Source organism: Myotis lucifugus, unplaced genomic scaffold (genome assembly GCF_000147115.1).
Source record: "Myotis lucifugus unplaced genomic scaffold, Myoluc2.0 scaffold_169, whole genome shotgun sequence".
NCBI lineage: Eukaryota > Metazoa > Chordata > Mammalia > Chiroptera > Vespertilionidae > Myotis > Myotis lucifugus.
Window position 1 is genome coordinate 2,144,579 of NW_005871217.1, and position 72,089 is coordinate 2,216,667.

General features: G+C 41.2%; 1 protein-coding gene across 2 annotated transcripts; it reads right to left on the minus strand.

Annotated features, from left to right (window-relative positions):
- Positions 1-12,205: 12,205 nt before the first annotated feature.
- VAMP7 (vesicle associated membrane protein 7) lies at positions 12,206-48,085 on the minus strand. 2 transcript variants are annotated; one of them, XM_006096165.3, is made up of 8 exons: positions 47,930-48,085; positions 37,272-37,426; positions 34,049-34,106; positions 31,959-32,096; positions 29,883-29,973; positions 18,625-18,692; positions 17,019-17,111; positions 12,206-14,035 (listed from the first exon to the last, which is right to left on the minus strand). In XM_006096165.3, the coding sequence occupies exons 2-8, from the start codon at positions 37,415-37,417 to the stop codon at positions 13,967-13,969; spliced, it is 663 nt and encodes a 220-aa protein (XP_006096227.1). In that variant the 5' UTR covers positions 37,418-37,426; positions 47,930-48,085; the 3' UTR covers positions 12,206-13,966. The 2 variants fall into 2 exon arrangements, with proteins under 2 accessions (XP_006096227.1, XP_014317623.1); XM_014462137.2 differs by lacking the exon at positions 18,625-18,692.
- Positions 48,086-72,089: the final 24,004 nt, after the last annotated feature.

The following is a 72,089-nucleotide window of genomic DNA, read 5'->3' on the forward strand; positions in this document are numbered from 1 at the left end:
CACCGGCCCTCTAGTCCTATATAAGAAAAAGCCTAATATGCTAAGTGCCCGGTCGTCTGGTCAGCCATTCAACCAATCAAAGCATAATATGCTAATGATATGCTAAGGCTGCTCAATCACTCACTATGGCGTGCACTAATCACCAGGGGGCAGACACTTCGACTGGTAGGTTAGCTTGCTGCTGGGGTCCAGCCGATCAGGACTGAGTGAGACTGGCCAGACATGCCCTGGAGCCCTCCCACGGTCCCTCCCCGGCTAACCAACCTCCTGTGTCTCTCCCCAGCCCCGATTGTGCACCTGTGGGATCCCTTGACCTGGCCTGCACTCTCTCGAAATCTGGGACCCCTCGGGGGATGTCGGAGAGCTGGTTTCGGCCCAATCCCACAGGCCAGGCCAAGGGATCTCACTGGTGCACGAATTCATGCACCAGGCCTCTGACTGGCTTATTTCACTTAGCAGAATGCTCTCCAGGTCCCTCTATGCTGTCTCAAAGGGTAAGACATCCTTCTTTTTTTGCTGCTAGTAGGCTAATTTTTAAGTTGATAATTTTATATGGCCCTCGAATGATGTTATAAATATCCAAATGGCCCTTGGCAGAAAAAAGGTTCCCCACCCCTGGCACTATAAGACGGACCTGAGCTAAAATTCTATATGCTACTACTCTGACTGGAGGAGTGTGGCAACATTTTGGGTCTCATGGAAATAGTATTGGTTCAGAACCAGTGTTCAGAAATCCCTGAAAATTCTAATTATTTCCTTTCCCACAGTGCAAGTTTCCCTGGTAAGGTGATTTTTTCCCTTTGACAAAGACTGGGAGAAATATTTACAGTATGTATTTTGGGGGGTAGAGTAGTGGGGTCCTTTCTCAAGGTGACCCAGTATCTCCTTCATTTGAGGGTTTCTTCGTCTGTAAAACTGACTCAAACCTGGAAATTGATTAAGAGCGCTCTACTTTTAAATTCAAGTTAGCTTTTTGTTTATTTAATCTAGAATTCGTCCACTTATACAGATCAAGTAAGAATATACTAGGCTGCTCATTTATTTCACTTCTAAAAACACCAGGACACCCTGGCCCGGTGGTTCAGTTGGTTGGAGCACCATCCCATGCACCAAGAGGTCACTGGTTCAAATCCTGGACAGGGCACATGACCAGGTTGCAGGCTCAATTCCCAGGGGAGGGCATGCAGGTGGTGTCTGACCAATGATTCTCTCTCATCATTGATGTTTCTATCTCTCCCTCTCCCTGAAATCAATAAAAGCGTATTTTTAAAAAAATGATAAAACATAACACTTTTTAAAATTCTCAATAGGGAAATAGAGGGTAATTTGCACAAGAGCCACGTGTCCTGACCAAGATGTCAAGGTTAAACACAACTCAAACAATACTCTTTGAACCTGCTTTGGTTCTTCATCACAGTGCTTGTGCTTGAATGTGTACGCACCCCTATGTTCACAGCAGCACAATTCACCATAGCTAAGATATGGAAACAGCCCAAGTGCCCATCAGCAGATGAATGGATAAAAAAGCTGTGGTACGTCTATACCATGGAATACTATGCAGCAGTAAAAAAGAAGGGTCTCGTACCCTTTGAGACAGCAGGGAGGGACCTGGTGAGTATTGTGCTAAGTGAAATAAGCCAGTCAGAGAAAGACAAGTATCACATGATCTCACTCATATGTGGAATCTAAAGAGCAAAATAAACTGATGAACAAAATAGACCCAGAGACATGGAAGCATAGAACAGACTGTGGAATCTCAGAGGGAAGGCTGGGGGAGGGTGGGTGGGTGGGAAGAGACCAACCAAAGAACCTGTATGCATATATGCATAACCCATGGACACAGACAGCAGGGTGGTAAGGGCCTGGGGCAGGGGTAGGTGGGAGTGGGCTAGAAGGGGTCAATGGGGGAAAATGGGGGACATAGGTAACACTTTCCACAATAAAGATTTTTTTAAAAAACCATATAAAAAGGGCACAGCCTTCTGGTTTCCCTTCTACATGTAAAGAGTTTAGAAAGCAGCCATCCTGTTCTTACACAAAGAAAGATGAAAAATCAATTCTTATGTTTATCAGAAAATTGAGGTCACAAGGGCAAACCACTTCCCTGGAAATTGAAGAGACAGGCAAATACAGACCAATGCACCATCCCAGGAGCAGAAACTGCTCCTGGAGCCAGTGGCCGGTAGTAATACTTAGAATAATTGCTCCAGATTTATCACGGATTAACGAGATAAAAAAAATCCTGGAAGCCCAGCCTAGGGGGAGGGAGGGAAGACTTCCATTCTTTTCAGAGTTTCGTTCCAGAAACCCATCCAGGTTCTCATTGTAAAGACCATAGAAAAATGCCTGCATTGTTCCAGAGGGGAAGCAACGTGTTTTGATATATGGTCAAGTATTCCGTTCTTCATAACAAAGGCCTGCCTCTGAAGGAAATGATTTTACCAGAGCCTCATCTACCCGTGGGAGTGGAAGTACCCAACTTTAGCTCTGTTTAGCCTTCAAAGTGGGAGCATGATAATAGGAAACTCCAACCCCCCTTTATCCTTCCTGTTTCACTAAGTGGTAAAGAAAAGCTGAGAAGTACTTGTGGAAGTCACGAACCAGGGGCAGAGGGTCACTAAAATGCTGAGGCCTAATCCTAGGACTATAGAACACTTCCACTCCCCCCACACCCGACCACCATATCAACGGGTCTTCTCAGTGGTTGAGGGTCAACCTAGGAACCGGGAGGTCATGGTTCGATTCCCGGTCAGGGCACATGCCTGGATTGTGGGCTCCATCCCCAGTGTGGGGTGTGCAGGAGGCAGCCGACCAATGATTCTCTCTCATCATGGATGTTTCTATCTCTCTCTTCCTCTCTCTGAAATCAATACAAAATATATTACAAAAATAGGTCTCCTATACCATAACAAAGGATTGCAGCTAAAAAAGAATTGCAAGGCTTAGATCTTATTTTAAATGGAGATTTTGGGGAAACCCAACACCTAAAGTCACAGAAAGGGGGGGGGGTAAGCCTCTGACACCTACAGCTACAGAAAACCATAAACCTGGTCTGATTTCTAGCCCGATAAAACCAGACACTGAAGGTCTTAAAAGTCATGCTCATGTGCAAAAACACAGTCTGAAGCCACGCAGTGAGCATCACAACCAGACTCTGACATGGCAAATATTTAGGGATTATCACACTGAGAGTGAAAGAGAACTGTGATTAATACTGCTAATGGGGAAAGTGGACAACGCGCAAGAACAGATGGCTACAGTAAACAGAAGGAAGGAAACCGAGACTCAAAAGGACATCGTAGAAACCAAAAAACTAACAAATTCATAAAGCCTTATGAGATGCTCTTTAGGAGAAGTAATGAATACACAATAGAAACCGAGTAACAAATGATACAGTACCGATGAGCTCTCTCTGCTGACTACCCATGGCTCGACTGTGGCTTTAAAATTGAATACCTTCAGCCAAGTGTGTAAACTTATCCTATATACCGTAATAAAAGGGTGATATGCAAACTGTCCCCACGACAAGGAATTTGACCGGAGTTCAACCAGGGTCTGGGCCAGAGCGCCAACCACCCACAGCCCCTCCCCCATCCCTCTCTGAAATCAATAAAAAAATATATTTAAAAAAATTAAATCAATAAAAATACATTTAAAGAAAAGAAGTGGTCAGAGGTAGACTGAGAGGAAGACCGTGTGTGCTCTGAAAAGCCCAGCACAATTGAAAACTGATGGAGAGACTGAGATTAAGGGAGGGTAAGGAGGGCCAACAAAAAGTGCCAAAGCTGATGAAGTAGAGGAGGGGCGAGAGCTGGCACGAAGCAGGTAATGAATGATGGAGTGAAGAAGTGATAGGGAGGAAGAGAGAGGAAAGGGGGGGGGGGATTGACCAGGAGCAGGAGCTCAGTTCTGTCAGAGACTGAAGACATGGGATGAAAAGAGTGAACCTTGAACCTAGTAGGTGGAAATGGACATTGACCAAGAATGGTGGAGACAGCCAGATGGTGTTGAAAATGACGAAACTTGAAGGAGATGGTTGGATAGAGATGGAAATAATGGAGAATACAGGATGCGGGGTGTTGAGCTGTCACCAGCCTATGGTTGTTGACTGTGTGCATGGCCTGTGGGTGTGGGACCTCTTGGGGGTGTCTTGGCTGAATCTTCACTGCTTTCCCATATATCCCTTTAACCCCCCCCCCCAGCCTGAAGTTCCCACTCCAGGCCATCCCTCCGAACCTGAGGGTGGCCTTGGCCAAGACGCTTTCTGACAGGGCAAAGCTGATGGACTCTATCCCAACCCCCAGACAGGTCCAGCTACCACAGCTGTGGGAAGGGGTGGGGAGGCCTGTTCCAGAAAAGCTGCCTGAGAAGCCTGGTGTTCAGCTCCTAGTGAAAATATTCTACCTGGAGTTGAGTCCCCAAGCCCCTCCAGCCCCAGCCCCCAGGCCAGAGCTCGGGATTCCTCCACAGCCTGCCTCCCCAGCTCTTTCTTGGGATCGCAGTCTGGCTGGTGCAGGCCTCTCTGTGTTCTTTTCATACCCAAATTTCTGCTATCAGACCTGGGTTCCTCTTGATTAGGTCCTCTGGGCTGCCTCTTTTACGTGCAAAATAAACCTTTTTGTTTTTTAAAGCAAGGTTGGGGGATAGAGAGTGCTGGGGGTGCTATTTCTTGTTGTTGTTAATCCTCAGTGGAGGATACTTTTCTATTGATTTTTAGAGAGAATGGGAGGGGGAGAGACACACAGAGAGAAACACCAGGGCGAGAGAGACACAGGAATTGGTTGCCTCCCGCACGCACCCCGAGCAGGGCCTGGGATCAAGCCTGCAACTGACGTACGTGCCCTTGACCAGAAATCGAATCTGGGACCTTTCAGCCAGAGGGCCGATGCTCTATCCAGTGAGCCAAACCGGCTAGGGTCACATGCAAAATACATCTTTAGTTTGCACCCCACTGCCCCCAGAGGTGGTGACTGACATAGGCTGTATAAGCACAGTTAGTTCAAAATCTGACCTGGGGAAAGGAGGGAGTCAAGAGGGGAGGGTGGCATAAGGTGTGCATAGGTGAGAAGGCAGTTGACTCAGGGTGGGCCAAGCCCTGTGCCAGGTTTTGCCTGAGGACTCCACATTCCAGTGGGAAGTTTCCAGATCACAAATAACTGAACCTGGGGCATGGCGGTAGGTCTGACACACTCTTCATTGGTTCAGAAGCCTTTGCAGAGAGAAGAGCTTTTTGACACAGACAATGGGGTGGTGAGGGCCTGTGAGGGGGACAGGAGCGGGCTGGAAGAGGTTAATGGGGAAAAGAGGGGGACCTATGTAATACTTTCAACAATAAAGGTGTTTTTTAATATGAGCTACACATTTTAAAAAATATATTTTTATTGATTTCAGGGAGGAAGGGAGAGGGAGAGAGATAGAAACATCAATGATGAGAGAGAATAATAGATCGGTTGCCTCCTGCACCCCCCCACTCCCGACTAGGGATTGAACCCGCAACCCAGGCATGTGCCCTGACCGGGAATCGAACCTGGAACCCTGCAGTCCGCAGGCCAGTGCTCTATCCACTTAGCAAAACCGGCCAGGGCAACAATAAAGATTTTTTAAAAGGAGAGAGAAGAGCTTTTCCTGAAAAACCTACATTCTGGTGTTATTCCTAAGATGAACACGAGATGGCAGCACGTAAGAGCTTGTTTATCCTGATGACCTCTACTCCGATGTTATTCCCAAACTGTACACCAGATGGCAGCAGAGAATAACTTTTTCTGATCACTTGCACTCCGGTGTTACTTCCACAATGCACACCAGATGGCAGCAAAGAGCGTTTCCCTGCCTTAGGGGCTCTGCCCATTTGGCTTTCAAATGAGAATCCAGATCCTCGGTATTAAGCTCGCTTTGAAATAACCCTGCTTTAGGCTCGTCACATGCTTTATCTCACCTACTGTCCCCATGTCCCAGATGAGACAGGGGCAATTATTACGTCCATTTTACAGGTATTTCATCTGAAGACTGATTCTAACAGTCTGAAGCCCAGAACTGAACCACAATGGCCAAGATGGGCCAGAAGAACATGCACACACAATATCGTGGACAAATAGAAGAATCCAAATAGTCTTTGCAGCTTTGGGTGGAATCTTGGTCATTGCACTTGAATCTTGGTCATTGAATCCAATCTGCACATAACCGAATGGTTCAGCTTGCCATACACTCAGGCTGGTTTATGGCGTGGGTCCAGGGCAGGCTGCTGGGGGCAGGTCCAGACCCCTATAACAATGACTTCCCAACTTCTACACCCTGCCTGGCCTCTGGCCTTTTATTTATTCTTAAAATATTTTTATTACTTCAGAGAGGAAGGGAGAAGGAGAGAGAGATAGAAACATCAATGATGAGAGAGAATCATGGATCGCCTGCCTCCTGCATGCCCCACACTGGGTATTGAACCCGCAACTTGGGCATATGCCCTGATCGGGAATTGAACCGTGACCTCCTGGTTCATAGGTTGATGTTCAACCACTGAGTCATGCCAGCCGGGCAAGTTCTCTGGCCTTTTAAAATCTGTTCTTTGGTCCAGAACACTGGGCTGCTTCTACCCATGATTCCTTCTGATGTTGCAACTGACAAGAGCTTCCTAGCTGCTCAGAAAGGAGTCTGGGGTGGAGGTTTCCTTATGGGGGAATGCCTGAGCCTCAGACAAACAGAGCTGAGCCCTAGCCGGTTTGGCTCAGTGGATAGAGTGATGGTCTGTGGACTGAAAGGTCCCAGGTTTGATTCTGGTCAGGGCACATGTCTGGGTTGTGGGCTCAGTCCCGTGTGGGACGTGTAGGAGGCAGCCGATCCATGATTCTCTCGCATCATTGATGTTTCTATCTCTCTCTCCCTCTCCCTTCCTCTCTGAAATCAATAAAAATATATTAAAACAAAACAAAACAAAAAACACAGAGCTGACTATTGGCTCTACCACCCACTAGCTGTGTGACGTCAGGCAAAGCAATGGAAAGGCAGTCTCCTCACCTGGCACATGGTGGACAATGGGTTAGGGTTAGGGTTAGGGTTAGGGTTAGGGTTAGGGTTTAGGGTTAGGGGTTAGGGGTTAGGGTTAGGGTTAGGGTTAGGGTTCATAACATATGCATTAATATGAACTTAATTGGTTCTCCGTAGATGTTCAGAAAAGCATCAAAAGCCAACCAAATCCACCAAAAAATGGGATTTCCTTGACCCTAGAAGTATCACCAGGATTTCAAGACTCATTCTCATGGCCCTCTTCAGACTGCCCCACATGGGGACAATCGCTCCCTCTCAGGGTGGCTGTGAAGATTCAGTGAAGTAGCGTGTGTTAGCTCCTGCCCAAATTTATTGAATTTATTGGGATGCCACTGGTTAACAAAATTTTACAGGTTTCAGGTGCACCATTCTACAACACATCAGCACTCACTCTCCCTCTCTCTTCCCTTCTTAGTCCTTTATCTTTTATGGGGCCAGAGAAATACAAAATGTAGCAAACAGTCTCCTTTTTATACAATGAGCTCTCCTATTAGTGTCCAAATAGCCAAAGCCCTCCAAGTCCTCTTTTTTAAAATATATTTTTTATTGATTTCAGAGAGGAAGGGAGAGGGAGATAGAAACATTAATGTTGAGAGAGAATCATTGATTGGCTGCCTCCTGCACACCCCCCACTGGGGATGGAGCCAGCAACCCCGGGCATATGCCCTGACAGGGAATTGAAATGTGACCTCTTGGTTCATAAGAGGATGCTCAACCACTGAGCCTCGCCAGCCGGGCCTAACTCTTGCATCTGTGCTAGCTTTACCCTCAGGATAGTATTAACCACAGCCTCTTGCTGGTCTATGCATGCCTGCTCCTCTTCAAAGACATGGTCCCTGTCTCAGCCCAGGCCAGCATCCCCTCTGCTTCCTGTCCCTCTCCCATCCAACCTCCACACTGTGACCAGTTTGATCTTTCTAAATTACGGATCTAATCTAGTCACTTCCTGTTTACTGTATAGGACTCCTAACAGGCCCCCCACTCCCCCGGCCTAAAGAATAAAGTCTCTATCAGCACAGGGTTGAGACTCCTATCAGGCCAGTTTCTTCTCCTGGCCTCATTCCCATCATACCACCCAATTCAGTCGCCCACCTGGTCCCCGCTGTCAGCATTAACCTCTCTCTCTGGTTGGATGATCAGTAAGGGCTTTAACAGATGGAGGCGCCAGCATCGAGACTGAGCCTGCATGTGGGAACCTCAATAAAATATAGACTGCAGTGAATAATAAGGCATCCACTAATTGTAACAATTCTATTAAAAAACCAGAAAGACAGGAGAGGTTAAAAGTGAAATAAGTCCTAGCTGGGCGCTCAATGGTTAGAGCACTGGCCCACGGACCAAAGGGTCCCGGGTTTGATTCCGGTCAAGGGCACATACCTCGGTTGCAGGCTCGCCCCTGGCCCTGGCCAGGATGTGTGTGGGAGGCAACCAATCGATGTGTCTCTCTCACATCGATGTTTCGCTCTCTGTCTCGCCCCGTCCCTTCCATTCTCTCTAAAAATCAATGGAAAATAGCCTCGCGTGAGGATTCACAACAATAAAACAATGACATAAGATGAACGTATGGAATCGAACTGGAAACCTAGAGGAAATGGGCGATTTCCTAGTAAAACTAAACACGAGTAAACTGGACCCTAAAATAAGGGCAATACGATCAGATGAATTCCACATCCAGGGATCTCGCCCCCTGCCCTTGCTGGTTCTCCTCTCACTGTTTTGGGGTTTCCCTCTCCCAGGATGGAGAGCAGGGGCAGAACTGGTCAGCAGCTCCCCTAAGATCCAACCCCACACACGTCTTCATCTCCCCGAGCTGAGCCTGCCCAGTGAGAACATCGTACCGGAGGGAGTCTCATGGATTTTCCCCCCTTTTTATTGAATTTATTGGGCTGACACTGGTTGACAAAATTATACCGGTTCCAGGCGCACAATTTCACAGCTCGTCACCTGTACACTGCATTGGTGCTCACCACCCCAAGTCAGGTCTCCTTCCATCACCATGTATCCCCTCGTACCCTCCTCTGCCTCCCTCCGCTCCCCCTCCCCCTGGCAATCCCCACACTGTTGTTCGTGTCCATCGTTGTTTTCCTTTTGATGATTTCACCCAGATGTAGGATCTGATGAACCAAGTGAACTGACAAGCAAAACAGAGACAGGCTCACAGACAGAGAGCAGGCTGACAGCCGTGACGGCAGCGAGCTGGGTGGGGCGTGTGGAGGGATTGAGCACAAAGTCTCTGGGATTATTAATTCTGATATGTCAGCTCGGGCTTTTTTGATTGCTAGCAACTGGACACACTAACTGAAGTCAGAGAAATTCCTAGTGTTTAAAGAGGTAACAATAAGTGACGACTTGCAAGGGGTTAAGTTGAAGAGTGGGATAGGACCTGACAGGCCTGGGTTCTCACACTCTTGCAGTGGGTCCTGGTCCCTCTCCAATCTCCATCCTACTAAGTGCCTTTGGGGGGGCTGCTGTTCACAGGCACAGCCTCTCCCCCCACATGGAGAGTGTTCAGCAACGCTGGGCTGACCCCCATTCACCGGGAAGGGGTTCTCCTTCCCTTGGGATCCATGAAAAGTCACAGCTTTAAAATGCCAGTTGGGCCCAGTCAGTGTGGCTCAGTGGTTGAGTGTTGACCTATGAATCAGGAGGTCACGGTTCGATTCCCAGTCAGGGCACATGCCCGGGTTGTGAGCTCGATCCCCAGTGCGGGGGTGTGTGTGTGTGTGTGTGTGTGTGTGTGTGTGTGTGTGTGCAGGAGGCAGCTGTCTCATCATTGATGTTTCTCTCTCTCTCTCCCTCTCTGAAATCAATTAAGAAAATATTTTAAAAAATTAAATGCCAGTTGGGTACTGAAATATCAGGGGAATCACTTTGTAAAGTATATGATTGTCTAACCACCATACTGTACACCTGAAACTAATACAAAATAAAACTGAATGAAAAAAATAAGTAAAAATAAGAATATCAAACATTCCCTTTGGCCAGGTTTGGGTCACATTCTCATCCTTGAACCCATCAGAGCACCCAGAGGATGGATTGGCTCGGTGTGGGTTCAGCCCTTTTGAACTGTTTAGACTGGAAGCAGATGAGGAATTCCCACAGGAAAGCTGAGGTGCTGGATTTGGGCATGAGAACAGCTTGTGGGTTGAGAAAAGCAGATTCCACACCACCGATGGCCCACTGCAGAGGTATGGATCTGAAGCCCAAGAAAGGAAGGGGTTCACTTAGGGTCAGGAGCTCAGCCACCCATCTGGCTCTCTGCTGTCCTCCCACAATGGCAAGAAGCAATTGCGCTTGCTGAAAAGGCAACGTTGTTGTTAGTGGTACACTCAAAGCTTCTGTCTTTGGAAAAGAGAAACATTAAAAATCACAACATATTTTGGATTCAGATAATGTTTTTGTTTAATAAACAGCAAGAATCCAAAATAATTTTGTACAATGTATCCTGACCAAAAGAATGCTTTCACCTATCTGAATAGCCTTTCTCTGTGAGATCAAGGAATTAAATTGATATAATGAAGGGCTATGGGAACAACTTGGTTTTCCTGGTCTGGTACCATGGCTCTTGCCAGAAGCTGGGAACTTCATAGAAATTCCTCTCCCTGTACCCTATTAGGATTATGTTTTTCCAGTGAAATGAACGTGTGTGAGACTTGGAAAGCAGAAGGGAAGTGGAGGCTAATAGTCTGATGGTTATGGCGACCAGACGTGAAGATGCTGAGGTGCCTGGTGTACCCCAGCTTTTTCTCAATTGCCTTCACTCCATATCCAGCTCATCCTCCTGATGACTGACCCCGATGACCCATTTGAGTGCAAGTCAGGTACTGGGCCTCAGGTCTACTGAGGCTGTGGCTTCCACACACCTTTCCACGTCAATCTTCACAACCACTTTGGCAAATAGATACATAGCAATCCTCCGGTTTCTCAAGCTCCAAGCTGTCCACCACCGCCATGCTTAGCACAGTTCCTGATTCCTTGACGGCTCCCTCTAGACCAGCGGTTCTCAACCTGTGGGTCGCGACCCCTTTGGCGGTGGAACGACCCTTTCACAGGGGTCGCCTAAGACCATCCTGCATATCAGATATTTACATTACGATTCATAACAGTAGCAACATTACAGTTATGAAGCAGCAACGAAAATAATTTTATGGTTGGGGGTCACCACAACATGAGGAACTGTATTAAAGGGCCAGAAGGTTGAGAACCACTGCTCTAGACCTTTCCTTCAGTGTCACACACCTGTGTAAACTTGATTCCTGCATTAAACCACTCGTTTCCGTAATACTTGTCTTGGCTGTTTTCCCCATTGAATACAAACTGAATCACCACCACCACTCCACCCCCTTTATTCTTCTTGAAAAGATGGAAATGGCAGAAAGAGACCTGCTTCTAATGTAGAACATTGTGTGTGTGTGTCGGGGGGGGGGGGGGTCTAGGGCTGCTGTTATTGTTGTTGCATCTATTTCCATCAACATACCCTGGGAAGCAACCCAATTTCTTCGTCAGTCTCAAGGTCAGGAAGGATAGGTACGCGCAGAGCTAAGCAGGGAGAAACCATTATCTGATGGAAGCCGTATCCATTCATTCTGAAGGAAACGTATGGATTGTGACCCTGTTTGACCTTGTGGCCAAGGGTTTGAGGTAGAGAGACATACTTGTAATCCCTGGGGTTCTTTTGTTATGTCTCAACCGTGGTCTCAGGATGATGGTTGTGGAGGCTGCATGGCCATTTCAGGATCTTTCGTTGCTTTCAGTATGACCTACCATATTTTATTAAGTTCTTTGTGCCTTGGTTTTGTAGAAATTTTATAAACCCAAGACAATGCTATTGTTCTGTACTGAAAGGCTACAAGTCATACGTTTTATACATTTTTAAATTGATTTTAGAGAAACACTGACGTGAGAAACATTGATTGGTTGCCTCCTGCATGTGCCCTGACCGGGGATCGAACCCACAACCTATGTATGTGCCCTGACCTGGAATCAAACCAACTACCTTTTGGTGAATGGGACGATGCTCCAACCAACTGAGCCACACCAGCCAAGGTACAAGTCATACTTCTTAATGTATTTTCAGCATCAGTAAAATACCTTTATTCTGTAAACTGTGGCAAATGTCATTTTAAGAAATGAGATTCCAGGAAGAAATTCTAACACAAGCAACTCATCAGATGACTCTGAAATTTTATTAATGCCTTCAGTTTGTGCATCATTCAAAACAAGATATGTGCTTTTAAAAGCATTCTTATACATAAACAGATCAAGGGACTGTTGAGGAATTTATCCCTAAAACATGCACATCAGTTCTTTTCAGTTGTGTACAAGAAAGGGAAGTAACTTGTAAGTCTTTTTCTTTGGATTAAAGACATTTGGAAGTTATTATTCAGGAATGCCAGCTGTTTTCCTGGAACAGATGTGTTTCCCAATAGGAAATGCTGATGTAATTAAAAGGCCTTAGTGTTGATAAACAGGACTGGAAAAACATTCGCGCTTTGTCTGATCACCAGGAAGACTTCCAGGGGCCCTAACGTACATGTCAAAGAAATGAATCCGGTAGCAGGAATCGAACGGTTTAGATTGAAAAACAGGTAGCGTGAGCCAGATTATGTGACATATATATATATATTCAAGGCACATGACGAGGCTAAACAGGTGGCTGGGGTTTATTGACCAAATTTGTTCTTTTGTTGGGAAAATAATCAAATGTAATTTAATTTCCGTTTCCTGGCACTTTTTGATAAATGCAATTAGATCTTGGGCAGCAAATGTCCTTTCAGATACACATTCAAGGTGCATATCAGCTAACAGATGTCAGAGTAGCCAAAACAGAACTCCAGTTTTCTTACAGTGCATTTCAATGAACGCCAAGCTGTCTTATATTGTTTCTAGACCTCATCTTGCCTACTCTCATTTCACAAAAGGATTATTCAAAACGAGGTAGCTGAGGAACTGACGAAACCACAAAGGATGCCCAGACTGTTATTCAACAGCAAACCCTGGAGTTGACCGTTGACTATATTCTGCTTGGGATTTTCCCAGACTGGCCGACAGTCCCCACGCTACCTCCCTTTGCCCAGCAAACATGCCAGCATATTCGCCGTGATTCTCTTCTTCTTTGGCGTCCCTCCATGACGTATCCCATTAACAATACAGGTGCCCTAAATAGCAACTGAAGAAGAACATATAAACAACATAACCTTCAATAACATTGACACTAGCCTCTTCTCAACTCAACTGTGATGGGGAAACAGAGAGTAGCAGGCTCTGCGAGGTTTGTTAATGGTCAGAGCTTTCTTCTGGAAAGTCAATGCTAGGAGGTCAAAGATGGTTCCATGTGCTTCTAATGGGCTAGCAAAAGGTTCCCCATCTGATGAGATAAAGTGTCTAATACTTCACCTGCCCGGGCTCCTAGAAGCAAGCAGCACCAGCAATGTCATTATACTTCCCCAAATAACAATGAGTCTCCATGTATATCGTTTTGGAGCACCTAAAACCCTTCAAGAACAAAAAAAAAAAAAAGATGAGATGTTAGCAATACTATCTGTGCCTCGCATACTTCTGCGTGCGTGCACGAAACGCGCCTATAGTTACAGGAGATAGCTCCCAGGACTGGTGCTTTCTGCCTTGGTGACAGCTCTGTGCAATTACAAACAAAAATACTTCTCTAAGGAGATGACAGTAGTTAATCAAAGAAACAAACAAAAAGCCCATTAAGGCTACTGCTGCAATGAATGGCTCAATGTGAAGTGTATTGGAATAAATTGGTTGACAGGACAGAGATCAATCTGGATGCATAGAACAAGATTATAAACAGAAAAAGAAGAGGAGGGTTCAAGAGACTGGCAGACACCATCTGTCAGTATGAAAAGGCTTAAGACGCGTGGAACTTTTAACTTCTTGTTCTTGCATGTCCTTGGTTAACTTGTCTTTATTTCTTCACACATTTTGGCCATGTAAACCCACCACAGAGAGGTGACACGATGATATAGATGAACACCTGGAGGGAGGAAGGAGGCAATTTTATTTTCTTGAATCTATCATAGGCTCCTAAATAATATATAAAACACTGTAAAGACTAACAAATACTGGTTCTATCAGAGTAGTAGTTATGTAATAATACAATACACTAATCTAGTATTTTCAAAGCTAGATGTTGAATTAAGACAATCCGTTCTGATATAATTCTCACCGAATTTTTAAAAAATGTTTTTATTGATTTTTAGAGAGAGAGAAAGGGAGAGGGAGAGAGAGACAGAAACATCAACAAGAGAGCAACATCGATCAGCTGCCTCCTACAGGCCCCATACTGGGGATCAAGCTTACAACCCGGATGGGTGCCCTGACCAGGAATCAAAGGGGTTCATAGGTCAAGACTCAAACCCCTGAGCGACACCAGCTGGGCAATTCTCACTGATCTGAATTCCACTATGCTTTCTTCAGTGGGAGAGAAAGCAATGGGATTGTTTCTCTTTCAACACTCAACCACTGAGCGACACCAGCTGGGCAATTCTCACTGATCTGAATTCCACTATGCTTTCTTCAGTGGGAGAGAAAGCAATGGGATTGTTTCTCTTTACCAGAAACTAGAAAGAATCCATTTATATAACCAACTCTTACTGATACATCATTAATAGTCATAAAGAGACTCTACATTTATATTACCTGCGAGCAAGAATGTTGTTACTAACCTTTCAGTGGCTAATGACACAATAATCACAATTACCAAATCAAAGGCAAGCTGATGATAAAAGAAAGCAAAAACACTAGCCCTCTTATAGATGTGTTCGCTCTTTAGAATATTGTCATTTGAAATCATGATATATATATTTTTATCTAATTGGGGTGACACTGGTTCCCAAAATCATACAGGTTTTAAGTGTACATGCTTGCTCACGTTACTACATTCCAAAAAATAGATTTATTTTAGACATTAGGTCCACTGTATTAAATTAGTCATTTTGCTTGGCTTTAAATTACATTTTGAGACCTTTAAGTGACTGATTTAATTATTTACATGCTTGGGGAAAAAGTTGATACATTCCCCCTCCCAAAAGTCATCAAAGTGTTTTGCCTTACTTCTCTACCAATGTTGGGGGGTGGTTTTCAGAAAATTCTGGTTATTAATGAATAGAGTAAACCCCTCACATCATGTTCATTCACACTCACACATGTTCCAATTTGATATAAAGTTGCTTGCCAGATGAAATATAAGGACTTTTAAAGCTGAAGTACAATATGTTACCTTTTGGCAAAGATTGGCATTGCATGTAGAGTACTGTTCTGCATGTAATAAGTAATCAATAAACATAATGTGAATTGAACAACAAACCAGCTTCATAAATTCATCTAAATTCCCAGAGCAAAGAAGAAGGAAGAAAAAAAAAGCCGAGGAGCCTAGAATGTGCCACCTGAGGATCCTGAGGAAGAAGACATTTAAGGCCATGACATACCCAGCTGGTGTGGCTCAGTGGTTGAGTGTTGACCTATGAACCAGGAGGTCACGGTTTGATTCCCGGTCAGGGCACATGCCGGGGCTGCGGCTTGATCCCCAGTGTGGGGTATGTAGGAGACAGCCAAACAAAGATTCTCTCTCATCACTGATGCTTCTCTCTCTCTCTCTCTCCTTCTCCCTTCCTCTCTGAAATCAGTAAAAATATATTTTAAAAAAGAAATGAAATAAAAAATAGCTATATAATTCCTATAAAAATAAAAAATCCATTACATATAAACAACTATATCTCTGGGAGGTCAGTTTTATGTGTCAACTTGGGTAGGGTACAGTGCGTTGCTTTCTTCTGCACATGTGATTAAAACTCACAATCAGTTGACTTTCAGGCTGGTTATCCTACATAATCTGAACGAGCCTGACTCAATCAGTGAAAGGGCCTTCCGACCAAAGCTGAGGTTTCCTTGATGAAGAAGGAATGCTGCCGGCGATTTACAGCTTGCTTTCTTCCTGCGTCAGAGGGCCAGCCGGCCCTTCCTCACAGCCTGCCCGACAGATGTGGGACTTGCCCAGCTGGCGCCCACCGTCACGTAAGCTATGCAATTCCCCGCGCTATCGCTCTGATTATACATCCAGAGAAATCCCCGGATAGGGTGCATTTGTGAACAAACACAAGTTCCGTGAAAAACAAGTTAAACTTTTTCGTTCTTAGAAATTGAAAACATGATTATAAAAACTAAATAAATAAGAGGTGGGTAGCAGAATGAACAGAGCTAAAAGTAAATTTATTTTGTAGGAAGAGTTAGCAAAATGATTCTCCTGGAATGTAATGCAAAAAGGAGTTTAAACATACAAGAAAGGTTACTATACATGCAGGATAGTTCAAAGAGGTCCAATATCTGTTCACTTAGGGGTGCCAGTAGGAGAATGGCACATAGACTAATTTCTACTTATAGATAAGAGAACTACTAAATAAATATTAGGAAACTGAACTCATCATGCATTAAAAATACTACATAATAACCCCTTGGTATCAGTCCCAGAAATAAAATAGTTAATTATAAATGCATTTATTAATGTAATTCAATACATTAATATTAAATGTAAATAGTTACATTATCAATTCATTGGGTAGAGAAATATCATTTCCTAAAATTAAATGCCTATTCCTGATCAAAAGTTTTAGCAGTCTAGAGATAAAACGAAAGTTCTTTAAAAATCCAACAAGTATTCATAGTAAATGTCACTCTTATAAATTAAATATTAGAAGCATTTCATTTAAAACCAATTTAAAACCAAGAACTAGCCCGGCCGGTGTGGCTCAGTGGTTGAGCATCAACCTATGAACCAGGAGGTCACGGTTCAATTACCACCTGGGTTATGGGCTCGATCCCCAGTGTGGGGTATGCAGGAGGCAGCTGATCAATGATTCTCTCTCACCATTGATGTTTCTCTCTCCCTCCCTTCCTCTCAAAAATCAATAAAAATGTATTTAAAAAAATAAAATCACACGCAAAAAAAGACAAAAACTTACAATGGATACGATGATAATGATGATGGTAAGCTTGAGATTCTTCATACACATGGCTCGGGCAAGATTTCTGCTGGTTGTTCTGAAGGTAACAGACTAGAAAAAAACATGAATTGTTTGAACCCTGGCACTGACTATATGGCTGATTTGCAGCAATACCTCCAAATATTTACTTTCATTCATTGTTTTGTCCCAGTGTTCTTTACCCCTTCCCTCTCTTCCCCGGTAGAGACGGTCATTCATAATCATTAGTTCCCCAAAGCAGGACTCTGCCAGGTCTATGGTAAGCAGTATGAGCCCTCTTCACACCCCAGCAATGGGTTTAAAGTGAGCCATTACAGAACCCTGGGGCGCCACCCTTCCTCCAATTACCACGTGCTTTGATGAAAAAACTGTTATCCTTCTAAGACCTACTGTTAACCAATGTTCCTGTAAAATAGCAATCAAAATATTTAAATAGCTCTTACTATGTACCAGACACTGTCAGACACTTTGCATACATTGCCTTATTTAAGCCTCAAAACATTATGAAGTAGGTACATCTCCATTTTACAGATAATGACCGAGGCATAGTTAAGTAACTTTCCTGAGGTCACACAACCAGGAAGAGGCAGAGATGGGATTCAATCCTAGGGAGCTGGACTCTAGAGCTTGTGCTATTAACGACTGCGATCCCGCAGATGGTGAGCATGAACATGAGCGCTCACTGATCTGTTTCAAGGTGTAAACCTCCACTCTGCAGTTACATTTGTAATCACGCAGACGCAAGTTGTAACTGATCTCTGCCCACTTGGTATTCACCATATACCTCTCATCTCCCTCACAACCTTCATCCACTAACCAGATGGAGAACGCCAGACACACGTCACTGTAGCACAAGTAGGTCACGGGGACACACTGACTACTTTAAGGCTCAGTGGCCCTTCCCAATCCCTGCCTCTTGCTTGATATAAGGAAAGCTCAGGATGTCACAGTAGCCCAATCAGTGTGGCTCAGTGGTTGAGTGTCGACCTATGAACCAGGAGGTCACGGTTTGATTCCCGGTCAGGGCACATGCCTGGGTTGCGGGCTTGACCCCAGTGTGGGGCGTGCAGGAGGCAGCTGATCGATGATGTTTCTCTCTCATCAATGTGTCTATTTCTCTATCCCTCTCCCTCTCTCTCTAAAAAAAATCAATAAAATATATTGATTAAAAAAATAAAGATGTCACAGTAAGCAAGAAAGTGACTGCAGCTGTCCAGATTTCAGGATTCGTACTGGGTCATAAGTGGCCTGAACATTTGTTTTTTCACGTTTTCTAAAACCTACAGAGAACAGATTGGTATGTGCAGTTGAGGTGCTAACTGATGTAGGCATCAATCCAAAGCTTGAAAAATTGTTTCTGTAAACTGAGGTGGTTTTCCAAACCGAAGCTTCCTTAGTGGCTATTAATGGTTGTGGCTCTTTTTCTATGCCTCATTGTTATCCTCATAATCATAATGTAATCACATAAATAGGTCAGAACAAAACACACTACAGTATGGAATTTAAGACATTTCCCCTTTAAGTTAGCCATCAACCACTTGCTGTACTTTACTTCCTGAAAAATACGATCATATCCTGTACTTACCGAATCCACGAGATTTTCTGTTTTATCTATCAATAGTTCCAATCTTTCTCCTCGCTGAGCTACCAGGTCTGAAAATGTTGGAAAGACGGAAAATAACATGTTTATATTAAAGACGTGCTATTTTTAATCTTTGCTTTAAGCCCAATCTGACTCTAATTATGGTTGGTCTGCTGGAGAACTCACATATACTAGAGAAGCACTTCTATGTTTAATTAATAAAATATATTAGTAAAGCTTATCAACTGAAGTGGGGGCTGGCAGGTTTGTTTTTTTATCTGTAAAGGGGCCAGATACTGAATATTTTAGGCTTTGTGGGCCAAACAGTCTTGGTCGCAATCACTCAACTCTGTCAGACAGACAATATGTAAACAAATGGGCATGACTCTGTTCCAAGGAAACATTATGTGGAAAAATAGGCCAGATATGATCCATGGGATGTAGTTTCCAAACCCCTAAATGAAGAGCATAATCTGAGAGTGAAAAAAGACACTGTTAAAGTGAGTGTTGGACACCGCGAGAATTGTGGTTTGAGGAGCTCCACAGACCCTCTCTCCAACAAAAGTCTGTATCTGGCAAAAATTATACAACAGCCCAGCTCAGTGGCTGAGCGTCAATCTATGAACCAGGAGGTCATGGTTCGATTCCCAGTCAGGGCACATGCTGGGGTTGCAGACTTGATCCCCAGTGGGGGGTGTGCAGGAGGCAGCTGATCCATGATTCCGTCACCATGGATGTTTCTCTCTCCCTCTTTCCCTTCCTCTCTGCAATCAATAAAAATATATTTAAAAACAAACAAACAACAACAACCATTTAAAGTCTCCGAGCCCTGGCCGGTGTGGCTCAGTTGGCTGGGCATCATCTCAAGCACCAAAAGGTGCTTGGTTCGATTCCCATCAGGGCACATGCCCAGGTTGCAGGTCCTTGGTTGGTCAGAGTGCATACCAGAGGCAACTGATCGATGTTTCTCCCCCACATTGATGTTTCTCTCTCTTTATCCCTCTCCCTTCCTCTCTAAAACAAATAAAATATATTTAAAGTCTTTGAAAACTGTGTCCTAAGGACATAACCAAATGAAGAAACATTTAGACAAGAAAAATCAACTAATTCTCAGTAAGAACAGTGAGAGTCTATGGCATTTAAGCTATTACCTGCTCCATACGTCACTCAGCTCAGGGAGCTGGAGGCTCTACTTCTGGCAAGTAAAGCCTGGGGATTGTCTTTCTCCTCAGGCCCCAGGAAAAGACTATACTCTCTCCCCAGGAGCGGGTAGTACGGGCAAGTCATCACCCTTTCTCCTCCCACCCTGCCCCATCTAAGGCTTACCGATGCAGAAGCTCTACTCTGGAAAGGCATGATGGAGAGGTCTAGGGCTCCAGTCCTCTACCTAGCCCCACCACACAGGGCAGAAGCTCTACCTCAGGTGGCAGGCCAAGAATACTGGACCTTGAGTGTCCCTGCCCCGACTCACTCCCATGCTGGGAGAGGCAAGCCAAGAAGACCAGGGTTACCCAGGACTCCATAGATAGAGCAAGTGTGTCCCTCCCAGAGAAGCAGTCACTGTCATTCCCATTGATTTCAAAAAGGAAGGGAGAGGGAGAGAGAGATAGAAACATCAGTGATGAGAGAGAATCATGACCGGCTGCCTCCTGCATGCCCCCCACTGGGGATCGAGCCCGCAACCGGGGCATGTGCCTTTGACCAGAATCAAACCTGGGACCCTTCAGTCCGCAGGCCGACACTCTATCCACTGAGCCAAACCGGCTAGGGCAAGAGCACAGGTTTTATTTGGAGCAGAGCGTGGGGAAGTGCAAGCCTAAGAGTGCTGTCAAAAACAATAGACATTTTAGCCTGGCCGGTGGGGCTCGGTGGTTGAGCATGGACCCATGAACCAGGTCATTGATTCCCAGTCAGGGCACATGCCCGGGTTGCAGGCTAGATCCCCAGTAGGGGGTGTGCAAGGAGGCAGCCGACTGATAATGATTTTCTCTCATCATGGATGTTTCTATCTCTCCGTCCCTTTCCCTTCCTTTATAAAATCAATAAAGACATATTTAAAAAAAAACAATAGAGATTTTGGAGGTAAGCAAGTAAGATGTCGGTGGTAGCATCATGAGAATCACAAGATAAACCACAGGCCAGGAGAAGTTTAACAGAGAGCTAAGAAAGAGACAGCTAAGAAGAACCATCTGAGGTAAGAAAAAAATATCTAAGACAGCCCACAGAGACAAGGGAGCCCAAATCTAATTAGCTCAGACTGGAGACATTTAAGTCTAGGGAACTATTGGGAAAAAATAGAGCAATTAGCCTGCGCTTCGTGAAGGTTAACAGCAGAGTGAGACACCAACAAAAGCGGACTAGCTAGAAGCATAACAGGAAGCCCGGCCAGTGTTGCTCAGTGGTTGACCGTCGACCTATGAACCAGAAGGTCATGTTTCGATTCCTGGTCGGGGCACATGCCTAGGTTGCGGGCTTGATCCCTAGTGCAGGGCGTGCAGGAGGCAGCTGATCCGTGATTCTCTCTCATCATTGATGTTTCTATCTCTCCTTCCCCCTTCCTCTCTGAAATCAATAAAAGTATATTGAAAAAAAGAGGCATACCAGGGAGATTAAGAAAAGAGACAATCAAAACGAGCCATGTCACTTCAGGGTGACTGTGTGTATGCCCAAGGTTGTTCCCTCGGAGAAGTGACATTAGAGGCTGAACACCATGGGAAAAACAAGACTTCAAACAGTAAAGCCCAGCACAATCGCTACACAAATAAACGAGCAAACCACAAACTCCGGGGTTTGGAAATCAGTATCCAGAGTTGCTGCAATATGTTATCTAAAGTGTCCAGTTTTCAACAAAAAATTGAGATAAGAAAACAAACAGGAAAGTGTGAGCCACAGACAGGAAAGAGAGCAGAGATTAGAAATGTACATTGGGGGGCTTAGCTGTGGGATTTAGGAATGGAATGAAATCAGAAATCAACAACAGAAGGAAAACATATGGGATGAGGTCAAAGCGGTGCACAGAAGGGAATTTATAGCAGGGAATATATAAGGAAATTAAACACCCACATTAAAGCGAAGATGTTATAGACTGACTTGTGTCCCTCCCTCCACTAAATTCCTATATTGAAGCCTTGAAACCCTAACCACCACTATGATGGTATTTGGACATGGACCTTTGGGAGGTCATTAGGTTTAGATGAGAACGTGAGGTCTGTCTCTCTCTTTCTTCCTCTCCCTGCCTCCCCCTGCCCCCATTCAAGGACACTGTGACAAGGCAGCAATCTATAACCAGGAAGAGAGTTCTCAGCAGAGGGAAGGAAATAATACAGATCAGGGCAGACAAAATTAAATACAGAACAGAAAAACAATAGAGAAAACTAATTAAAACCAAAAGATTTTTTTTAAAAAAAAAATCAGCAACATTGACAAATCTGCAAAAACTAACCAAAGAGAAAAGAGGAAAGACTCAAATTACTAAAAGAATCACTATCGGCTTCATAGAAATTAGAGGGATCCTAAGAGAATACTATGAACAAGAGTATGTCAACACATTTGATACCTTAGATGAAATAGATAAATTCCTAGAAAGACACAAACCACCAAAACAGACTCGAGAGGAAATAGAAGATCTGAATCTGACCTACAACAAATTTAATACAGAACAGAGGTTGAATAAGTAATTTTTAAATTTTGCAACAAGAAGAGCCCAAGCCCAGATGGCTTCAAAGGTGAATTCTACCAAACACTGCAAGAAGAATACCGAATTTTCACAAACTCCTCCCAAAATAGAAGAGGAGGGAACACTTCTCAATTCATCCTAAGAGGCCAGTAATCGTCTGGTATCAAAACCAGACAAGGACATCAGAAGAAAACAACAGATCAGTATCTCTTATGAACACAGACTTTAAAAAAATCTCCAATAAAATACCAGCACATGAATCCAGCAATATATAAAAAGGCATGTAGACCATGATACAGTGTCATTTATTTAAGCAATGCAAGGTTGATTTACTATCCCAAATCAAAGACTGCAATATACTGTATTCATAGAATAAAGGACAAAAAACTGTATGATCATTTCAGTAGAGGCAAAGGCGCACTTGACAAAATCCAACACCTTATCATTACAAATCACTCAACAAGCAGGAAATAGAAGGGGACTTGCTAAATCGGATAAAGGGCACCTAGTAGAGAACCACAGTTAACATCATACTTAATTGTGAAAGACTCCCTAAGATCAGGAATAGACAAGGATGTCTACTCTTGCCACTTTAAAAAAAAATAATTGTACTGATTTCAGAGAGGGATGGAGAGGGAAAGATAGAAACATCAATGATGAGAGAGAATCATTGATCGGCTGCCTCCTGCACACCCCCTACTTGGGATCAAGCCCACAACCCAGGCATGTGCCCTGACCGGGAATTGAACCATGACCTCCTGGTTCACAGGTTGATGCTCAACCACTGAGCCACACCAGCCAGGCAACTCTCGCCACTTTTATTCGACATTGTACTGGAGGTTCTAGAGTGGGCAACTGGATAGGAGAAAAAATAAAAGGCATCCAGATTATAAAGGAAGAATTAAACCTATCTTGATTTTCAGAATGTATGATCCTATATACACACAATCATAAGTAATCCACTAAATGCAATAAAATGAGTTCTACAAAGCTGCATGATAGAAGATCAGCATATAAAAACCATAAGCAATGAACAATCCAGAAATGGAGGAGAAAAATTCCATTTACAATAGCATAAAAAAATACTTGAAAACAAGGCAAGAAGAATGTTAGAAGATACTATTAAAGAGAAATTATTCTGACACTTTGTCAAATGGTAAGGAAGACTTTATTCAAGACTCTAGCAGTAGGGGGTCAAGACTATCACAAAAGGGGAAAGAGTGAGCTCAACTCCGAATAGAAGCAGGACCAGTGGGCAATGGCAGCATTATGGGAGCCCTGTGATGGAATGGCACCTTGTGGGGGGGGGAGGGGGAAGTTCCCACCTTGCACCCTGAGCTGCCAGGATAGGTCCCAGGCACATGCAACCCTGACCTGGAATAAGTGGGTTAGAAAAGAATTTTACTTGTTTTTATTCATCTTTCTTAAATGTATGTGTAGCTCATGTTTATTTCAATGCTTGATATTCGAAGTGTTTGGGGTTTTTATTTAGAAGTTTGTTGATGTTTTTGTGACCAAAATATGCTGTAGGAACTTACCTCTTGTTTATATCAATTAGCTTAAGGTAAAACTGGTTTCACTATACATTGTTTCTCTTAAAGTCACAGTTTCTGAGAACCTACTGACAACATTAAGTGAGGACTTACTGTATGCCACTCAAAAAAAAAAAACTTGAAATGGACTAAAGACTTAACATTGGTCTTTGCAATATTTTTTAGAATACGACACCAAAACATAAGCAACCAAAGCAAAAGTCAACAAGTGGGACTACAGCAAACTAAAAAGCTTCTGCACAGCAAAAAAACCCCCCAACAAAATGAAAAGACGACTTACAGAATGGGAAAAACATATTTACAAACCATATATCGGACAAGCGGTGTCCCAAAAATGTATACACACATTTTGAATAATTATAAAGGCAGCGTTTATTAAAATGCATTTCATTTTCAAAGTGGAGCTATCAGCTGTTACAGTGTGTATACATTTTTTGGGACACCCTGTATATAAATAATTCCTATAACACAGTAACAAAAAAACAAACAAGCTGATTAAAAATGGACAGAGGAACTGAACAGATATTTTTCCAAAGACATACAAATGGCCAACAGGTACATGAAAAGACACTCAACATCACTAATCATCAGGAACAAGCAAATCAAAACCACAGGGAGGGGCGGGGAGGCCACAGGTGGAGCCAGTCTGCTGTGTGGCCGCAGGCCGCCACGGGCTATCATCAGATTGATCAGCTGGAATGTGTTCAGTGCAGGCGCTGTGCCACCAGCCACGTCAGCCCCTCCTGGTCTCCCTCACGGCTAATCCCCAAGGCTCTGGGCCTCTGCTCTCCAGATCTCACCCCACCCTGTGCAGCTCAAGGACAGGCAATGAAATCTGCAGATGCAAAGCAATGTCAATAAAACCACCCTCGAGCCTGCAAAAAAGAAAAGAAAGAAAACGCACATCTTTTGGAATGGCTATCACCAACAAGACAAGAGATACAAGCAAATGGAGAAAAAGGGAACCCTTTTGCTCTGTTGGGGGAAATGTAAATTGGTTCAGGCAGGTTTCTCAAACGATGAAAAATACCACCACCATGTGACCTAGCAATCCCACGTTGGGGTATACATTCAAAGGAAAGAAAAATAGGATTTTGAAGAGTTATCTGCACTCCCATGTTTACTGCAGCACTAATTCACAATAGCAAAGACATAAAAAACAACCGAAGTGTCCATTAATGGATGAATGATGGATGAATGGATAAAGAATATGTCACACACACACACACACACACACACACACACACACACAGGAATATTATTGAACCAAGGGAAAGAAGGAAATCCTGCCATTTGCAATAACATGGGTGGATCTCGGGGCACTATGCTTAGTGAAATAAGCCAGCCTGAGAAAGACAAATATTGTATATTATTTATATATGGAATCTAAAAATGCCAAACTCGTAGAAACAGAGAGGAGAATGATGGTTACCAAGGGATGGGGGTTGGAGAAATTGGGGAGATGTTGTTAAGGGTACAAACTTGCAAAGAGAAGGTGAATATGTTCTGGAGATCTAATGCACAGCCCACTCATTATAATCAACAACACTGTATTATAGACTTCAAAATTGCTAAGAGACTAGATAGTAGGTGTTCCTCACCACAGAAAGTAATTTATGTGATAGAGATTAGCCACAGCTAAGGTGGTAATCACTGCAATATATAAATGTATCAAATCAACATGTTGTACCCCTTAAACTCACAGGATTTTGTATGTAAATTATATCTCAATAATGAAAAAAGAGGAGCAGAGTGAGGGGATGGTCAGTGCATGGAAAATTACTAGGAAGTGAAACCAAGGGAAGGGAATCTTGCTAAACTGGCCTAAAGCATCTCTGTAAAGGGCAGGCCAAAGATTTACACATCAAACGTAGGGGATGAGGAACTTTGGTCAGCTATCAAGGGTGATCAGATATCAAGGGTAGGGGATTGACTTAACAGGATTCTTTGCTAAAACGGGCTTAGGCAGGCCAAGGACAGGGCCCAAGGATGAAGCCTGGTCAAACAGAGGGCTCAGAGGAGCCTGTGTAACCTTTGGTCAAGCATAGTCTTTGTCACGTAAGACTTGTACACGGCAAACTACAGAACATCTTTTAAAAAAAAAAACTTCAAGAAGACCTACATAAATGAAAAGGCATCTCATGTTCATGGATCAGAAGTTTAATATCCTGAAGCTGGCAATATTACCCAAATTGCCCTATAGATTCAACACGAGCCCTATCAAAATCCCAGCTATTTTGGCTTCAGAAACTGACAAGCCTACCTTAAAATTCTCATGGAAATGATACTCAGGATAGCCAAAGCGATCTTCAAAAAGAACAAAGTTGGAAGACTCATACTTCCTGATTTTAAAACTTACTACAAATCTACAATAATCATGACAGTGTGGTACTGGCCTAAGAATAGACACATAGTATTGGCACAGAACCAAGAGTCCAGAAAAACCATACATTTTGGCAAGGATGTGAAGAAACTGGAATCTGCATGCATTGCTACTGGGAATGGACAATGGGGCAGCTACTTTAGGCAGGTCTGGCCTTACTCAACATGTGAAACATGCCATGGGAGGGGGGCGGGGGCTCGGTGGAGGTGGGCAAAGGGGGGGAATGGGAGACATCTGTAATAGTGTCAACTATAAACAAATTTAAGAATTAAATAAAGAAAAAAATGTTAAACATGGAGGCCCCATGAAACCTAGTAATTCCACTCCTAGGTATATACCCAAGAGAAATGAAAATATATGCTCACACAAGAACTTGTATACTAATGTTCATAGAAGCACTATTCATAACCAAAAAGCATAAACCACCCAAATGTCCATCAACTAATAGATAAATAAAATGTATCAATACAATGGAATATTCAGCCATAACAAGGAATGAAGTACTGATGCATGCTAACCTCAGAATCATCATGGTAAGTGAAAAGAGCCAAGATACAAAAGACCACATGTTACATGATTCCATTTATATGAAATGTCCAGAAAAGGCAAATCTATATAGACCAGCGGTTCTCAACCTGTGGGTCGCAACCCCTTTGGGGGTCGAATGACCCTTTCACAGGGGTTGCCTAAGACCACCAGAAAACACATATATAATTACATATTGTTTTTGTGATTAATCACTATGCTTTAATAATGTTCAATTTGTAACAATGAAAATACATCCTGCATATCAGATATTTACATGACGATTCATAACAGTAGCAAAATTACAGTTATGAAGTAGCAACGAAAATAATTTTATGGTTGGGGGTCACCACAACATGAGGAACTGTATTAAAGGGTCGCGGCATTAGGAAGGTTGAGAACCACTGATATAGACAGACAGGAGGTTAACTGCTGCTTAGGACTGGAGTTTGAGGGGACTGTAAGTGGGTATAGGATTTCTTTTGGGGGGGGTGATGAAAATGTTCTAAAATTGATTGTGGTGATGGTTGCACAACTCTGATTATAGTAAAAACCATTGGACTGAATACTTTAAATGGGTGAATCATATGGTATGTGAATTGTATCTCAATGGAGCTGTTAAAAAATCAAAGGAAAATGTTTAGAAATGGTTTTGCTACATTTTTAATTTGTTGTTTCTGTTATTCTAAAAATAAACATTTAAAAGGAGTTGATTAAAAAGCTTCATTTTCTAGAAACATGCATCTGTAATCTATATATATAAAACCCTAAGCGACCTGTCAACCATTCGACCAGTTGATCATTTGACCGGTCGCTATAACGTGCACTGACCACCAGGGGACAAATGCTCAACGCAGGAGCTGCCTCCTGGTGGTCAGTGCACTCCCACAGCGGGTGTGGCTGCAGTGGTGTGAGTGTCTCCCGCCTCCGCAGCAGTGCTAATGAGCTGCGATGGCTGCAGGCACGGGGGGGCTGGGATGAGCAGGAGTGGCGCAGCGCCTGGCTCGGGCTGGGGCTCCTCCCTGGCCGCCTGCCACTTCACGCACTACTACATCCCTCGGGGGATGTTGGACTGCCCACATCCGACAGTCTGACATCCCTCGAGGAGTCCTGGACTGCAAGAGGGCACAGACCCCACTGGTGCACGAATGCATGCACTGGGCCTCTAGTAAATAATATTATAGTAGTTGGCTGCTTCCACTTTCAGGTAAAATAAATACATTCATTGACCAAAAAAAAAAGAGGAACAAGAGGAAGCTATTTTTTCAAAAGATTATCTAGACTGCATCTAGACATATAATTAAAACTAAAATCAATGAAAGGACATCACTTCAAATACCCAAGAGACATACACATCCAGAACCGCAAAAAATGTTTCTGCCTTTTGATTATTAATCCCATTCCTGGGAATTGAGCTTAAGAAAATCATAATAGCCACAAAACCATTTCTAACAGAACTATTATAACACAAACATCTAAATCAGTGCTACCTAAGACTGTCTGCTACTGCTTTAAGTCTCTAAGCAAACTGTTCAGTCCCACTGAGATTTTCACAGTGACACGTTCTCAGTAAAGGGAGTACATCACTGACTTAAAGACCAACGTGTAAAAAATAAAGACATGACTGGTAACCTATGATATAACTCAATGAAATACTGTATGAACATAAAATAGACTAACAACAGCCAACAGTCATTCAGCTCTCGCTATGTGCCCAGAACTGTACAAAGTGACTTACATACATTACCTCTTTTTTTCCAGGTATCCTTAGGTTCTATTATCTTTTTTTTTCAGATTAGTAAATAAAGCTCAGAGAGGTTAAAGGACTGATCGAGGACTAACAGCAAGTAGGATGTGAAATCAGGCATGTATGACTCCAAATCTTGATCACTATATTATACTGCCTCCATGAAATGGAATACAAACTGTGATTACAACTAAGTATACACGTGGATAAAAAGTTAAAGGAAGAAAAATGGAAAGAAATCTTAGGATGGTGAGACCAAGAATAAATTTTTATTTTTATTTTTTATTTTTTTAAAATTTATTTTTATTGATTTTTTACAGAGAGGGAGGGAGAGAGATAGAGAGTTAGAAACATCGATGAGAGAGAAACATCGATCAGCTGCCTCCCTGCACATCCCCTACTGGGGATGTGCCCGTAACCCAGGTACATGCCCTTGACCGGAATCGAACCTGGGACCTTTGAGTCCGCAGGCCGACGCTCTATCCACTGAGCCAAACTGGTTTCGGCAAGAATAAATTTTTAAATGCCTTTTTTTGCTCAGCCAGTGTGGCTCAGTGGTTGAGCGTTGACCTATGAACCAGGAGGTCATGGTTCGGCTCCCGGTCAGGGCACATGCCTGGGTTTGGGGCTCAATCCCGTGGGGGGCATGCAGGAGGCAGCTGATCAATGATTCTCTCTCATCATTGATGTTCCTATCTCTCTCTCTCTCTCTCTCTCTCTTTCTCTCTCCCTTCCTCTCTGAAATCAATAAAAAATATATTTTTTTAAAAAGCTACAAACCTTCTATGGAGGTTAAATAGTTATACTTTAAAGTATCTACTGATAATATCAGCTATCTGGGTATCTCCAGTCAAAACTGATTAAATTATGCTAAATCCTTGAACTGTTGTGGGGGTGTAGGAAATTAGTCTTGCTAAGCAAACTAACAAATTTATAGAACAATCATAACTACTAAAAAGAAACCATTCAAACAGTAGACAGTATCATAGGCAAGTAATCTCTGTATCTCAGCTGACAATTAGCTTCCAGTAGTAAGAATAAGGAAGTTTCGCCGAAACCGGTTTGGCTCAGTGGATAGAGCGCCAGGCTGCGGACTGAAGGGTCCCAGGTTCGATTCCGGTCAAGGGCATGTACCTGGGTTGCGGGCACATTCCCAGTAGGGAGTGTGCAGGAGGCAGCTGATCGATGTTTCTCTCTCATCGATGTTTCTAACTCTCTATCTCTCTCCCTTCCTCTCTGTAAAAAATCAATAAAATATATTAAAAAAAAAAAGAATAAGGAAGTTTGGTTTCAGTCTCTCTAGAATTATTTGACCCTAATCAAGTAATCTATTATCATTTTTGCCCACATTCATGTGGACTGTGTCATGAAACATACCTATGTTTCTGACCATGATTCCTTTCAGCTCATCCACTTGGGCTTGGGTCTCCATCACTTTGTCTAGGCCCTTGTTTTCAGAATGATGCTTCTATAAGAAAATAATATTGAACTTACAGTACCCAGACATTTTTTATAATAGGAAAACAAAAAGAAGAGGAATGACAATGAGAGTACTATAAAATTATGTGTCTATTGATATAAAAAAACATGTCAATTCATTTAAACATTGTTACCAGACCTAGGAAAAATCCTATATAATAAAAGGCTAATATGCAAATTGTTCCCTTGACCAGGAGTTCCACTAGGCATTCAACCAGGGGGAATTCCAACAGGGGGCGGGGCCAGCCAGCCAACTGCTCACGGCCCCTCCCCCCGGTCGGCCCCACCCCCAATTGGCCCCCCCAACCCCAATCAGGGCGGGCCAGCTGGACCCTACCCATGCATGAATTCATGCACCAGGCCTCTAGTATAAACATAAAAATGCTACCAAATGAAATATGTGTTATAGTATAAAAATGCCACCTTACTTTAAATGAATTAAAGCTAAATGTATTATATCAAATATACATCTGAGACTCTTGGAACAGAAGTAGGGGGTTCAGACTAGGAAGAAAGAAGAACAGAAGACTATAGTTGAGGCAAGGGGGACAGGACAGGGAAAGGGTACACTAAATTGTTCCCCACTACTTGGGTATGATGAGATAGGAGATGGCCCAGCTTCTAGGCATCTGTTCTTATACTGTTGGGATCAAGTTATGCATCCTATTTTGATTGGCTTTTTATAGGAGCTAGAAATGTAAGATACTGATAACAGTATATATTTTGAAATTATTATCCATAGCTAACAATTATTGAGTGCTTGATATACAATATTCCAGTCACTTAACTGTGCTAAATGCTGAAATTAGGGGGTATTATTTAATTTGCTCAAAAACTATGATGAAGACGCTATCATTATTATAGCCATTTACAGGTAACTATTCAGAGGGTCACACACAGAACTGGAGCTAATGACAACCACCTAAGTTGAAAGTTTGCTGCCAGCTTCCCTTGTTTACTTTTGTCTGTGCATTAATGTTTTCTGTTGGTGACATTTTACATAGTTTCACATATATGAATGTTTCCTAGTGGGAAGTCTAAAACAAATCAACTGATTGAATAATAAAGATTTATAACTATTTAAAGGAACTTCATCCCTAGAACAATGCATATTTAGAAGTATAATACTCAAAAAGAGCATTAAAGCCTGGCTGGCGTGGCTCAGTGGCTGAGCATCGACCTATGAACCAGGAGTCCTTGGTCAGTCCCCAGTAAGGGCACATGCCCGGGTTGTGGGCTCGATCCCCAATGTGGGCAGTGTAGGAGGCGGCCAATCAGTGATTCTCTCTCATCATTGATGTTTCTCTCTCTCTCTTCCTCTATAAAATCAATAAAAAAATATTTTTAAAAGCCTCACATTGAGCAAAACAAAAAAAAAAAAAGAGTACATAATATATTGTTCCATGTATAGGAAATTCTAGAAAAGACAAAACTATAGTGAAAGAAAATAGAGCAGTGTTGCCTGAGGCAGAGTGAGGGAAAGGACTGAGTGCAAAGGATGGTGAGGGAACTTTTAGATGTTTTTCTATCTGAAAAGGGTGCTATTTCACAGGTGTATACATAAGTAAAACTTCACTGAGCCCACAACTAGGCATGCCTACAGATAAACAGACTTTCAAAGGACTGCTCTGAGTTTTTCAAAAATTAAATTTGTCTCATGGGGTGGTAGAAGGTCACTGAATAGGGTGAGGCCATTTGGCATGTTGAATGGATTTATGCATTATGTGTAGTTTAAGTAGATGATCTTTAATGGCCTTCTCAATCCTGAGATACTCTGACCATTATTAACAGAGAATATCACCAACTATTAGCTTTCTACCCTAAAATGACCCCTTTTTGTGAGAGAAATTGTATTATGGTGGCATATAATAACATCATCAGAAAACTGTATTGCAGGTCAGAGTCCTCTATATTCACGGTGCTTTGAGGTAATAAAGATATGAATAAAAATACTAATCGTGAGAAAGATCTTACCAGCTGTGCAGCCAAGACACTTGAGAACTCACTATTCATGGCATAAGGCAGTGCTGTCTGCGCTCTTGAACCATAGGTAGTCTGGAACCGCTTCTTTACCTCATTCAGAAAATTAAAGGCCCGGGAACGTTCAAAATCCTGAAGAGAGACCAACACAGAGTTCAAAAGTCAACAAAAGATGACATAGATGATTAACAACCATAAGAACAGCTAACATTTACTGAGCAATGATTCCATGAGGAAGAACTAACACTGACCTCATTTTACAGATAAGGAAACAAAGTCTCGGGAAAGGTAACCAACTAGCCAAAGGTCAGATAACTGGTAAATGAATGAGCCGAGAGTCCACTCCAAACATGTTTGATTACTGCCCAGTGAAGATAACAGGAACTAGGTGAGCTTCTTGAGAGCAGGAATTGGGGTTTACTTCCTCCATATCTTTCACAGGATCTTTTAGATGGCCCAGCTCAAGGTGTTTAATAAACCCATAATAACAGTACAGTCATTCATAACAAAGATAACACTACGAAGATAAACTTTGAATTGATTTTTTTTCTAATAGTGGTGATACGTTTGAAAAGATCAAATGCTGTCCTCTTGTCTAGTCCCAGCTAGTCAAAAAGTATTTATATATTATATAAAGACTTACACACACACACACACACACACACACACACACACACACACACACACAAATTATAGCTCAATAAATGTAAGACTCAGCTCTGAGAAATTTAGTGATATTTCTCATCTACTCCAAGTCCTTTTACATCTGTCATTGCAGATACAGCTGGATTTTTCAAAATAATTTTTAAAAGTACTGTGAGACCAGGGATAAAAATCACGGTGGTGACCCCTGTGGCTGACTCTTATCTCCACTTCACCAGTTGATTAATCTAAGCCCAGGGTTCTTACACTGAGGTGAGTGGTCCCAATTCAAGGGGCCTATGTACTTAGAGAGAAAAAAAACTACACTGTTATTTTCACCAATCTTTAACTTATATTTCAATTTTGTATGTAGGGAACAAACCAGAGTAGTATCATTAGATGGTACCTGCCACCAACAGAAATCTTTTTTTTTCCATATACTATCAGTTCTAAACATCTCCAAATATTGTTATAATAAAATTATTATTAGTTGTTAGACCCATGGCTAGATCTTGTTAATGAATTCATAAAGAAGCACAGACCTTAAAACCTGTGAATACTGTCTTTCAATATTCTTGGTTTATAGTCATGTACTTTATTTCATATTTTAAAACATTCTGGGCGGGGCCCATGAATGTCAGAGGGGATCTGTGACACAATAAAAGCTAACACCCATGTCAATTCCATGCCTCTGGTCAGTGATCAATTTAGAAATAAGTATGTAGCCTAGTCCTAGCCAATGCTGCATGAAAGGAAGTCTGCTTTGAAAGCAGGGGGAGGGGAGAATGTGCTTTTGGGAAAAGCTTCCTCATTCCTACAATAAGAGACTGGAGAAAACCTAGTCCCCAGCCTCTGGGAACAAATAAGTAAGCGTGTGGCTACATGCAGGCATAGGGGGGATGGGGACTGTGTCTAGGGAGGAGCTGACACTAAGTCAGAGACAAAGGACCTTGAGAACATCAAGTTATTGAGCACAGAATTTACAAATACTCAAAAGCAACCTGCCAATGTGAACTACAGTCGATCATAGTGTCTTGTGATTTTTCCCAAAGTTCACATACATTAAAAAAAATTCACTAACTATTAATTGGAGGGATGAAATAATTTAATTTACTATTTCAGATAAATTTTGAGAATATCTGACACCAAAGGGTCATAATTATGAACACCAATTCTCACTACACAATAGGATAAATGTAGAAGTTGCAAGGAGTTAAGCTAAAACTCTACCAAAACCAAGCTGATTTGCATATAACCAGATATCAACTCTGCTTGACATTTGCTGCTTGCTCTATAGGATAAATGTAAAGTATAGAAAAAAATTTCCAGCTACGGACAGTTATATCCATGTCACCTTTACCCACCATAGATAATTAAGACTAAGAAATGACTCTATTAACAGTACACATAATTAAATAGCAATATGTCCTCAAGTTACTTACATCATCAGTAATACAAAGGTATATAATCCTGTCTTGGCAGATGTAATGAAACAAGTAACTGTAGGATAAAAGATATAAAAGTTATGTGGTTATGAGTAATATCGCTTTCTCTTTTGTCTTTTTCTATGTATAAGCAAAATCGTACTGCTAATGTGACCATATTATTTACAAATACTGTCTATTCTCTCTCTTCCCCTCCCTTATGCATACCTGTTTCTCTCAAGTCAAACTGATAGGAACAAATAAGAAACTAAAGAATGTCTCTACTCGCCCGGCCGGCGTGGCTCAGTGGTTGAGCATCGACCTATGAACCAGGAGATCATGGTTTGATTCCTGGTCAGGGCACATGCCCAGGTTGCAGCTCCATCCCCAGTGTGGGAAGTGAAGGAGGCAGCCGATCAATGATTCTCTCTCATCACTAATGTTTCTATCTCTCTCTCTCTCCCTTCCTCTCTGAAATCAATAAAAATATATTTAAAAAATAGAATGTCTCTACTCTAACTATATAGCACAACAGTGTGCACATTTATCCATTAAAATTGTAGCTGCACAAGCATAATTAGACTCTTAAGGCTTGGACAAGAGATGACATCTTAGGAGGAACACATAATTAAGGTTAACCCCCAATGAGCAATATGGTCTTCTTTGTTGCCTTCTCCTAAGATCTCAAAGCAAACACTTTCTTCTCCCAAATACTCAATGATAACATTTGCTTGGTATCTGCTTTGAAGTCAGTTGCTGGGCTGGGTGATGAGTAAACTCTTCAGTCCCTGCCTTCACAGAGATCACTGAAGGGAGTGACAGAGTGGCATGAACACCACTCTAGGATGAGGAGTTAAAGTTCAGTAGATGGTGCTCTGGGGACATAGAGGAGGTACCTAAGAGAGTTTGGCTAAGGGTAACAGGAAGGATATCCTGGAATAAGTAAGAGATGGCGAGGTGAAGAGCGAGCGAAGTGTTCCCGAGTGAGAGACCAACAAGCATTAAGGGCCTGGAGCACATAATGAGTTTAGGAAACTAAAATTTGTTCATCTGACTGGAGTATAGACTGTAAGGAAAAAATAAATGGACTGTACAGGTGAGGCTGGAGAAGGGAGCAAATACCAGGTTACCCAAGACTTTAAAACCTCACTATGCATTATCCTAAGAACAGTGAACAAGGGGAGAGTGTGATTAGATTTGCAATATAAAAGGATGTTTGGGCCCTGACCAGTGTGGCTCAGTTGGTGGCACATCCTCCTGGATCCTCAGTAGGGGGCATGCAGGAGGCAGCTCACTGATGTTCTTTTTCTCATCCATGTTTCTCTCTCTCTCTCCTTCTCCCTTCCCCTCTCTCTAAAATCAACACAAACATATATATTTTTAAAAAGGATGCTTTGAAGGAAATAAACTAAAGTACTATAGGCAGAAGAAGGGACAAAAAAGAAACAGAACAGAATCTGGTGATTGGCTATTGGAGGTGAGGCACAAGGATAACTCAACTTTGCCACCGAGATTTCTACCTTGGGCAAGTGGATAGACAGAAGTATCTGTTGAGTTATATTATTTTTAAAAATATATTTTTATTGATTTCAGAGAGGAATGGAGAGAAACATCAATGATGAAAGAGAATCATTGATCAGCTGCCTCCTGCACACCCCACACTAGGAATTGAGCCTACAACCTGGGCCTGTGCCCTGACCAGGAATCAAACTGTGACCTCCTGGTTCATAGGTTGATGCTCAACCACTGAGCCACACCGGCCGGGCTTGAGTTATATTATTAATGTTCACATAGAGGCTTCATATGAATTACCCGGAGGTATGGGAAGTCAAGCAAAATGTCTTCCTCCACTGCCTTCCACATTGCCCTACCCAGTGGCTCTGAAACATTTGCTAGTGGTAACCACTTCCTTTTTCTGGAAAGTGCTTTCTTTCTACTAGATTTCCTTGACAGCAGGCTGGCCTAGTTTATGTGGTCGTCTCTTTCCTTCTCTATTGATGTTTTCCAGCAGCCTCAGCCCCTGTTTTCCTCACACGCGCTCCCTGAAGGGCAGCACCCACTCTCATGTTTTGTTGTTGATGTTTGTTTTCGGCTACAGCAATTGTGATGACTACTCCTAAATCTGACCTCTCTCCTGAGTTCTAGGTCTGCATATGCTACTGTCTACTAGACATATCCAACCGGATGTCCAAAATGGAAGCCATCTTTTTCCCTACAAAATGTATTTCTCCTAAATCACACTTGGGAGTAACTTGGTGCAAAGATAACAAAAGGAAATGAGGGATGGTCCTTGCTATCAAGGGGACAGAGACAAAAGATAAAGATTGTAATTATAATATAGTAAGTATTACAATGTGAATAAACCCAGGATTCTACGGAGACGCACAAAAAGGGGGCACCTGACCCTAGCTGGTTTGGCTCAGTAGATAGAGCGTCGGCCTGTGGACTGAAGGGTCCCGGGTTCGATACAGGTCAAGGGCACATGCCTGGGTTGCGGCTCGATCCCCAGTAGGGGGTGTGCAGGAGGCAGCCGAACAATGATTCTCTCTCATCATTGATGTTTCTATCTCTCTCTCCTCCCTTCCTCTCTGAAATCAATAAAAAGGGGGGGGCACCTGGCCTGGCTTGGAGTTCAGGGGTTTCTAGAAGAAGCTGGGTGGAAGGGCAAAGGGTGGGAATGAGGGACATCTGTAATACTGTCAACAATAAAAAGAAAAGAAGACAGCCTGGCCGGTGTGGGTCAGTGGTTGAGCATCAACCTATGAACCAGGAGGTCGAAGTTCCATTCCCGGTCAGGGCACATGCCCAGGTTGCGGGTTCAATCCCCAGTGGGGGCCGTGCAGGAGGCAGCTGATCAATGATTCTCTCTCATCATTGATGTTTCTCTCCCTCCCTCTCCCTTCCTCTCAGAAATCAATAAAAATATATTTAAAAAAATATTACATATCTTATCTGTATCAAGTTTCACATATCCTAGAGCTCTATAACAAAGTCATTTTTACATCTCACATTTCCTTTTCTTTCTTTAAAATATTAAATCACTTCAAATGATAGAATAAAATAATTATAAGTTAAATTTATAATTAATAGAAATTGACATGTTCTAAGCTGGTAAAGGTTACTGTTCTGTCAGCTTATTCAAATGATCTGCTAAGAAGTTTCTTTCCTAGTTTTATGCTGTCCTGACTACAATAATAGAATTCACTTCTTTCACCCTTCACCCAGGCAGAGCAGAACTCACCTGCCATGTGAGTATGTTAGTTTGTTGTTTTCAGAAGGAATCTTAGCCAGAATCTGCTCCGTCACCTCCAGGAAGTTTCCTCCGCACCAAGCATGTTTGGCAAGGATGGTGGTTCCTCTGGCCACAACAGCAAAAAGAATGGCCATGGTTTTAATCTATCAAAGGGAAAAAAGGCACAAGACTTAGAATATTTCTTTGATATGATCTTTCAAAAATAACTTAATATCATTTACAACATCTGCCTGGAGACAGTATTGACCAAGACACTATAACATTAAATGTAACAGACTTAATTACAGGCTTAACAAGAGCATCAACCTATGAACCAGGAGGTCATGGTTTGATTCCTGGTCAGGGTACATGCCTGTGTTGCGGGCTCAATCCCTAGTAGGGGATGTGCAGGAGGCAGCCGATCAATGACTCTCTTTCATCACTGATGTCTCTCTTTCTCCCCCTTCCTCTCTAAAATCATTAAAAATATATTTTAAAAGGATCACCATCTTGTATAAGCTTACAACCTAAACCATGCTGATATGCATAAATATATAGATGCTAGAGGCCCAGTGCAGGAGATTCGTGTACTTGGGGGTCCCTCAGCCTGGCTTGTGCCCTCTCGCAGTCCGGGAGCCCTCAGGGGATGTCCGACTAACGGCTTAGGGGAGCAGGCCTAAGCCATCAGTTGGACAATTTGCATATCAGCCTTTTATTATATAGGATAGGATACCAAATAATACATATATGCAAATAATACACATATGTATGTGTATACAAGGTGATGTACATGTGATACACACACATATACCTTACATTGATGGACAGGTTGCATTTGTAAATTATACAGCACAAATTCATATCACCCTTTAAAAAGCGATGACCACAGATATCAAAGGGACATAAAGATGTCTTCATCCTTTAATGCAATAATATCATCCTGAAAATTTATCCTTGGGAAATAGTTCAGCACAAGTTAGACTCTAGATTCCTAAAGATACCTATTAACAATAATAATAGCCCATATTGTAAAACTTTAGACAATAAAGAGAAATAATAGCCCATATTTATTAGGTGCTTACTATGTGCTAGGCACCATTTTAAGCATTTTACCAATATTAGCTCATTTAGCCCTCCCATCAATGAAATTATGCACTATTATGAAACTTACATTAAAATGAAGAAACTGAACTATATATGACTTACATAATTTGCCCAAAATTACAGAGCTAGGAAGTGATAAGAGTTGGGATTTAAATCCAGGCAGTATGGCTCTAAAAGCCACAATCTTATCCCCTGTACTAGTATGTGTACTGCCTCTATTAGAAAGGCATTAATTACCCATAATAGAAACAAAGTGAAAACAAGCAACATTCCATAGGAGAGGAGTGCTTCTTTAAATTATCCTTCAGAAACAAAGCATTTCTAAAACAATGCAGCAGGCGTTTAAGAGTATTTTTCTCATATTGATAACTTTGTAGCACTGCTTTCCTCCATGACAGCCCAGTTTGTCTTATCTAATGCTATACACTTATAAAAAGGGATGCAAAAAATGCCTTCCTAGTCTTCAACTAACTCTTCAACCTAATGCTGTTTGTTATGTTCAGTTTCATCCCATAAGCCAGTGCTTCTCACACTGCAGTGAATGAGTCATCTTAGGTGGCAGAGTAAGCGTCACTTGTTAAAATTTCATATTCTTGGCAGTATCCCCTGCAATTCTGATTCAGTAGGCCTGATGCGGGGCCTCGAATATGTGTCTAATACAAGCCTGCCTGGATGCAGGTGATTCATACAGCCGCATTTTGTGAAACACAGCAACAGATAGAAAGTGCTTGACGTCAGGGCCGACCCCCTGATTCCTTCTTGGAATCCTAGCCCCAAAGGATAGCACACAGACAGAGGTGCTCTTCTGTCTCTTGAACTTAACTCTTCTCATTCCACTCTCTAAATGAGGGTGTTCCCCAGAGTTATGTCCTCGGCCATCTTCTTTCTGGATTTCTCCTTATAAGATGGAGCAAGTTATAATGTCTCAATCACTTTTCATGTTATATCCCTCAATTCTAAAAACCTCAACTGGCCCTAGCCCATTTGGCTCAGTGGACAGAGCGCCAGCCCGTGGACTGATGGATTCCGGGTTCAATTCTGGTCAAGGGCACATACCTCTCCTGCAGGCTCAACCTCTAGCCCTGGTCGGGGCGCATGTGGGAGGCAACCAATGGATATGTCCCTCTCACATCAATGTCTCTCTTTCTGTATCACTCCCCGTCCCTTCCACTCTTTCTAAAAATCACTGGGAAAATATCCTTGGGAGAGAATTAACAACAGGAAAATAAATAAAAATTAAAGCAGTGTTTCTGGGGAAAAAAAGTTTAAAAAAATAAAAATCTCAACTGACCCTGTAACATTCCCCAAATATTACTCCATTTTAAAAATCATCATCTACACACTCTCTATGCTTCTATACCTCCTTTGAACTCTCCAACTTACTATATTCTGGCTTTTGTCCTCAACACTCCATAAAACCGTGCTTGCTAAGATCACCAACTGCCTCTCTGTTGCAAAATTGAGTGGTAACTTCTCTATTCTCACTTCACTTGACCTCCCAGAACGGTCAACACCGTGGACTAAACCCTCTTTCTTGAAATTCTCCTACATGTCTGGTTCTCTGGTCATCTTGCTAGTCCTCCTCCTCTAGTTTACCTCTAAATGTTGAATTTCCACAGGGATTGGTTCTGCACTCTTATCCCTGGATGAGCTGACCTAGACCTGCCATTTATTTGCTGAAGACACATTGCCTGCAAGAAACAAAACAGTCCTGGCTGGTGTGGCTCAGTTGGTTGAGCGTTGTCCCATACACCAAAAGGTGGCAGTTGGATTCCCAATCAGGGTGCATACCTAGGTTGCGGGTTTGATCTAAGGTCGAGGCGTGTGCGGGGAGCGGGGGGTAGGGGGGCAACCAATCAATTTCTCTCTCTCTCTAAAAAAAATTTTTTTTTAAGAAACAAAACGAAGCAGAAAAAAGCAAAGGCACACCAAAATTGAGGGAAAACCAAAGATAAAACCCAAGATGCAACAAATAGCTGAGGGAAAGGTAGATGAACAGGGATCCACAAAGAAGACTGGGGCCCAGTCCATGTGGCTCAGTGGTTAAGCATCAACCTATGAACCAGGAGGTCCTGGTTCGATTCCTGGTCAGGCACGTGGCTGGATTATGGGTTCGGTCCTCAGTGTGGGGCATGCAGGAGGCAGTCGATCAATGATTCTCTCTCATCATTGATGTTTCTACCTCTCTCTCCCTCTCTGAAATACATACATACATACACATACATACATATGTACATACGACTAGGAAAGTGAAAGGAAAGCCAGAAGAACGTGGTGGCCTGGAAGCCAAAGGGAAAGGAAGCTTCAAGAAGGACAAGTGTCAGCTCCTAGCTGTGTTCACTGATGCACAGTATGATGTCTCTAAAACAGTCAATGAACTTTTATAAGGAAGGAGGTCACTGGTTAGGGTCAAAGAGACACGCCATGGAGTGGAACAAAAACACAAAGAGAAACAGAGATGAAGAATCGTATGGTTCCTGACACACAGAGATGGAAAAGTAGCAGCCTCAGTCCCTTAGCAGCTGGAAGAACACTGAGTTTGGCAACTATACAAAAACATCCAGTGTCAGTGGACCCTAAGTTCATTATGAACTGACATGAGGTAATTGCTTAAAAAGCATATGTAATCTTAAATTACATTAAGAGACAGGGTATCTTGATCTCTTTAAGTACTACTGCCATTGTACTCTGTGGTTGTTAGAACACAAGTGGAATACTGAGTTCAGTTCTGGGTATAGTATTTCAAGATTGCACGGAAGGGCAACAGTATGGGCGAGAGACCTGGAGATTGTATCACTTCAGAATGGCCAGAGGAACTAGAAATCTTTCACAAGAAAAAGAGAAGACTTAGAGCAGTGGTTCTCAACCTTCCTAATGCCGCGACCCTTTAATACAGTTCCTCATGTTGTGGTGACCCCCAACCATAAAATTATTTTCGTTGCTACTTCATAACTGTAATGTTGCTACTGTTATGAATCGTCATGTAAATATCTGATATGCAGGATGTATTTTCATTGTTACACATTGAACATAATTAAAGCATAGTGATTAATCACAAAAACAATATGTAATTATATATGTGTTTTCCGATGGTCTTAGGCGACCCCTGTGAAAGGGTCTTTCGACCCCCAAAGGGGTCGTGACCCACAGGTTGAGAACCGCCTGACTTAGAGGGAATATGACAACAGTCTTCGAGTTGATATAAAGTACAGTCACCTGGAACAGGGTGCGTTACTCGGATTATTAACTAAGAACAATGGATATCAGTTACAGGGAAGCAGTGTTTTATTCAATAAAAGCAGTCCTCAATTTAAAAATGCCTGACTGCTAAACACTGAGTACATAGCAACAAACTTTACTTTCCTCTCACATGTCACTAATAGGAATTTCTTACTCTCTCCTATACTGCTAAAAACCCCACCTATCACCCGGCCAGTGTGTCTCAGTAGTTGAGCATTGACCTATGAACCAGGAGCTCATGGTTCGATTCCCGATCAGGGCACATGCCCAGGTTGCGGGCTCAATCCCCAGTGTGGGGCGTGCAAAAGGCAGCCAATCCATGATTCTCTCTCATCATTGATGTTTCTGTCTCTCTCCCTCTCCCTTCCTCTCTGAAATCAATAAAAATAAATTAAAAAAAAACCACCTATCATCCAGTCTCACCTGCCCCCACTGTAATCCCTTGCAATATAATCCGTAATGTCTGAATGAGTATTGGGATCATAGAAACAACTGTGACAGCAATAATACTGAATTTGAAATCAGAAAACCTGGCTCTGCTAATTATCAGCAGTTAGTGAATGTCCAATACACCATAGAGTGCTATTCAAATATATTTAAGAAGAAAAAGAATGAAAAGATAAGCCAGAGAGAGAAAAGAAGGAAAAAAAGATAATCATATATAATAAAAGCCTAATATGCAAATTGACTGGATAGCAGAACAACCGGTGGAATGACCAGTCACTTTGATATGCACTGACCACTAGGGGGCAGATGTTCAATGCAGGAGCTGCCCCCAGCCCGTAGGCCCCAGGCCAGCCAAGGCGGGTGCCAGTGACCACCCCCCCCCCCCCCCCCCGCCCCACAGAGGGAGGCAACCAGTGGTGGTGGTGGGGGGGGTGGGGCCGACGAGCAGGGTGTGCCAGGCTGGCCAAGGTGGGTGCCAGCAGGGGTCCCCCACTCGCCCCGCTGGTTGCTCCACAGATCAGCCCTGATCACCGGCCAGGCCTAGGGACCCTACCTGTGCACGGATTTCGTGCACCAGGCCTCTAGTGGAATATAAAGGAAAGCCCTGTCTCACCATTCTTCCCTGTTCTCTTATTCTCTGCTTGCTTAGTCCCAAAGCCATCATCCCAATTCTACTCCATTCCTGCTAAGAATTGTGTATGAGTTTCCTGTGTACCATTTTAAAAAGTGCAGAAAGTATTAAGGCTTAAAACAATTTCAGAAGCCTAAAATCTAGATGCTGGCAGGGCCATGCTCCCTCTGAAATCTGTAGAAAATCCTTCCTTGTCTCTTCCTAGCCTCTGGTGCTTTGCTGGCAACCCATGGCGGCAGCTGAAGCACTTCAGTCTCTGCCTCCATAGTCAAACCGTCCATGTTTTCACATAGCATTCTCCATGTCTCTTCTCTCCTTATAAGGATAACTACTCCAGCCAGGCCCGCATGGCTCAGCGGTTGAGCATCAACCGATGAACCAGGAGGTCACGGTTCAGTCCTGGTCAGGGCACATGCCCGGGTTGCGGGCTTGATCTCCGTGTGGGGTGTGCAGGAGGCAGCCGATCCATGATTCTCTGTCATCATCGATGTTTCTCTCTCCCTCTCCCTTCCTCTCTGAAATCAATACAAATATATTTTTTAAAAAGGATATCTACTCCAGTATGACCTCATGTTAACTTACAGCTTAATTACTATAACTTCAAAGACCCTACTTCCAAATAAGATCACATTCACAGGTACCAGGGGTCAGGATTCAACATATCTTTGATGAGGACACAATAAACCCCCACCTTAGAGATTAACCGTTCCCTCCAAATCACTTCTACTCTCCCTTCTACATATGCACATCACCCAAACTTGCCTCCCTTTCCTCTCCAAACCTCTATCCCATCTCTTTCCTTACTTATGTAAGAGTCCTTACAGCAGTGGGTGAGAAGTGCAACCTCCCATAGTTTGGAGTTAGAACAGGACTGTTTCTACAACCTAGAAGTTTCCAAGGAAAGGACATTTTTGTTCCAGTTGCTAGGATTCCCCCCAAAAGAAAAAATATATGCTATGGGGAAATCCAAATGAGAAATCTCGATGCAGTTTTGTGTTTGTTTGTTTTGTAGAAGAATTATTATAAATTGTGGTGAAAGTCTTTAAGTCCATTAAAATAAAGGTTAAATAAGATGCTACTGGTTGGCATACCAATCAAAACATCATAAGTAGCATTGTTTATTGAGGAAACTGCATCCAGAGTGTCAAACAATAATCTTGCAAAGGAACCTGAGGAATATATGTATTTGTAAGTAAGGGACCACCTATATTTGTAAAAAAATTGCTAACAAAATAGCACAGCAATGATGCAAATGCTCCTCCTCCGTGGAGGCATCTTCAAGTGGAGGTTGAAGAGTTTCAGATAACTGATGAGGAGAAAAAGCCATCTCTGTTTCTCACACTCCAGTCTATGTGTTCTGAGAAATTTTGTATTTTTATTTTGATAAAATTTTAAAATGTATGACCTAGCCAGTTTGGCTCAGTGGATAGAATGTCGGCCCGTGGACTGAAGGGTCCCGGGTTCAATTCTGGTCAAGGGCACATACCTGGGCTGCAGGCTCAATCCCTGGCCCTGGTCAGGGTGCATGCGGGAGGCAACCAATCAATGTCTCTCTCTCCCATCGATGTTTCTCTGTCTCTCCCTTCCACTCTCTCTAAAAAAATCAACGGAAAAGTATCCTTGGGTGAGGATTTAAAAAAAAAATTAAGCCTGGCCAGTGTGGCTCAGTGGTTGAGTGTCGACCTATGAATCAGGAGGTTGGGGTTCGATTCTCAGTCAGGGCACATGCCCGGGTTGCGGGCCTGATCCCCAGTGTGGGGCATGCAGGAGCCAACGGATTGATGATTCTCTCTCATCATTGATGTATGTCTCTCTCCCCCTCTCTGAAATCAATAAAAAATATTTTTTAAAAATTTAAAAATGTATATGAATATTCTGGATCACTGACTTGTATACCTTATAAATGAGTGATGGAACACAACGCAGTGCTTCATTTGCATTATGAGGTCCCTAAAATGACAATGCTTAATTTTTAATGCAATGGGAGCATGTCTGGCAGCTCTTAGGTTGGCATATCCTAAAATCATAATAATCATAACTCAAGCACTCTTGAATTTCTGTTGTGCTTTTATAATCAGTTATAAAGATGAAATGTATCTTTCACAGTAACAATTTACAATGGAAAGATATCTGCACTGAAAAAACTTAAGAATTGAGACTTTCAGCTGACATTCGGAAAATGACAATGTGGCAGAATAACAAGGACAGGTATGTTTTCTCAGGCTAAGGAGAAAATACTATAATACTCCAAGATGTGCTTGTGCAAAGTGGAAACCAAATGATACAATAATGTGCTGTATAAATAAAGGCTGTCCATCTGTCCAAACAGAAAAAAAGGGGAAGGAATAACTCATTATGTATCACATGGTAATGATTAACTCAAAATAAAAAGTATTCTATATCATTATTTATATTATTGCAAGGGGATCGATCTATTATGGAATGGTCCACATTTGATTAATGAGAAGGTTTAGGGCTATGTCTAATGGCCTCATATAAAGAAGGTCTTGTGTAAAGTAAGTTAAGTAATTTGAATTGGATCAAGTAGTTTTTCTATTTCAATTCAACACGTATGTTCAGAAGGTTTACTATGTGGCAGTCAATGTAGTAGACACTGAATATGAAGACCACTAAAAAAAAGACCTCTACACTCAAGGGAGCCATAGTACAATGGGGAAGACAGACAAATCAATGCAATAAAATGTAATCTACACTAATAAAAGAGAAAGATGCAAATTGACTGTACCTTCATGACACCCACCAGCCAATCAGGAGTGAGCATGCAAATTAACCCAACAAAGATGGTGGGTTAATTTGCATACATAGCCGCTGAGCAGCCAGGGGTGGGGCAGGACGCTTGCGTCGTTGCCATGATGACGATGCAGGCATTCCCCACGGCCCCAGCCGCTCTGGGCCTCTGGGCAGCATGGGAAGGCGGAAAGGCAGTGCCCGGCAGCCAGGGGAAGGAAGGCCCATTCTTGCACGAATTTTCATGCATCAGGCCTCTACTGGAATATAAAGAAATGTACACAACTGTTCAGGAGATTTCTTAAAATTCTGTGTTTATCACAACCTTGACTAAGAAAAAAAAGAATGCAGGTGTCAGCTCTACGTATTAGGAAATTTCTCAGTATGCTGTTACAACTATTTCTCTTTGAGAGGGAGGTCAAATTGTCTATATTATCTTCACTAGGTTCTCAGTGTCCAGCACAGGTGCCTGGGATATACTATTCCCCTCAAGTATTTTGGACACTAAGCATGGATTTGGTTTTAAATATATTATATCCCTAGCTGGTTTGGCTCAGTGGATAGAGTGTCGGCCTGAGGACTGAAGGGTCCCAAGTTCAATTCCAGTCAAGGGCATGTACCTCAGTTGCAGGCTCAATCCCTGGCCCCATCCAGTCCAGGTGCCTGGGAGGAAACCAATCGATGTGTCTCTCTCAGATCAATGTTTCTCTCTCTCTGTCTCTCCTCATCCCTTCCACTCTCTCTAAAAATCAATGGGAGCCCTGGCCTATTTGGCTCAATAGATAGAGCATCGGCCTGTGAACTGAAGGGTCGCAGGCTCGATTCCGGGCAAGGGCACATGCCCGGGTTGTGGGATCAATCCCCAGTGTGGGTTGTGCAGGAGGCAGCTGATCAATGATTCTCTCTCATCATTGATGTCTCTATCTCTCTCTCCCTTTCCCTTACTCTCTGAAATCAATAAAAATATATTATATAAAAAATCAATGGGAAAAAATAAATATACTATAAATGATAGATAACTTTAGTAGTAGGATCTAGCATAAAGAATGTTTCAGTTACCAACTATCTCCCTAAGTAAGATAAAGCAATTGATCTGAGAATAATCCACCCCCCAACTCTTTCATCTGGGTCTGAGGCGGAAATAAACCAACGACAGATAAACCACCAATTCTGATGTAATAACCTTGGAGGAGACAGAAGAGTGAAGAACAGCCGTTGATATGAGAGAGGAAAAGAAGTGTTTATGAAAAGCCTTAAGTCTAGTCATAGCTCAAGACTGTTCTTGTTGGTATTATAAATATTCTTTTTGGGTGATGCTCTTAGACCCAACCCAATCGCTCTGACTTTCTCAGAACAGTAGCCTACCCTGTCAAGTCAACCACTTGTTTTATGTTACACTGACTACCACTGCCACCATATAACATGATCTTAATTATTCCTTTTTGTTCCCAAACATGTAAGCTACTGAGAGTAGCGATCTCCTATGTCTTGTTTCTAGCTATATCCCTTGCACTTAGAAGAGTGTCTAACACAGAATAGCTGTTCAAGAAGTGCTCTCATGCCGAAACCGGTTTGGCTCAGCGGATAGAGCGTCGGCCTGCGGACTGAAGGGTCCCAGGTTCGATTCTGGTCAAGGGCATGTACCTTGGTTGCGGGCACATCCCCAGTAGGAGATGTGCAGGAGGCAGCTGATCGATGTTTCTCTCTCATCGATGTTTCTAGCTCTCTATCACTCTCCCCTCCTCTCTGTAAAAAATCAATAATATATATATATATATATAAAAAGAAGTGCTCTCAGACACAGCTATTCAAAGGGAAAGGATGTCCCAAACATGACAGTATCCTCTGGGATCATGGATGGGACAATGGAGGTACAGGTAGTTGAGAAAAATTAATAAGACAGAAAAGGGTTTGACAACTGACTGGGGTGTTTTGAGGGAGGGAGATGTAAAGCATGTACCAGAGGAGCTATTACATGGTCAGAGTTTGTTAAATATTGGCCAATAATAACAACATCATACATGTCTGATGTTGAGAAAACAGTGGGTGGAAATAAGAGTTCCCAACCGAACTGAGGAAGAAGAAGAGTGTCAACACTGCGGGGGTGGAGGACGGGCTCGCGGAGGGCTAGAGACCCACCTAGGAGCCCAGGATGAGGATGAGAAGCAGAAAGTGACGTCATAAAACCAAGGGCGTCAAGGGGAGTTTTCAGAAAACTCAAGAGATGTCGAGAGATTCAATGCCAGCTTAATTAAACTTGTCATCTGTCCCCCTCCTGTATGTGACGCATTCTGACACTCTTTATCTCGCGGCCTTTTCAGTGGCGTAACACTCACTTCGCCAAAACTGTACCCGGCTGACAAAACTGTCGACGACAGAGAAGCCCAAGTCACCCTAGCACTGCCTCCTCTTTCTACCCCGGCACGTCCGGGTCCACATCTCTGCCCTCCCTCCGCTGTCGCTCCCCGCCTTCCGCCGAGCGCCCCGCTCCGTTTACCTGTCCGGACGCCCCCTGAGAGCGCGCGGGCTCCGGACGGTGGGGCGCAGTTCAGCGGAGGGTCTCTAACTCCCGGCTCCCAGAGAAGGCTGGGACCGGACGCCGCCAGCTTCCGGGTACGGAGCCCCGCCCGCGCGCGGCCTCTTGGGAATGTGAGCGCTCCTCCAATAGGAGCGGGTGGAGGGGTGGGGCCTGTGCGTTCCCAGCCGCCGCACTTCCCAGGAGCCACACTGCATTCTGGGAGTGGTAGTGCGGACTGGGTTATAGCCCTAGTCTGTCACATGTTCAGTCAATAACTTGCTTAGAGGACGTCAAGCACTATTTCTCCAGGAAAACGAGAGGCTGCGGTGTCACAAAGCATCTACCAGCATTGAGTGGGCGGGATAAATGAAGAGCCAATCTTGTCCCACCAACTGCCTGCTTAGTCTCAACAGGTAATGTACATACATACAAAGTAGAATTCATTTGGCAGGGACTCCCTCTAATTTACCCACAAAATTTTCTAACCTCTTTGGAACCCTCTGGTGAGGACCTGCTTCCTTAATCTCATTCTTTTGCAATAACAACTACTGCTGCTACTACTACTCTACTTAAAATTTTTAAAATTGATTTCAGAGAGGAAGGGAGAGGGAGAGAGAGATGGAAACATCAATGATGAGAGAGAATGGGATTGAGCCCACAACCTGGGAATCTAACTGGGACCTCCGGGTTTATAGGTCAATGCTCAACCACTGAGCCACCCCCTGGCTGGGCACTATTACTCTACTTTGATCTAAGCTCCCCCATCTGCTTTTACATCCCCATTCCCTTTTGCCAACTCTGAGTCTAGCTCCACTGATGAATCCTTTTGTCTCCTGACTTTTCAATGGTTCCCTGCTAATTTGCTTTTTCTTATCAACACTTAAAGGCTGTAAAAGTTTCTCTCATCTAAAATATTCCTCAATGCACACCCTCCAAACCCCTTACACATACAGACTTAACCTTGTGGCCTTCCTCCCACCTCTCCTTTCTAGTCAAAATTCTCAAAACAAATAGACACTTTTCAACCATTATCATACCTCGATTCTGCAGGACTTTGCATAGATTATTCCCTCCTCCTTGAAATCTTAGTTCCAGCTGCTTTAATAAAATACCACAGATCCAAAGGCTTAAACAACAGAAATTTATTCCTCACAGTTTTGGAGGCTAGGAAGTTTCAGACAAGGTGCCAGTATGGTCAGGTTCTGGTGAGGACCTGCTTCCCAGCTTGCAGACTGCTGTATTCTTGCTGTATCCTCACAAGACAGAGAGATATCCTCACTTACACATCTATTACAAGGGCACTAATCCCATTCATGAGGGCTCCACCCTCATGATCTAATTACCTTCCAAAGGCCCCACCTCTATATACCATCACTTGATAATTTGGGCTCAAATATATAAATTTGGGTGGGGAGCACAAACATTCACTTCATAGCACCCTCTAGTCGCTTAGCTCTTTCTAAGATGTTGCATTCCCCTGGTTTCTCTCTCACTTCTGTGGCAGTTTCTCATTTTCCTTTGAAATGTTCATGTTCCATAGGACTCTGCCCTAGACTCTTTTCTTTTCTTACTCTTCACACTTTTTTGGGTGATCTTAACTATTACCATTGCTTTAGTTGTCAGTATGCTGATTATTCCCACATATAGGAAGACCAGACAGAACTCCTGTAAGACTGAAATATCTAATGACAGCTAGGCATCTCTTTCAGGCACCTAAAACTTAATAGTATTCAGTTGGCCTAATACATGTCTACTCTCCCCTCTCCCATAACCTGCTCCTCCTCCTCTAATCCCATTTCAGTGACTGGCACAACCATGCAATCAGTTGCCCACACTAGGAAACTGGGTATCATTTTACCCCTCACTTTCACTTCCAATAACCAAGTCATTAATTCTATTTCCTAAATATTTTACTTTCAAGCTTCAGTTTTCTTATCTTTATAATGTGGTTGAGTGTCGACCTATGAACAGGAGGTCATGGTTCTATTACCGGTCAGGGCACATGTCCAGGTTTCGGGCTCCATCCCCAGTGTGGGGCATGCAGGAGGCAGCCAATCAATGATTCTCTCTCATCATTGATGTTTCTATCTCTCTCTCCCTCTCCCTTCCTGTCTGCAATCAATAAAAATATATTTTAAAAACAAATAAAATGAGGAAAATAATGGTGTCTATGTTCAAGGGTTATTGAAATGCTTAATAAGCAGTCGTGCCAGGCAGAGAGTAAGCACTCAAGGATAAGTATTTATTAAATAAGCATTGTGTTTGTCATTAGTTCTCCTTCATTAGATCTTAATAATGATAACCAGCATTTACTTTTATTTAGTTTATATTTAGCGATAAATAAAAGGGGGAAAAACAAAAAATGGTGAGATAGTTTGTGCAAGTTACCCCCACTCCATTCCTCAGTATTTTTCCAAGCATGACACAATAGAGTACTGGTTACGAGGCACTATGCACATGGTTCTACTCTAACGTGTACAGGATATACTATATCTTAGTTATTGTTACCAGCTCTGGATGAGCTATCAAGAAGCAAAAGTACATTCGGAGAATCGTAACTAAAATGATCTGGGCACTAGAAATCAGAATTAATGTCTCTGTGCCTATTGTATCTTCTTCACCACCTGCTCTTCTCACTTGAGATTGCATCTAAAACAAAATCTCTTCACTTCAAAATCCTACTTAAAACTTTCATTGCCTCCCTGTTATACAGGGGATAAAGTCCAAGATGAAGGCTTCCATGAACTGACCTCTCTCTATCTCTCCTGCTTTATATTCTGCTCCTCTCACCAACACATCCTGTGTTCAGGTCTGCTCCTGTATTATGGTATTCACTCATCCATCCATTCATCCACCCATTCATACATTCCTTCAACAAATGTATACTAAGTACCTACTGTGAGCCAGCCTTGTTCTGGACACTGGAGATAAACAGTGAATGAGAAAGACAATGTCATTGCCTATATAGAGTTAGTACCTCATTACCATGCTCTTCCATGCCTCAGTACCTTTGCACATGCTTTCTCCCCTGTCTAAATCTTATTTATTCTTCAAGACCTAGCTCAAATATCACATCTTCATTTTCTAGCAAAGTATATGCTTCTTTTCTCAACTTTATCCACCCTCTGCAAAGGCTTACTTTTCATATTAATATTAGTTTTTTATTAAATACCGATTCTTTGAGAGACAGCATAATATCTTAGAAAGAGAATGAGTTTTAGAGCCTAAATTATTCCACATTCTCTCCTAACGTAATATCATCTATGTTCTAAAACTTGTATATCTATCATAAGCCTTTATATTGGGAAATCAGAGAAGGTATCTCTGAGGAGGGGGGGCATTTAAGTTGAAACCTGAATGTCAAGGAAGAATAAGCCACAAGAAGATGAGAGGGATCAGAAATAAAGCCAGCATGACTGATGGTAGTGGAAGTGAGGGGAGAATGGTAGGAGAGGAGATCACACTAGCCTTGTTTCTGCTCCTCAAATAGGTCAAGTTCCTCCCTATCTTCTGATCTTTTCACCAGCTCTCTCTCCTTGGAGTTCTGTTCCCTCTCATCTTCTTGTGGCCAGAGGGTCTTGCAAGGCTATGAAAGCTAGGATAATACGTTTGGGTTTTATTCTAAGTGTAATGGAAAATAGAGAGGTTCAAGCAAAGGAGTGATATGGTCTGATATCTGGGTTTAAAAAATTATCAGGCTTTATTTAGCATGCTGATACATTGTCTATTCTGGCAATAATTAATGTGTACAGCTTTCAAGGTATGTTAGTTAATTTCCAAGAAAAAATGCTTTTGGATATGTACACTAAAGTATATGTGGAACCGTTCAAATAGGTGACTTTATAATTTTACAATTTAGAAGTTCTGTTACCATTTCATCAAGTTACTAAATAATAGAAACTCTTTATAATCCATGATTTTAGATAGCTTGAGTTTGTGGAGTCAAAGTTTCAATTTCCATTTTAGTTCCTGCAGCTACCAAACCTGGAATTAAAGAACCGATGGTTTACTTTAGATAACCTAATCCAGTCTCCTCGTTGTATACATGAGAAATTTTCTGGTCTTGACAAAGATTAAAAAGCAAAGAAGAGATGTAACCTGGATTACAAACCAGCTCACATGTACCAGATGCTCTAGAAATGTCTGTTGGGCTCAAATAAGACATATATACTACACAGAGCTCTAGTCATATGTGGGATACCCTGGTTTCACATTCTGCTTACCATGATCGGATCTCATTGTGTTCTTTTATGGTCCACAAACAAATCTAGTGACTGTTGCTTTGGCATAAAAATCATTGACATTGAATAAATAATGGATAAATGAGTACCCTGGGAAAAAAATCATTGACATTATTGCAGTTCTCCACTGATCACCAGTGCTGCTTATACTTCTTTCTCCTGGATATTTGGACTTGGGCAACTTTTCTTCCTCTCGTCAATGCTTGAAACAGACTTACATCAAGAATGCATGTTCGACCGGCTGGCATGGCTCAGTGGTTGAGCACCGACCTATGAACCAGGAGGTCACAGTTTGATTCCTGGTCAGGCACATGCTTGGGTTGTGGGCTCAATCCCTAGTGTGGGGTGTGCAGGAGGCAGCCGATCAATGATTCTCTTTCATCATTGATGTTTCTCTCTCTCTCTCCCTCTCCCTTCCTCTCTGAAGTCAATACAAATAAAAAGAATGCGTGTTCTCCTTTGAAATTCACAATCAGCAGAGGGAGCTAACACGTTATCAATATATATAAAATCATTGACATTTGAGTATGAGACAGTTTGTTTCTCTTTGCAGCTCATTCCAGTCACAGTCATCACATGTCCTGTTCTGTTCATCTAAGCCATCAGTGGTTCCAACACCAGCCTTGGCAAAGCAATTGTGGATTACTTCAGAGTTGTCTGTCCCACATAGCAATGAAATTTTTCATCATTTCAAAACATACCATTTCTTTATATCATCAATAAAACAATGCTTCTCATACTAAACCAAGCACTTACAACATCCAACTTTTTAAATTTATTACATCTCAGTCTAATGGCTACACATAGCCATGATGCTAGTAGGCAAAAAAAAACAACAAACCAAAAATACAAAGTAAAAACCCCACAGACTTGTTTTAATTTAAACCTCCAGTGTCTGTGTGCAGCTATCCTATATAATAAAAGGCTAATATGCAAATCGACCAAACAGCAGAAAGACCGGTTGCTATGACATACACTGACCACCAGGGGGCAGATGCTCAATGCAGGAGCTGCCCCTGGTGGTGAGTGTGTTCCCACAGGGGCAGTGCCACTCAGCCAAAAGCTGGGTTCACACTGGCGAGCACAGCGGCGGTGGTGGGAAGCCTCTCTCTGCCTCTGCTGCAGGCAGGTAGTAAGGAGCAAGGGGTCCCATACTGTGAGAGACATGCTGGCAGGCAGACATCCCCCAAGGGGTCCTGGACTGCAAGAGGGTGCAGGCTGGGCTGAGGACACCCCCCCCCACACACACACACGAATTTCATGCATCGGGCCTCTAGTCAGTAATAGAATGTTCACATTCTGGTAAGCCACTTTTCTCTCTAATTGCAGGAGGCATTTCCCAAACAAACTGCCAGACGTCAGTGCATTTTTCCCTTTATATACACAAAGGAAAGTTGTATATATAAAGGCAGTTTTCAGATTTCCATATAAGTGATTCTAATTTCTTGCTCCTCTTAGCACTGTAACAAAGGAAAGCTGATGACCCGTTTCTCCATATATATTTATTTTCCCCCAGGACAACATTTTCTGTCAGAGTGTGCCTCTGGTTTTGTAGCAGATTATAGAGGTACATAGATGTGCCTCCATGGGAGTATCTTTTCAGATTTGGCCTCCCATTTTCAAGATGATATCCAGCAAACAAGAGTTGTTGTAGATGCTTCCCTTCTAGGTGAAGTGACATGATATTGTGATGATGCTGCAAGTGTTGTTGCCAGCCAGAAAGACATGAGAGATCAACTCCCATCTGGAGAGCAATTTCCTTAGCTTTTTCTAAAACCCAATGAGCATCCAGATATAGAAATATCTGCTCTGATCTAGCAAAATTATTCAAGTGTTTTATTTCCTAAGTTGGCATATTTTGATCCTCTCATTCTGTTATAAATGTTACCTCCCTTGACTGCTTGACTTTTTTCTTAGTTTTAAAGAAACATACAGAATATTCATAAGGAGATTCCAAATTTTGTGACCATTTCACTTTTTCCCCCTTTTCTTTCTTATCCACTAACTTCTAGTCCTAAAGAAATTGGGAGCTCGCTATATTTTCTCCTTACTGGTACAGCTTAGACTGGATGGAGTGAAACAGAAAAGGCCTGCTTCACGGAACAGGACCAAGCCCTAGCTGGTTTGGCTCAGTGGATAGAGGGTCAGCTAGAGCATCAGCCCACGACTGTAGGGTCCCGGATTCAATTCCGGTCAAGAGCACGTACCTCAGTTGCAGGCTCAATCCCCAGCCCCCTGGGGCAGGAATGGAAGGCGACCAATCGACCAATTGATGTGTCTCTCTCACATCATGTTTCTCTCTCTGTCTCTCCTCCTCCCTTCTACTCTCTCTGAAATCAATGGAAAAACACCCTCGGGTGAGGATTAACAAAAAATAAAATAAAATAAAATAACAGGACCAAGGGCAAGCCCGAGGTGCGGTGCAGCAGATGGAAGTGCAGTACTAATAAGGCAACTCATTTTTTAAAATTTTGAGGTTTCTAAAGCAAAGGCAATCTCAAATTACAAAAAGGGCTAATTTGAATTATCTTAATCACCGAGTTAAAAGTAAGAGATAGTAATGACTTTGAGGTAGATATTACTGCTATCAGCAAGTGATTAGGTTTAAGTTATAAACATGATGAAATGGAGGGCAAGAAAGCAACTGATTTGACATTATCTTGCTTTAAAATTCGGATGGAATATTAAAGTCCAGTTCAAAGTTCTCAGCATAAAAGCCAGGCATGTCCCATCTGTTGGCTCACTTCTAATTTGATGTCAAAGCTCCACATTCTTATGGGATAGCAAACCACAAAGAACTGGTATCTCTGTGAAGAGGCCTGTAACTTGGCATTTTTTTCCACTTTGGCTCATTCCCAGTTGTTTAGGATTTTGACTCCTCATGCATTCAGCATTTAACCAATTTGTTGGTGGAAGGGGCTGGGATTGTTTCTCCACACAGAAATGGACGTTTGTCATCAATCACTTTAAAAAAAATAAAATTATATATAAAAATAGTATATATATATATGATTTTTTACAGAGAGGAAGGGAGAGGGATAGAGAGTTAGAAACATCGATGAGAGAGAAACATCGATCAGCTGCCTCCTGCACACCCCCCACTGGGGATGTGCCCGCAACCAAGGTACATGCCCCTGACCAGAATCGAACCTGGGACCCTTGAGTCCACAGGCCGATGCTCTATCCACTGAGCCAAACCGGTTAGGGCATTCACTTTTATAATTAGAGAACATCCAGGATACATAGTCCTATCTTCCCCATTCTCCAACTCTTTCTTCATGAGAATGCAGATGCCCACATAAGTTATCCCCACATGTGCAGTTGTAGACTTCTCTGAGACATGATCATATAGAAGTCCATGATTCCCACCTTGGAATACATCAAGGATGTTCTCCCCTTTGAGTTTTTACATCAGCCATTCACTCAGCACTGAACGCTGAACCTCCAGATCTGTGCATATGTCTTGTCATTCAGATCCCTCTTTATACTGCCCCTCTTCAGAGGGACTTTCCCTGTCCACTGATCACTATACATTCTCCTGTTTTATTTTATTGTTAATGCTCACTTGATATTTTTCCATTGATTTTTTTTAGAGAGAGTGGAAGAGAGAGGGAAAGAGAGAAAAATATCCATGTGAGAGAAACACACCGATTGGTTGCCTCCTGTACGCGCCCTGAACCAGGGCCGGGGCCAGTGAGGAGCCTGCAACCGAGGTGTACCCTTGACCAGAATCAAATCCTGGACCCTTCGGCCTGCAGGCCCATGCTCTATCCACTGAGCAAAACCGGCTAGGGCTCCTATTTTCTTTACAACATGTATGATAATCAAAATAATTTTTCTTGTTTACTTGCTTATTGTCTGTCTGTCCCATTACATTTTATTTAATAGTGGAAAATGTAAATCCCATGAGGGCCAGAACCTTATTGCTCCTTCTTTCTCAAGGTGGCACGGAGTGGTTGCTCAATTAGAGTTTGTTAAAAGAATGCATACTAATGAGAAGGGCTAACACTTCTCTGGTACCAAAAGTATTCTAAGATAAACAGATATTACTGCATTTAATCATCGCTGTAATGGTGTAAAGACATTATCATCAACCTCCTTTGCCTGGATCTGTGCTTCCTGACCCAGTCCCTCTTGCATACATTTCAGAAGCACCTTAAGAAGGAACACAAGGAGTGGTGGGCAATCAGTGTTGGTTTGCTAAATCTAACAGTTCCAGACCCATACCAAACTGTTTGCTTCCTTACTCCTCCTCCATTTCCATTCCTGCCTCCTGGGCCACATTTCCTTGAAAGCTGATGATGAGCATTACAAAGACACCAGGATTGGCGGGGTAAGGGGGTGTTTAAGGAGAGCCAACCTTTCACAGCAACGTGGTTGGAAGACAGTGAGTCAATGCTAGCGAATGGTAAAGTATTTCCGAGTACACAGTCCCCAGGGCCACACAGAGCTTGAATTGGGGGTCGGGATAGTGTCAGAGAACAGGGACCAGGCAGGCCAGGTGGTCACTGCTGGAGGCAGCTGCTCTGTGGCTGGAGGGATGGGGCAGAGTGCCCTCCCTGTAGTTTTCTTCCCTCCAGTGGATTGGGGACTCCAGGACGGCTCTCCTTAGATATTGTGGCCACTGAATGCGAGCTCGTGACCTGGGTTCCGGAGAGAGGTGGAAAATGGACTGAAACTATGGTCTTCTTCAGGGGGCATGGGGATGTAACAGTCATCATGTAGACCAGGTCAACTTTGGTTTTCTTTTGTCTCATTCATTGTTCCTCGGGGAAAAACAACAACAACAAACCAGAGTGGACGGGGTTTCATCTCCCTCCCCACTGGTCTCGAGATTCACTTGGAGCACATCTATGAAAGAAAGGAGGCTGGGGTTTAAATGATGGGTCAAAACCATGAATGGAGTTCACCTCTAAGTCTTATACAGTAAGGCTCAAAGGGGTTGCTCTAAATCACCCTGCAGTTAGAGGCTGCAGGGCTGGGTCTACAAGCTGAGGTGGCTGCTCCCTGGACCCTTGCTCTTCCTAACGCATCTCAAGGCTTTCTAAAATTCCCACTACAGCCTTCAATTTTATTTTAAATCTGTGGCCACAATGGTTCCCTATAAGGAAAAGAATAAAAGCTTCAGATAGCTCGCATGTAAAGGTAATGATTTTCATGTTATGTCTTAGAGCATTTGAAAGCTGTTCGTCAAATAGTTCCAGAGACATAGAAGCATGGAACAGAGAGCAGAATCTCAGAGGGAAGGCGGGAGTGGGTGGGAAGAGATCAACCAAAGAACTTGTATGCATATATGCATAACCCATGGGCACAGGCAATATGGTGGTGAAGGCCTGGAGTGGGGGTGGGGTGGGAGGTGAGCTAGAAGAGGTCAATGGGGGAGGTAGGAGCACATATGTAATACTTTCAATAATAAAGATTAAAAAAAGAAAGCTGTTCATCATATGTCACACAAAGGAAACCAAAGAATACATATTTTTAATTTGTCCATCTTAATCCCTTCTGGAAAGTAATTTCAAAGTGTTTTTGAAGCTCTGTAAAAAAGTAACAAATTCATTCACATCCTGTGGTTCACAAGATCACTAGGATACACTATTGCTCAACTCTACATTGACGGTTACTACATCTTCACACAGGTGTGCAGACCATTGACTTTGTTGAGAGGTGGAAATACCTTTTCGTAAGAAGACAGCAAGTTTCTAAGTATAACAGAAAGCCATATAGAAATTTAAAAGAATTGAAGCAACATACAGACTAAACATTTATTGAAACCTGCTGAACTGGGTGACTACAAACAAGGATAAAACCATGTGTTCACAATCTGGGTGGAGGTGTAAAGCAGAAAAAATATCTTGACATAGATATTTTATGTCAAGTAGGCAGAGGAAGGAAAGGAAACACATTCCCCTCTATTTCTTGAATATATATGTATTGAGTGTCTGATATGTCCAAGATACTAATACAACAGTACATAAAACACTGCATTTGTTGAGTTTCTACTTAATGTCAGGCAAGTATTCTTATCTTCTGTTTTTAAAATATATATATACTTAGTCTCAGTTACTATTCCACCAACTCTGAATAATATCATCTTGCAATATATCTCTTGAAATTTCAGCAGCAACTAGAATTTTATAAATAATCCAAAGACATCTCCTTATGCAGATATATAAAAGGACATGGTGAAAGATAGTGACAAAACTTAGGTTTAAAGCCAGCGGTTCTCAACCTGTGGGTCGCGACCCCTTTGGGGGTCGAACGACCCTTTCACAGGAGTTGCCTAAGACCATCGGAAAACACATACATAATTACATATTGTTTTTGTGATTAATCACTATGCTTTAATTATGTTCAATTTGTAACAATGAAAATACATCCTGCATATCAGATTCATTATGATTCATAACAGTAGCAAAATTACAGTTATGAAGTAGCAACGAAAATAATTTTATGGTTAGGGGTCACCACAACATGAGGAACTGTATTAAAGGGTCACGGCATTAGGAAGGTTGAGAACCACTGGTTTAAAGGGATAAAGTACCCTGTAAAAGGTTAATAACAAAGCTGAAATTCAAATCCAATGTCTATTTTGACTTCAAAGTCCCCTATATACCTTTATACAACGCAGCTTCACAGCTGACTTCCCAGTCAAATTGTGTCTTAAAGGATGAGTGGGGCAGGAATGTAATAGAGAAAAAGGTTACTGCTTATGTAATAAGCACACAAGGAACCTCTTTTTTTCAGTCATGAAGGTAACATGTTTCAATTGCCCAGATGTATTGAGTTAGTCATACAATTATAGCCTGCCAAATTAGAAAGACCAACATTCTGGGTTTTTAAAAAATATATTTTTATTGATTTCAGAGAGGAAGGGAGGGGGAGAGAGAGATAGAAACATCAATGATAAAAGAGAATAATTTATTAGCTGCCTCCTGCATGCCCCATACTGGGTATATGGCCTGACTAGGAATCGAACCGTGACCTCCTGGTTCATACGTTGATGCTTAACCACTGAGCCATGCTGGCCAGCCTAGGATTTTTTTTAGAAGTTATCCCCATGACTTTAATTTTAAGTACCTGCAATTACACAGAGAAATTCAGTTCAACAAACTTTTACTGAGGCATCATGTGCCAAGAGAAGTATGCTAAGTACTAGAGACACATGCTCTCAAGGAACTCAAATAATATATGTAATTGAGTCATTAAAAACACGCAAGTGTAAGAGTCATTGTGTCCTGGATTTTGTTACACCTCCAGTTTCAATGCAACTCATATGACTCCACCTTTCTGACTCTCATCTGTAAAATTATGAGGTTGTACTAGCTGATTTTTTAGAAAAATTTTTATGATGTGACTGTATTGGAATCTGGCAAAAAGAGTTTTCTTTAAGTGATTGCTTTTCTCTTTAAAGTTTTGCTGCATTTTATTGTTTGGTACTTGATAGTGAGCAATAACACTATTATCCGTTGCTTTCTCTTGGTTGGCAGGTGCTGGCAGTTGATACAGATAGAAATTGCATACATTTGTATTGCCCAAAGAGGACCATACCCTAAGGAACTCTCTCATTATATGATCATGGAGAAGTGAGTTTAAATGTCCATCCACCAAGAGTTTGGTGGTTTCCTTCCAGAACAATTGGATTAAGACTTTGATTCCTTAACACCGCTATATGGATGGGCTACATCAGAATCATCTGGGGGTGTTAGCTGTTAACATAGATTCCTGGCCTACAAAGTCACAATTTTTAGGGTGGAAGATGAGGATCCATATTTATAGCAAGAGACCCGGGCAACACTGATAAGAAAATACTGCAAAAGCAGAAGCTATAAAACCTATTTACTTAATGCCCCGATCTCAGAATAGGATCAGATATAATCCTAAGCTGGAATCAGATTTTTCAATTTGCAGGAGTGCCTACCAGAGTTAACAACACAAACTGTCAGAATGTTATTTATTAGATATAAACTAAATCTCTGATTCTGTAGTTTCAAGTTCATTTACTGTCCCTCGTAACTGGTACCCTACAATTCTGGACTTAATGACTCTATGATATAGGCCTAATTTCAGTCACCAGTTTATAAAACCAGTGCAAACAAAATCTGTCACTAGACAGATACTATAAGCCTCATTGTTTTCAACCATTATTCAAAACCTATTTTCATTAGATATGTCATAAAAGTTTTGTAGTTATACAAGTAATGCATGATCAGTAATAAGAAATCAGAAAATGCAAGTAGATAATAAGGAAAATATAAAAATCAACCTTAATCCTGTCATGTAGGGTATATATTTTATAAGACTTTATATAGACACTAGAGGCCCGGTGCACGAATTTGTGCATGGGTGGGGTCGGCTGGCCTGCCCCCATCAGGTGATCGGGCACAGCTGGCTGGGGGTAGGGGCCACAGGTGGTTGGTGGGCTGGCCCCACCCCCGATTGGGGTGGGGGGGCCAATCGGGGGTGGGGCCAGAGGGGGGAGGGGCTGCGGGCAGTTGGCAAGCTGGCCCCACTTCCTTGGCCGACTCCCCCGGTCCGGGGAAAAATTTGCATATTAGCCTTTTATTATATAGGATTATTATATAGGATGTACAGACAAGTATATGTATGTGTATGTGTGTATATAAAATTACTTTAAATATTTTTCTGAATGCTTATAATTTGAGGTTGTATAGGAAAACAAAGTTCATTATACCATGGAAAAGCTCACTAATAAATTGATCACTTATAAAATTAGTCCTCTTCAAACATCCCTCCCTGCTAAGCAATAGCAACTCTACTCTCCATCACATCATTAGTCCTTTGTTGACTATTGAATGCTAACAATGCAAAAATTGCAAATAATTGCAAGGTAAAATTATAAATCTTGCAAAAGATACAGGATTTCATAAAGTTGAAAGTAGTTGTGGATAACTGCTTCAACACACCAAAGCCACTGACACATGAATTAGATCAGTTACCAACTGAAGTGAAGAAAATTTACATGGATTGATAAGGGATGGGTATTTTGATATCAAATTAATGAGGGGTCTTTAGAAGAAACAGTGAGTTGTTCAAATGTTTTGGCAGAAATAACCCTTTTTATGCTAGGAGAATCATAAATGAGGTGTATCATGCAATACTTTTATTGGAGAAATGCCTCAAGTCCCTCAAACAATTCTTATTTCATTCTTTGTCCATTCTAAAAATGAGTGAATAGCCACAGAGATGTAAAGTACAGCACAGAGAATATAGTCAATAATATCATAATAATTATGAGTGGGGCCAGGTGGGTACTTGAGACAGCAGAGGAACCACTCTGTAGAGTTCACAATTTTCAAACCACTATGCTGTACATCTGAGACTAATACAGAATACATATTGAATGTAAACTGTAATTGAAACAAATATATAATACAAGTAAATAAAACCAGGTTTATCTTAATTAGACATTATGTTCTTTGCATTGTAAAATGCCACCTTCTTTTCTAATTATATCCATTTAGAATGTGTGTATGAAAATTAAATATGCCTGTTTATTTAACCAGATCTATCAGTAGCTTTTAACAAAATTGACCTGTCCTTCTTTGCAGTTCTTTCCTACCTTGGTTTCCAGTAAGCTACATTTTCCTGGGTTTCCCTCTATTTATATGGTTACATCCCAGTCCCCTTTTCTAGGTCTTTCCCCTCTATCTGACTCTTCAATGTTGGAATTACTCAGGACTTTTCCTGGGCTCTTTTTAATTCTACATACCTTTCCTAAGAAATATCATCCACTCTTATTACTTCAACTATTATTGATAGTTTGATGATTCCCACATTCATATCTCCAGCATACACCATTTTTGTAAGATCAAGAGTATATCTGGAAACACCAATCAGAAAGGATATATGGACCCCTATGTTCATAGCAGCACAATTTACAATAGCCAAGATTTGGAAACAGCCTACATGCCCATCAGCAGATGAGTGGATTAAAAAATTGTGGTACATCTACACAATGGAATACTATGCTGTGGTGAAAAAGAAGGAATTCTTACCATTTGCAACAGCATGGATGGAACTGGAGAGCATTATGCTAAGCGAAATAAACCAGTCAGAGAAAGATAAATATCACATGATCTCACTCATTTGTGGAATATAATGAACAATATAAACTGATGAACAAAAACAGATCCAGAGACAGAGAAGCATTGATCAGACTGTCAAATCTCAGAGGGAAGGTAGGGGAGGGCAGGGATAAAAGGGAGAGATCAACCAAAGGACTTGTATGCATGCATATAAGCCTAACCAATGGACACAGACACCAGGGGGATGAGGGCATGAGTGGGGGTGGGGGGGCAATAGGAGGATAAGGACACATATGCAATATCTTAATCAATAAAGAATAAAAAAGAGTATATCTAACTTCATACTCTACATCATAGCTAACTCAAGTCCAACATGTTCAAAATTGAACTAATTATCTTTTCTCCCCTTAAATATGCTTATCTTCAGGGGTTCTCAAACCCAACAAATAGTAATACTGTCTATGCAACTGCTCAAGCCATATGCTTATGAATTAATCTTCTCTTCTCCTTCTTCTTCACCCAATATATACAGTGAATCAAAAAGTCTTGTCAATTCTACTTTCTTAAAAATCTCTCTAATTGTTTAGTTTTACTACCTCTCCACAACCATAACTTACTAACCACAAAGCTATTAACAATGCCTATTGCACTGCTCCAATGGCTTCTTAACTAGTTTCATCATAAAACCTTTTGTGTTCACTCCAATATTTTCTCCACATAGCAAAGCGTGAGATTTTTAGTGCAAATTTGATTATTTCATTGTCTCGATCTCATTTCTCTTTTAGCTCCCTAATTAGTAAATCAAATTTCTTAACATTGTCAGGTTCCTGCCTACTCCTCTTCTATCTCATATTCTCCTCCCCTCCCCCACTTTATTCAGATATACTGGTCATCTCTCTTTTCTTTAAACATACCATGTTTTATTCTGCTGAGGCATCTGCCCATGTTGGTTTATCAGGCCAACCCCCTTAACATAGCTTACTGCTGCTCATTCTTTAGATATCTTAACTATCACCTTTGATTCTGATACCTTGGAAACTAGATTGTGTTCTTCATTATACAATTCTATAGTACTCAGTGCTCTGACCGCTAATAATTATTTAATTACATGTTTCTTCTGCTGCTAAAATATAAACATTGTGAGGGAGGGAGTAGTGATTGTGTTGTTAATTGTTGTGTCCTCACTACCTGGCATATTGTAAAACTGTTGGAAATAAATTACATGTATCAATATACTGCAGTCTATTCCACTGATAAACAAAAATGAGTTTCAGATTATTGCTCATCATAGTCATCAATGTCATTACTCCAAAAATATTAAAGTGTAAAATTGAGAGATATATGTATTTCAATCATGTCTATGACTTAGACCGATACTTCATTCTCTATTGCAATCCTATTTTAAAATGGATCTGAGCTGTTGACTTGAAAATTTTAATTTGTATTATATACTGCTTGAAAGTCATGCATTATTCATTCAATGTCAAAATGCCCAGAAGTACTTTTAATTCTTTTTATTTCCTACTGTGATTTTTCAAATCCTGCTGGGTCAGGCGGTGTTGACTCATCTTAGAAAATACACTCATTTGACTTCATTATTTGACTTTCAAATAAGAGTTCCTTATATTACAAAAAAAGAAACATTTTCTTTTCTCTCTTAGATACAAAACCAAGAGCCAACTATATGTTGTCTAAAAGAGATTCACTTTGTTATAAAGGCACAGATAAGTTAAAAGGAAATATGTGGCAAATGGTATACAATACAAAAACCAATGCAAAAGAAATCTGGAGTGCTTATATTAATATATAAAATAGATTTCAGAATAAGAAATATTATCAAGAGTAAAGACAGACATTTCATAATGATAAAGAGGTCAATTCTTTAGGAAGACATAGCAATCCTAAATGTGTATAAACAACAGAAATTGAATATACATGAAGCAAAAACTGACAGAAATGAAAGGCAACATAGATAAACATGGTTACAGTTAGATTTTCAACATACTTTTCTCAGTAATTGCTAGAACAAATAGACAGAACATCAATAAGGATATAAAAGATTTGAAGAACTGGATCAACGAACATGACTTACTTGGCATTTATAGAAAACGCCAATCAACAACAGCAAAATACACATTCTTTTCAACTGTACATGGAGCACTCACCAAAATAGGTATATTTGGGGCCATAAAGCAAGTGTCAATAAATTTAAAAGAAATGAAATCATACAAAATGTTTCTCTGACAACAGTACAATTAAATTAGGAATCTATAAGATATCTCAAAAAATCCCCAAATATTTGGAACTAATATGGGTTAGAGAAACCATAAGTTAAATCAAAACATATTTTTTACTGAATGGAAATGAAAACAAGGCATACTAAAATTTTTGTGTTGTAGCTAAAGGAGTACTCAGGGGAAATATACTGTATTAAGTGTTTACTATATTAGAAAGGAAGTATTCAATCAACAATCCAAGCTTCTATCTTGATAACTAGAAATAGAAGAGCAACTTCAACCCAAAGTGTGGAAGGAAGAAAATAAAGAAAGGGAATCAATGAAATTGAAAACAGAAAAACAATAGAGAAAAATCAGTGAAACCAAGAGCTAGTTATTTGAAAAGATTCATTAGTTTTAACTAATGGGATCAAGAAAAAAAGGGAGAAGAAACAAATGATAAATATCAGGAATTAAAGAGGAAATGTCACTACAGATCCTTCATATATTAAAAGGATAATAAGGAAATATTGTGAACAACTTTATGCCAAGAGATTTTACAACTTATATGAAATTAACAAACTCCATGAAAAATCAAAATTTTGAAACTGACTATAAAAAGGAAAATCTGAATATGTTATATTTTATAAAGACATTGAATTCATAATTTAAAACATCACAGAACCAGATGGCTTCACTGATTAATTCTGTGAAACATTTAAGGAAGAAATAATATCAATCTTACACAAACTCTTTCAGAAATTCGTATTCCATTGTATGGATATAGCATAATTTATTTATTCATCTGGGATGGAAACTTTGGTTATTCCCAGGTTAAGGCTACTATGAATAAAGCTGATATAAATATTCTAATACAAGTCTTCTTATGGAAATATGTTTGTATTTGTTGCATAAGTATGTAGGAGTGGCATTACAGGGTTTTATGTAAAGTATATATTTAGCTTTATAAGAAACTGCTGAACTGTTTTCCATAGTGGTTGTACCATTTAGTGTTCTGACTAATAAGATGTGAGTTTCAGTTTCTCCACATCCTTACCAATATGGGTTATTGTTACATCCTTTAATTTTGGCCATTCTAGTGGATATACAGTAGTATCACATTGTGATTTTATTCGTATTTCCTGATGACTGGTTTTGTAGAAAATCTTTTATAAAATTTCTGTTCAAATGTTTGGCCAATGTTTCTGCAGGTTGTTTTCCATTATTATTATTATTATTATTATTATTATTATTATTATAAATTTTGAGAATTCTTTGCATACTTTTAAAATAATGTATTTTATTGATTTTAGAGAGAGGAAGGGAGAGGGATAGAGAAACATTATCAATCATCAGCTGCCTCCTGCACACCCCCTACTGGGGGTCGAACCTGCAACCTGGGCTTGTGCCCTGACTGGGAATAGAACCTTGTCTTCCTGGTTTGTGGGATGATGCTCAACCATACTGGTTGGGCTCTTTGCATACTCTTGACACAAGTTCTTTGTCAGATATCTGTTTTGCAAACCTTTCACACAATCTGTGACTTGTCTTTTTACCTCTCCCACTCTCTAAAAATATCCTCGTGTGAGAATTAACAACAACAACAAAATAAAATCATGATTTAGTTTTGATTTTTTTCAAATGAATTTTCTGTATCTATTAAAATGATCATATGGTTTTTCTCTTTTATCCTGTTGACATGATGAATTACAACAATTTATTTTCAAATGTTAATACAACCTTGAATTTCCAGAATAAACCCCACTTGTTTGTGATGCATTCATTATCCTTCATATACATTGCTGGATTCAATTTCCATACTATTTCTTTAAGTACTTTTGTATCTTTGTTCATAAGGGATGTTGCTCTGTAGCTTTCCTTCGGATAAATCTAACACCCAGGATGGTAGAATCCAAGGGAAAGATTTTTAGAGGAGATATATATTTTGTATTATCAGCATATATACAGGGTGGAGCAAAGTAGGTTTACAGTTGTGAGCATGTGAAACAGTTTATTCTTGTATTATTATTTATTAATTATTGTATTATTTTCCATACGAACAACTGTAAAACTATGTTTGCCCCACCCAGTATAATATTTAACACTACAAGTCTAGTTGAGGGAGGGGAGAATTGTAGATAGAGAAGAGATCCAAGGATATAGTCCCAATGTTTGGAAGAATCAGCTGAGACTTACCTTGAAGGGCCAGAGAAACAAAATAACTCTGAATTCAGTGACCCTGATAGAAGAGCAAACTATGGGTTCTTTAAAAGTCAGAACTTGATAATCAAAGGGTCTGTAAAGGCCTACCGACACGGGCTCAGGTGTGCTGGTGTGGCCTTCCTCTTTCTGAGTGAGAGTAGGCTAAGATGTCCCCTGGTTGAGGAAAATATCTGTGTTCTGGCTTCAGAGGAGAACTTTGCTAATTCTGAGGATGGGGTTAACCTAGGCCTTGCCATTTTAAGGTTTAACTTTCAGTGTTGCCTACATAGGGTTAGGGATGGGAGAATAAATAGGTATGAGAAAATTATCAGAATATAACCAGAAGGACTGATTGAAAGTACATTAAGGAAAAAAACTGAACTGCAAGTTTCTATCATATGTGTTTCCAAAATTAACTGCCCTATGGTTATCTTATGTAAAATAGTAGCCAGAGGACAAAGATGAATTAGAACAGTTCCACAGGGAAACATAGGGGCCCCGATATATGTTTATTTTTAATTAGACACCACAAGGGTTAATTATATGAGGTCATTAGAGGAACAAGTGCTCCAGATTATCTCTCTTATATGTGCAAAAGTGGCAAGTTGCAATAGCAGATGTACTTTCCCAGCAACAAAAATACGAAGCCCTACACTTTAAGTAGAACACCACTGAACTGGAATTGATCCAGAGGATAAGGAGGGTGATAGGAAATCAAATAAGTTTGGGAATTTTTAACCTGAAAAAGAAGTGATTCTAGGGTGGCATTAAAAACTTGCCATGTAGAAGGTGAAAGAGAATAGATTTGTGTAGCTCCAGTTGGAAAAAGAGCCAGTTCTGAAAGTTACAGAATTCTTTAAGGTACAGAGTTCATAAGGTACAGCTCTAGCTGTTCAATGATTGAACAGTCTGCTTCATGAAATAATGAGTCCTCTGTTCAAAACAACGTTTAAAAGACAGAATGATTCTTATTATGCACAGTGGTGAGAGTATTAGAGCATTGAGTGGCTGTTGGATAAGAGAAACTTTAAGATTTAATTTAAGATTATTTTACTTTATGAAAAATACTTTTATCTTTATTGTATTCAACCCTGCATGTTTATCAATGGAATTGGTATTCCCTTGAAGATGTATGTTATCTGCATTTTTCTTTTTTTCTTCTCAAGTCTTTGACAAAACCATTGAATAGTACCACACTGGCTTTTCAGGCAAACAACAATCTATGAATGAAAACACTTTGCACACACTTGTACAGAAGAGGTGTGCAAAATATTTAATAAATGAATCTGCTATGAATATCCTAACGATAGCATTCAGTTCACATTGTATCATTTTATTCACTAGAATAGTATTCAGACACCCTTAACATTCCGAACCAGAAGCCTAACTAAGAAATAGAAACAACAATAATAAAAGCAGCTGAGATTTATTGATCACTTACTATGTGCCAGGCAGTCTTTTATGCATCTTCCATATATTATTTTAACACAACACTTTGAGGTAAGTCCTATTGTAATCTCCACATTAAAAATGAAGATAGAAAAGCATAAAGAATATATGTATTTTGCTCAAACACAGCTACTAAATTGCAGAGCCAGGATTCAAACTCAGGAAGTCCTACTCCAAAGTCTGTACCTAACCACTTTACCATGCAGTTTGGTATGACTTGATTCCAGATAGTTACATTTACTTACTTAATTCTTTTAAATTAGATAAAAGATAATTTTGCAAGTTATATATAAGTATATTTTATTATAAAATTAAAACATTACTTATAAAATTAAAAGTTCTCTTGAACAGCCCCCAAATCCAGTATCATACCCAAATACAGCCAATGCTATGATTTTTGTATAGTATTTTAAGTATTTAAAAACTTAATTTGTATATAAAAATTTATATATACACGCATGCACACACAGTTTTTTTTTAAGGTATCAGCATAGAAATAGAAGTATTTTCCTGCAACTTGCTTTTATTCAACAATATATCTTAGAGAGATTTTAAAAAAAGATTTCTTATAAATTTTTAAAGAGATAGGAAGGGAGAGGGAGAGAGAGAAACATGGATGTGAGAGCATGTATTGGCTGCCTCCTGCACGCTCTCTACTGGAGATTTAAACCAGAAATCCAGGCATGTTTCCTGACCAGGAATCGAACTAGCAACCTTTCAGTGCATGGGACGATGCCCAACCAACTGAGCCACACCATCCAGGGTTTAGAGAGCTTTTCATTACAGTATATACAGATATCCTGAATTTTTTTTAACTGTTGCATACTATTCCATAATTTGGAAATAGTTTTAATTGAGTCATTCCCCAATTGATGAACATTTAGGTTGTTTCAAATTCTTTACTAATAGATAAAAAGGCTGTGGGAGTACCCTTGTCATGTTTGCTTTTGCTCATGTGCAAATGTTACTCTAAGATAGATACAGAGAAGTCAGATTGCTTGCTCATTGAGGAGGTACATTTGAATTTGCGTACAAACTGCTAACTTGTTATCTAAAATGGCTGAACTGTAGAGAACACAAAAGTTCCTACCTAATGTAGAAAGTATTAAAGGCATATGGATAAATGAGAACACATAGGGAGAATATAAACTATAGAATCTGGTGACACCCAAAGTTACACAACTCCAGTGTGATCTCTTAGCACCTGACTCTATTATCCCATTATCTGCTTGGTATCTCCACTTCTACACCTAATAGGCATTTCAAATCTATTGTATCAAAAACAAAACTACTAATCTGCCACTACCCTTGTCCTGATTGAAACCTGTTTCTTTCTCTGGCTTCCCTATCTAACTCTACCACTGTGCACCCAATTGTGCCAGCCCAAATCCTAGGTTGTTAGCCAATCTTGCTTCATCTATACCCCCAACCCAATGCCCTCCATTTTGAAACAAGACTAAGATGTATCATTTCATCGAACAGACTGTCAAACTACAGCGGGAAGGCCGGAGAGGGTTGGCGGGGGAGGGGAGGGGTAAGAGATCAACCTAAGGACTTGTATGCATGCATATAAGCATAACTAATGGACACAAGACACTGGGGGGCAGGGGAGGCCGGAGGAAGGTCAAGGGGGGGGGAAGGAGACATATGTAATACTCTTTGTAATACTTTAAGCAATAAAACAAAGTTTAAAAAAAGATGTATCATTATCATTTCATCCATAAATATTTCAGTATCTCAAAATACTCACTTTTAAACATAATTACAATACCATTTCTAAAGATAACTATTCTTTAGTTATCTGAAGCTATTATTGCATGTAAAGATAACACCTATTCCTTAATATAATCAAATATTCACTCAGTGTCCAACTTTCTCTGGTTGTCTTCTACATTTTTTACAATTCATTTGTTTGATTCAGGACCTAAACAATGCACATATGTTGGAGTTGATTGGTATGTCCTTTTAATCTTTTTTCATCTATAGGTTCTAGTTTTTCTCTTCTCCTTCTTTTCAGTGCATTTGTAGAAGAAATCAGTTCTGTCCTGTAAAATTTCCCACATTCTGGATATGACAGAATGCTTCTCCCCCATGGTGTCATTTAACCTCGTCCAGGCTTCCCTAACTGATTAAACTGGTATAGTATCACCACTCACCAGCGCCTCTGACCCCTGTGTTTTCCTGTAGTTAGATATTGAGTTTTATCAGATTTAGATTCAAATTTTAGCAAGAATAGATTATCTTTTAAAATATATATATTGCCCTAACTGGTTTGGCTCACTGGATAGAGCGTTGGCCTGCAGACTGAAGGGTCCCAGGTTCGATTCTGGTCAAGGGCATGTACCTGGGTTGCGGGCACATCCCCAGTGGGGGGTGTGCAGGAGGCAGCTGGTCGATGTTTCTCTCTCATCGATGTTTCTAACTCTCTATCTCTCTCCTTTCCTCTCTGTAAAAAATCAATAAAATATATTAAAAAATAAAAAAATAATATATATATTTCTTTATTGATTTAAAAATATATATATTAAAAATATATATTTCTTTATTGATTTCAGAGAGGAAGGGAGAAAGAGAGAATGAAACATCAATGATGAGAGAGGATCATTGATTGGCTGCCTCCTGCATGTCTCCTACTGGGGATAGAGCCCACAACCCAGGCATGTGCCCTTGGCCTCAAATCTGAGACCCTTCAGTCCGCAGGCTAATGCTCTATCCACTGAGCCAAGCCCGCCAGGGCATAAGTGGGTTTTTTTTGTACTTCCTATTGCATCACATCAGAAGACACATTATATCTGTTTGTCTCTCTTTTTGTGATGTTAACACTGATTAGTTTGTTCATGTGTTGTCAGCTGATCTATCCATTATAAACTTGTCACCTAAAAATGTTGGCAGATGATCTTTGTCAAAATCTGAATTAATATACTCACTAAGTACATGGCCAACCCTTTAATTACTTCTTGATTTCAAATCTTCAATAACTTAATTCTCTACAGACTTCTAAGTAGAATCAAATCATCTTACTTTATGATCCCCTTTTCTAAGCAATTTCTCTTTACTTTTAATCTAGTCTTCAACTTAAAAACCAGTTCAGAGAAATAGAAAAGGACTTTTCTATGTACCTAAGACCTATCACTGTTGTGCTCTTTATGTTCAAATACACAGTGAATTGAAGTTGGTTCCTGTCTCAGCTATTCCCATTTCACGTGGGTATTTTCTTTTAATTTATAGACATTGACATAATCATTGTTGTGACAGATGAAGCAATGTTGTGCAGTTTTTTTTGGGGGGGGTAAGGATTCAGTCTTGGGTGAAAAGATATAGTGACAATGAGTCAGGAACTTAAAAATGACCCACCCTGCTGCCAGCGTTGCTACAGAATCTCTTGGTGAATAGCCCAGATCCCTTCCAGTAAGCTGCTCAAAATGTTTGATTCCATTTTTTTATTTGGTTGCCAATTTATTAAGTGGTTAACCTTGGACTGCATCTATCCAGCATTTAATTAATTAAGGCCAGCTTGAAATACCTTTAGAAATCTTAATAATTTCAATACACCAAGCTGGCACATTTATAAGCATCCAGCAATTGCTGAAATACTAAATCATCTTCACTAAGATGCAATAGTTGCCAGCAGAGCATTAATCAACTCAAGAGCTAATTGTTGAACTGAAAGAGTAAAAACAATACAACACTTCTCCCTCTCCTCACAGCTCGAGAGGAGAAAACTGGTGAGAATTACAGGTTTGTAGAATTTCAGAGCTAGACAAACCCGCAGAGGCTACTGAATTTATCATCCTTATGGAGAAAGTGAGACACAGAACAATGAGTTAGTAGACAAGTCAGGATTAGATTCCATGGCTCCAATACATAAGTATTCCTCATTTCCCAAATATTTTTATATTTGTATAGATTTTAGAGAGGAAGGGAGAGGGAGAGATAGATAGAAACATCAAAGATGAGAGAGAATCATTGATCGGCTGCCTCTTGC

Coding starts and splice junctions, on each gene's coding strand:
- VAMP7 (XM_006096165.3), bottom strand. CDS start 37,417: ATGGCCATTCTTTTTGCTGTTGTGGCCAGAGGAACCACCATCCTTGCC. Junction 32,097..34,048: donor ACCTTTGTATTACTGATGAT/GTAAGTAACTTG, acceptor GTCTCTCTTCAG/GATTTTGAACGTTCCCGGGC. Junction 14,036..17,018: donor TCATTATCATCGTATCCATT/GTAAGTTTTTGT, acceptor TCCTCCCTCCAG/GTGTTCATCTATATCATCGT.